The following is a 72089-nucleotide window of genomic DNA, read 5'->3' on the forward strand; positions in this document are numbered from 1 at the left end:
ATGCAGGAGTCTATGACGGTCACTTGATGACCGAGGTCGACTAACTGATAAGTTTGAATTTCAATAACTTTTTTTCATATGTTACATTGATGTTGAAAAATTTCATGAATTGAAGTGAATTCTTTTTTGCTTGAGTTATTATGGATACATGAGCTTCTATCCTTCACCATTGCCATGGACATGGATTTTTAAAGTGTGCTTTTTCTTGGAATCAATAAATTTATATATCTGTAGTATAGTGTTTGAGTGCCCTTTATCTATAATAGTAACTATCCTGGACCTAAGAAGGAACAGACTTAAGGGAGCACCATTTATAGATTAATGGAGGAGTGTGCATTTGTTCACGGTTTATATATATATATATATATATATATATATATATATTTCTAAAAACAGCAAGAGGAGAATGTGCTCGTAGTGCAGTTTTTATTTTATTTTTTAAAAAGGTACGTAGAGACTCGTACCCTGATTACCCACTCTGTGGGCTGGTTAAAGAGTCTAATACCCCTAATGGGGTTCACAAATATTACCTGCACTGGAAGTGTGTATATGTAATTGTTATTTACAAAGGGGTTTAAAAGGAAGATTCCTCAGCTGTGAAATCCAGAGGTAGAATTGTGCTGAAAAAGTCTGCTCTCTCTCTGTAGTTTAGTATGCCCTCCAAAAAATCTGCCTGCAAATGTCTGTATGTAGATTAACATAAGGCTGCTACTGAATCAGACAATAGTGATACATATGTAAAATACAGGAGTTACATTGTATAGACTTGTAGCTTTTTAAAAGGTCCTCAGCAAGTGTCAGATTTATGTCTATGATATACGTCTGGGGTTCATATAGCTCTTTCTGAAGATTTTATGACTACAGATGTAGCCACCTTTATCTTGACCGATTATCCGCCTAGACGGACGTTTAGTCACGCTAAGGCGATAGCTTAGCGTGCTGAGTTTAATCACAGGCAGGCACGTTGAGGCGATTTTCGATACTCAGCATGCATTACACATCTCCACCACTGGGTGGCTAATGCTCCACTAATCCAGTACTTTCGATCGTATAGCGGTGGATTGATCTACAGCTCTGGCAAATGGTCAGTGACGACTGTAATGTTAATAGATGGTGACCAATGGTCAGACGGTGAGAGTTCTCAATATAAATAAATAGTTTATACAGACACAAACGAACATGTTAAAATACTTGTGTATGCAGACGCAAGATTGTGTATGGAGACGCAACTAATTGTGTAAGAGGAAGTATGTACAATGCATAAAAACCGTGCTTTTGAAATACATATACAGTATGAGCGTCCGAGTGTCCGTGACATTCACTTTAATATAATTTTTTTTCTTTGTTATACATTCAATGGAAGGGTGCACACAGGTTTCACATAAATCTTGTCTTGTAACCTGATCGGAACTCCCTACCAGTCTACTGCATGAACTGTGCAGGCTCCCAGGGGGAAAGGGGAAAGTGGGATGGGGGTAGGGCGAGGCAGTGGAAAATACCGTGTTCAAAGAACGGGCGGATGTTCATGTGCCTTGGACATTTTGTCACTTTGTGATGCGATGGGGTCTGGGGTATCGTTAAGTGCATAAACCTCACTTATCCCTATTGACCCTTTGTATTTTAGCTAGGGGATTCTGACGCTCCTTCAGCATTGCTCCGTGACCTACAAAATCTGTGCTGTTACTTGCTCCATAGCCGAGGGACTTTCAATTGAGTCTGCCCTGCTACAGAATTGTATGTGTACCGTATGGTGCATATAACCTTAACAGTACAACCGCTCCTGCAGCTTTGCCCTGGTTTATGTGAATAACTCCCTCCCTGTCTACTGCATGACCTGTGCAGGCTCCCAGGGGGGAGGGCGATGGGCTAGCGGGAGGCGGTGGAAAATACCATGCTTTTGAAATGCAAGTACTGTATGAGTCCTAGTCCCCAGTACAGTATGTTCTTCTAGTGTACTAATTAGCACGAATAGCTTGTAACGTACAGTGGCAAGTTTAATCTTTCTATGTATATTGGAGAGAGATAAAAGCTCCTCTGTAAGTTCCTGGTTGCCAAATCACCGTCCTTAGTATCTCTGTATAGTATTTTCTATTAGGGTACTAATTAGCATGAACAGCTAATTAGTACCCTAATAGCACATACTGTACAGAAATACTAAGTACAGTGATTTGGCATCCAGGAACTTAGGGAGGAGCTTTTATCTCTCTCTATTATACATAGAAAGATTAAACTTGCCGCTGTACATTACAAGATGTTTGTGCTAATTAGTACCCTAATAGAACATACTGTACAGAGATACTAAGTACGGTAATTTGGCATCCAGTTAAAAGCTGTTCGTGCTAATTAGTACACTAGTAGAACATACTGTACAGAGATACTAAGGATGGTGATTTGGCATCTAGGAACTTACAGAGGAGCTTTTATCTCTCTCCATTATACATATAAAGATTAAACTTGCCACTGTACGTTACAAGCTGTTCGTGCTAATTAGTACACTAGTAGAACATTGGCCCTCATTCCGAGTCGTTCGCTCGGTATTTTTCATCGCATCTCAATGAAAATCCGCTTAGTACGCATGCGCAATATTCGCACTGCGACTGCGCCAAGTAATTTAACAATGAAGATAGTATTTTTACTCACGGCTTTTTCATCGCTCCGGCGATCGTAATGTGATTGACAGGAAATGGGTGTTACTGGGCGGAAACACGGCGTTTTATGGGCGTGTGGCTGAAAACGCTACCGTTTCCGGAAAAAACGCAGGAGTGGCCGGAGAAACGGGGGAGTGGTTGGGCGAACGCTGGGTGTGTTTGTGACGTCAAACCAGGAACGACAAGCACTGAACTGATCGCACAGGCAGAGTAAGTGTGGAGCTACTCTAAAACTGCTAAGTAGTTTGTGATCGCAATATTGCGAATACATCAGTCGCAATTTTAAGATGCTAAGATACACTCCCAGTAGGCGGCGGCTTAGCGTGTGTAACTCTGCTAAATTCGCCTTGCGACCGATCAACTCGGAATGAGGGCCATTGAGTACAGAGATACTAAGGACGGTAATTTTGCACCCAGGGTTTAGGAAGGATATTTTATCTCTCTCCATTATACTTAGAAAGATTACAATGGAGAGAGATAAAGGCGCCTCCCTAAGTTCCTGGATGCCAAATCACTGTACTTAGTATCTCTGTACAGTATGTTCTACTAGTGTACTAATTAGCACAAACAGCTTGTAACGTACAGTGGCAAGTGTATTTTTCTAAGTATAATGGAGAGAGATAAAAACTCCTCCCTATGTTCCTGGATGTCAAATTACCATGCTTAGCATTTCTGTACAGTATTTCCTATCTATCCAGAAACCTTGCATCCTGTGCAAGCTAGGCGGATTACTGGAGGGGACCCGATACACGGTTGCTTCTCGTTTCCCTTTCCAGTGTCACATAAACTATTGGTTGATCTGCCCCAAAAGCCAAGAGTCTCCTCTTTTGTATGGTACCAGTCCTGAGTCTCTGGGACACCCATAACCAGAGATATCAGTACGCAAATTGGACCCATTTTCCCATAGACTATAATGGGCCCTTTAATTCAGACCCACCATGGGTTCTGACGCTTGCCATGAGCCTTGTGGGGGTCCCAGAAACTTGGGGTTGGTACCCTCTGGTAGCTAATTGTCTCCCCTTCCATACCAACCTAGCAATGAAGGCTCCCACTTCCCATGCTGAGAGTCCCAGGTTTGAGTCCCAAAGTGCCAACCCTTTTTTTTTATATATATATTCCCGTGACATTCACTTTATTATTATTTTTTTCTTTGTTATACATTCAATGTAAGGGTGCACACAGGTTTCACATAAATCAAAGTAAATCTGCAGCAGCGATTCATTCCGCTATATACAAATACACAGGGGTAATGAGTATAAATTAGTGTATTCCGACGCAACTAACTGAGCAACACAGTACTGTAGATCGTCGGCATTTGTGTATTGTACCTGACCTGAACTCCCTCCCTGTCCACTGCATGACCTGTGCATGCTCCCAGGGGAAAAGGGCGATGGGGGCAGGGAGAGGCGGTGGAAAATACTGTGCTTTTTAAATACAAGTATTAGCGTCTGAGTCCCCTAAGGCATAAACCAACACCAATGGGAAGGAAGTGCCAACCTTTTTTTTAATGTGTTCCTGTAACATTCACTTTATTATTATTTTTTTCTTTGTTATACATTCAATGGAAGGGTGCACACAGGTTTCACATAAATCAGAGTGGGCGGAGGATTTTCCTACATACAGTAGTATACTGTTGCACATGTCTTGTAACCTGATCGGATCTCCCTCCCTGTCTACTGCATGTACTTTGCAGGCTCCCAGGGGGGAAGGGGAAAGTGGGATGGGGGTAGGGCGAAGTAGTGGAAAATACCGTGTTCAAAGAAAAGGCATAATCAAAACCATGGGGAACTTTGCGGTGTATCGTTGTGTGCATAGACCTCGCTTATCCCTATCACCCCTGTGTATTTTAGCTAGGGGATTCTGATGCTCCTTCAGCATTACCCCATAGCCTGCAAAACCTATGCCGTTGCTCGTTCCATAGCTGAGTGCTGCCACAAGGCAGGGGTTCATGTGCCTCAGACATTTTCTCACTTTGCGATGCGATGGGGTCCGGTGTATCATTATGTGCATAGACCTCGCTTATCCCTATCGCCCCTGTGTATTTTAGCTAGGGGATGCTGACGCTCCTTCAGCATTGCCCCGTAGCCTGCAACATCTGTGCTGTTACTTGCTCCATAGCCGAGTGCCTCCATGGAACTCAGAGTCACAGGCAGTAGCCATTTCAATTGAGTCTGCCCTGCTATAGAATTGTATGTGTACCATACGGTGCATAGAACCTTGACAGTAGAAACTCTCCTGCAGCTTTGCCCTGCTTTATGTAAAACTTGTGTTTTGTCGGTTTGCTATGCAATCGAGCCTGGTGTAACGTAATGAGCATAGACCTTGCTTATCTCTATCACCCCTGTGTATTTTGGCTAGGGGATTGTGATGCTCCTTCAGCATTGCCCCGTAGCCTGCAAAACTTATTCCATCTCTCACTCCATATCCAAGCGCTGCCTGCCACGTGGTGGGGGTTCAGGGGCGGCTGCCATTTTGCCAGTGTGCTATGCGATCGAGTCCGGTGTACCGTAATGTGCAAAGACCTTGCTTATTCCTATCGCCCCTGTGTATTTTAGCTAGGGATTGTGACGCTCCTTCAGCATTGCCCCATAGCCTGCAAAATCTGGACTGTTACTGGCTCTGTAGCTTAGGGCCTCCGTGGGGCAAGGAGTCATAGGTGGTAGCCATTTATATTGAGTCTGCCCTGCTACAGAATTGTATGTGTACTGTACGGTGCATAGAACCTTAACAGTAGAACCGCTCCTGGGGCTTTGCCCTGGTTTATGTGAATAAAAAATAATAATAAAGTGTCTGGAAAAAACTAACATGCATTCATACTTTAGGAATCGAACCCGGGACTCTGAGTATAGGAAGCGGAACACTTCACCACTTTGCCGCAGACAGATTAATAAATCCATTGGTTTTGGTTATGCTGTAATGGCTATGGGATTAGGACGCTAACATACTGTACAAAATTCCTAATCTCAAGAGGCAATAGTGAACTTCTAACACGTCCATTTGCGACAGTATACACTACTGGTTTTATGTTGTTTTGTCTGCGGGACTTGGACGCTCACATATTCATAAAGTACTGTAGATGGATCATATACTGTATGCTGTACTATTTGCGTCTGTACCGTATATTCTGTATTAAATAATGAAGCGTAATGAGTATTTACTGTATTAAATAATGCAGTGTAATGAGTATTTACTGTATGCAGCGTAATGAGATGCCTTAGTAAAGTAGTCCTTATTATATATTTCAGTATTGTATTTTACGGGAGACAACACGCATGCGCAATGGTGATTGTAAAAAGCAACATCTGGTGGATGATCACAGGTATTACACGTAAAGGTAACACCAAACGCTCTGTCTGCCGCCATGCGATTAGGTATGCCTCTCTGTGACTAGGCGCGCCTCCCTACGCCACGGTATGCTGCGTTTGCTCGATCGAGACAAACGCCTCAGCCAGTCAAGAAAAAGGTGGCTACATCTGTAGTTATAAACAAAATAAAAAGGTAATTCTGTCATATAGGTTTCAGACCTGTGTAATTGAAGTGATATATGAAACTAAATAGGTGGTGCAATATAAATACTGATAATTGATATTATTAACTTCTATTTTTTAATTACACTGTATACTCTGAACTATCTATATCTGATGATGTATGTATTAATATGCTGGATACATCTGTGTAACTTTTTTAATTCTTAATTGTATTGTTGTCACTGAGATCATTTTAACATTGAACATTGATGTACTGACTGCAGCTTGATGAAGAGCAGGTGTCCCGCTAATTAAGAGATGTGAATAGGTAATGCTATGAATGCCTGGTATATAAATCTATTCGGTGCGTATGACAGGTCAACCTCCTGACAAAGTACTATTTGAAATGCATTGTGGTGTGGCCTGCCAAACGCTTACTCCTCATTGTGCACTGTACTCCTGACTGATCCTCTGACGTGGTGTCCAGACAAGTCATGGCTATTATCCACAGCTGGCTGCGCGGTGTTAAGGTCTCAGTCTTTGGGCGGCGGGATGCAGGTTTTGCCTTGGTGTTTGATTTTATCATGTGGTAACCATCCCACAGAGTGGGTAATCAGGGTACGAGTCTCTACTACTCTGTAACGACTTGCTTCTACGTACCTTTTTAAAAAATAAAAACTTATCTGCACTATGAGCGTATTCTCCTCTTGCTGTTTTTAGAAATTCATTGTCTCCAGGAGTTCAGAGTTGTTTTGGAGTTTTGCTGCGGTACCTACCAGTATCTGTGCTACAGCCCGGAGTCTTTTACCTGTGGACTGGATATCTAATTCTCACCAGCGCACCTGTACCATTGTTGCTGAATATATATATATATATATATATATATATATATATATATATATAGTGGAAAAATGGCGGCACTCAATCGGGACTTGATCAGTGGCGGTACATAGAGAGACTAATGCTCTTGACTGTGTTTATGTGTTGGACTGTGTTTACGTTTCAGTTATAATTTAGCTTCTGATGAAAGTTAATTATAACTGAAAGGTAAACACAGTCAAGAGCATTAGTCTCTCTTTGTACCGCACGTTGACCAAGTCCCGATTGAGTGCCGCCGTTTTTCCACTTTCTACAGTACATTCACTTGCAGCATAGGAGGGCACCAGGGCAACTGACAAGAAGGCATTGAGTGCCGCTAACAAGCACCAAGTATATATATATATATATATATATATATATATATTTCACAATAGCGGCACTCAGCGACGACTTCCTCAAGAATTTAAAACCCCATCACTCTGGATTAATTCAACGCTTCAGGATCATTTATTTCGACCCTTTCGTCAGGATATGGGGGGGTCATTCCTTTTTGCTGCCCATGCAATCAACTAGACGCCGCCTATGGGGGAGTGTATTTCTGCATAGCAGGGCTGCAAACGTGCAGCCCTGCTATGCAAAAAAAGTTTCCTGTAAAAGAAGACCAGGGTAAGAGTTACTTACCCTGTGTGATTGATCCAGCGATGCAGGTCCCGGAATTGACGTCAGACATCTGCCCTCCAAACACCTGGACATGCCTGCGTTGGACTCACCACTCCCTGAAAATGGTGAGTTGCCGCCCGGTTCCACCTTCCTTATGTCAATCTTCTTGCGATCGCCGCTGTGACCGCTTTCTTTGCTAGCGGTGTCGGTGCCTGGTGATGGCAATGACATGCCTGCGCAATGCAGCCACCGTGCATGTGCAGTTCTGACCCGATCGCACAGCTGCGAGGAAGCACAGCGTGCGATCGGGTCGGAATGACCCCCACAAATTACACCAACAATGCTTAAAAACCCTCTCCCAACAAAGGTGAATGCCCCCTACCTGCCCTTAGACTGGTGTGGAGAATTAAACATACAGTATGTGTGAGACAGTCCTGAACCACAATATGAGCAGGTGTGTAAATTCAATAGGAGCAAACTACAATACATGTCTCATCACTTAGTAATAAAACATGTTTTCATCAATACATCACATATTTATTGCACAGCTGTAATCTGCAGTGCAACAACACATACTGTAATTGTACCTCATACAAGGTACAATTATGTGTTGTTGCACTGCCATGCCTCTACATTTAGGCACCTTAAGTGTCTTTGACATTGAAAAAGATGACTGGCTCCTCTATACTGAAAGGCTGGAACAGTATTTTCAGGCAAATAACATTGCTGTAGACAAACAAGTACCAGTACTATTAAGTGCGATGGGAGGAAGAGCCTATGGTCTGCTCCGCAGTTTAATGTCCCCTGTGAAACATGCTACTAAGGGGGACATTTACTAAGCAGTGATAAGAACAGAGAAGTGAGCAAGTGGAGAACTTGCCCCATCAACCAATCAGCAGCTCTGTATGATTTTATAGTATGCAAATTATAGATGTGACTCCAGTGCTGATTGGTTGCCATGGGCAACTTCTCCTCTGGCTAACTTCTCCGCTCTTATCACTGCTTAGTAAATGTCCTACTTAGTCTTATGCAGAAATTGTTAAGATTTTACAAGAACACTAAGCCTCTGCTGATAGCAGAATGGTTCAGATTTCATAAACAGAACCAAGAGGAGGGGTAATCAGTGGCTGCATATGTGGCAGAATTAAAAAGACTGTCTGAGCACTGTCAGTTTGGAGATGTCCTGAATGATGCCCTGGGAAACCGTCTGGTGTGTGGGAATTTAAGCGAGAGTGTACAAAAACGTTTACTAAAAGAGACAGACTTCTCATTTACACGTGCAGTACAAGTGGCACTATCAATGGAAACTGCAGCTAAGGATGTGATGGCACTCCAAATAGCTGCCAAGTCTGCATCACAAGTTCACAGAATAATAACAACAACAACAAACACAATGCTCTAGCATGCACATGGTCCCCTATTAGAAGTATGCTACCACTGTGGTGCAGATACACATTCATCCAGAGACTGTAGGTTCAAACATGAGCTGTGTAGGAAATGTAACAAAAAAGGGCATATTAAAACATGTTTGCCGGTCACAGGCATATCAGACTGAGGCCACTGGCAGGAGAAAGAATCACAGTAGATTAAGGAATACATATGTTTTGAAAGACTACGAGGTGGACTCAGACAGCGGCAATGATCTGGGCAGTTTGGAAGTGTTTGCAGTGAAAGGGGGTGACAAGCAAGCAATTTGGCTCACTACACAAATCAATGGCCAATCAATTAAAATGGACTTGGTCACAGGATCAGCAGTCTCTATAATGTCACAGCAAGAGTACAAACGCCATTTTAAAAATGTTAAATTAAACAAAACTTTGGTGCTGCTTAAAACATATACTGAGGATAAAATTATTCTGTGTGGGGTGTTGCCCATACTTGTGCAGTATAATGGTCAGCAGGAGACTCTGGACTTATACATTAATCACAAAGGTGGCCCAGTACTGTGGGGTTGGGAATGGCTGCAAAAATTAAATTAGACTGGTCAGTCATCAAAAGCCTGAGCGTCACACACACCCTGCCTTTGTCCCTGAAAACAGTCCTTAACCATGCTACAGCTGTTTTTCAACCAGGCATTGGGACTTTGCAACACATAAAAGAAAATCTAGTGCTCAAAGATGGCTCTGTTCCCAGGTTCCATAAAGCGTGGCCAGTAGCGTACACTATCAGACAGAAGGTGGAGATAGAGTTAGACCGACTGGAAAGTGAGAAAATCATATCCAAGGTGGATTGGAGCCCTTGTGCAACTCCAATAGTTCCAGTTGTAAAAAAAAAAAATGGCACAGTACGGCTGTGCGGGGATTTCCTGGCCACCATAAATCTAGTATTGCAAACAGATCACTACCCATTACCAATAATTTACGATATCTTTACAAATCTGGCTGGAGGACAGAAATTTAGCAAGATTGACTTAGCTGATGTGTATCTACAAATAAAGATAGAGAATGATTCAAAGGTGTTCCTCACCATTAACACACACAAAATACTTTACAAATATCAGTTGATATTTGGCATCTCGGGTATTATCCAAGGCCTAACGTAACTATGCACAGATTGACAGAGAAGCCTTAAGCCTGGTTTGGGTAGTTAAACAATTCAATCAGTATTAATATGGCAAGAAATTCACACTCATGAATGACCATCAACCACTTTTGTCTATCTTTAACCCTCCAAAGGGTACTCCTGTAACATTTGCTGCAAGGATACAGTGCTGGGCCCTGTTCTTAGGTGGACATTGTGATACTATAGAATTCAAGCAGACTGCAAAACATGCCAATGCAGATGGGTTGTCTTGGCTGCCTTTACAGACTGCCCCAGTGCCACAGACAACCAAGGATTTACAATGACACAAGTGGAATGTCTTCCCATAACTGCCAGTATACTCAGATGTGAGACTGCTTGGGACCCTATCCTGGCTCAAGTACTCACAGCCACACAAAAAGTGTGGTTGTGCCTGTGCATTGGCAGCTGGCCCCTTACTTTCATCGGAGGCGTGAGTTGACAGTTGATACTGGCTGCCTCATCTAGGGGTTGTGGCTCATCATGCCTGTCAAGCTGCATGCAAGAGTTTTAGAGAAGCTCCATGTGGGTCATTTGGGCATGGTCAAAATGAAGGCACTTGCCAGAAGTTTTGTATGGTGGCCAGGCTTGGATCAACAGTTGTAGGATCTGGCCAGAGAATGTTCCGGGTTCCATTCTGTTCAAAATATGGCTGCTCTAGTGCCATTGCATCCATGGGAGTGGCCATCCACTCCATGGCAGCGGATACATGTGGACTTTGCGGGACCATTTCTAGGGTCCATGTTCCTGGAGGTGGTGGATGCCTGTACCAAATGGCCTGAAGTTTTTACAGTTATTTCTACTACAGCTGCACACACTGTGGAATTGTTGAGGAATCTTTTTGCCAAAACAGGGGCACCAGAGCAGTTGGTCAGTGACAACGGCCGTCAGTTTACCGCTGAAGAGTTCCAGACTTTTCTGAAGAAAAATGGAATTCGTCATATTACCTTCACCCCATATCACCCAGCTACAAATGGACTGGCTAAAAGCTTCATACAAACCATAAAGCAAGCTTGCCACACCATGTGCACAAACAGGTGCACTTTACAACACAAGCTCTCCAATTCCTTGTTTGCCTACAGGAATTTGGTTCATGCCACCACAACGAATCAAACCCCAGCTATGCTGTTCCTGGGCAGGAACCTCAGGTCTCGACTGGATTTGATCAAGCTGGATATTCATGGACGGATTAGTGATCGGTAACTGAAGCAGTCTCTAAGTTCAGGTGGCACCAATATGCGAGTTTTGTCTGTAGGCCAGACTGTGTGGGCCCGTAACTATTGTGGAGAACAGAAGAGGGTAATTGCAACAGTTAAACAATGTAAAGGCACACTGTCCTATATAGTGGAAATTGAGCTCGGTGTATTGTGGCACAGGCACCTGGATCAATACGTGACCATAATGGATAATCTATACTTGATGAACAAAAAACCTTCTGCAGAAGCTCCGGTGTCAATACCCGAACCAGTAGACACAGCGGATTGTTCAGATGACCTGTATGGAGTTGCACAATTGTTCCAGCCCTATGATAATGTTGAAGTGAACACTGACACAGTAAGGTCCACATACATCTCAAGCACTCCTACTCCAAGTTCACAGGTCATTCATGAGGACCGCCGCTATTCTTCTCGTTTAAGACATGCACCACAAAGACTGGACTTGTAAGATAGGTTAAGAGGCATTTATCTACATGGGGAGGGAACTGTTAGATATTGGAATCTGGCTATGTCAGATTCACATTGCTGTGCATTCTGTTTTATACATGCTGTACCATATTACACCACTGTTTTGTTGTTCAGTGCTATTGTGCAAAAGTGTGTTGCTTTATGTTCGTTTGCAGTAAAAGTAAAGTTGAAAGCAGCATGCTGATATCAGCTCCTGGTCTCCATGTCGGTTTGTGTCAATGAGCACTTACACAGATATTACACTGGTCATTCCTACAACTGCAGCTATTGATTTTTGCAACTGTCGCTGTAGTTGCTGAATGCATTGCACTCCCCCTGGCTGTCAGCACCGACAGCCAGGGAGCAGCAGGAACGGAGGCTGTGACAAGTTGAGGCAGATTAACAGCTGGGAGGTGGAGCATATCTTGAGGCACATATGAGACTGTAAGCAGTGGAGCTCCACCCTGTTCACTGTATGGCTTACCAAACTGGGAAGTATCTGCCTGGGAGGACATGTAACAGGATGACACACCTCCACCAGGCAGGCACAGTAGAACAGCTCCATATTATACCACCAATGCACTGATCTGGGCATAGGCTAAGCAACTCTCCCTAGGAAGGAGTTTAGGGAAGTTACTGTCAGGGGTAGCTCTTTGCAGGTGATGGTGGTAGCAAAGTGTTGCACTTTTACCAGATACCTAAAACTGCAGTACAGTTAATGTGTAATACTTTGCAGCTACTGTATAACCAAGCCTAAAATGAGCATTATCTTCCACGCTAGACTGTTAATTTAGTTGACAAATTGGATTATTATTGCTGAAGCCATAACATTTATTCAACTGGTAAATTTATACAAATGCTTAAAAGGACATTAATTATAAAAGGTACTGGTTGTCAATCTTCTTATGATGACGTTTATATTCTTATTAAACATACTGGAGATCATCAAATGGCCCCAATGAACAGTAAAGTTACTGCAGTACATAACAAGACTAAATTAAACCCGGGTTTAGCTGCTATATTACAGTGGTGGCCAAAATTCCAAAAACTTTTTTGAAATTTGAATGTTTTTTAACTTTGAATGCTTATAAAAACTGTTACACTTCATGCAGTGCACTGATTCATATATCAAGTGAAAAGAAATTTAATGCTGAATTCAGCACAATAAACATAGGTCAAATATTTGCATTACAAGGGAAGTTATGCAGTGAAAACAACACTTACGGTGAAATCCCTGTGTACTTATGATGTCACTGTCCTATCAGTATTTCATTGGGTATTCTTTATTTTTCAAGACAGCAGCACAGCGACGTGGCTTTGAGCCAACCAATGTTTGGAGCTCTTCCTTCTTTATTATGTGGTGCCATTAGACAATTATAGCCTCATTTAATTCTCTTTTATTGGATGGAAGCCTCAGATGTACCAGTTTTTTCAAACAGAACCACAAATGTTCTATGGAGTTCAGGTCTGGTCTGTTTCCTCGCCATCCCAGAACCTGTGTGTCATTCTCCGTGAACCACTGTTTGCATATCCATGCAGTGTGGCAGGGAGCGGAATCCTGCTGGAAAAAAATGGGGCATTATCTGGAAAAAGATCCCTGATAGATGGTAGAAGTTTTCATTGTAGGATGGTGTCAATGTACTTTCTGCTGTTCAGTGTGCCATCTATGACATGAAGGCGGCCTACAGCATCTGCTGTCATACATGCCCAGATCATAACACTTGTAGGATTCTTTGTTGTTGCTTAAATGCAATCTGGATGTACCTCTTCCCCGATGCGACGTCTCACATATTTTCTCCCATCACTACCAAATATGGATATCTTAGTTTTCGTCACTCCATATCACTCGTTTCCACTGACCTTCTGTCCATGCAATGTGTTCTTTTGCCCACTGTATTCATTTCTGCAGCTGCTTTTTATTCAAGAATGGCTTTTACGGGAATCCTACCTTTTAGGCCAACCTCCGTTAGTCTTCTCCGTACCGTTCTTGCACTGACAAAAACACCAGTTGCACTCCGTTCACTGCTAATGGTCGCAGATGACAGATATGCAAACAGTGGTTCACAGAGAATGACATACAGGTTCTGGGATGGCCAGGAAACAGGCCAGACCTGAACCCCATAGAACATTTGCGGTTCTGTTTGAAAAATCTGGTACATCTGAGGCGTCCATCCAATAAAAGAGAATTAATCGAGGCTATAATTGTCTCATGGCACCACATATTAAAGAAGGAATAGCTCCAAACATTGGTTGGCTCAATGCCACGTCGCTGTGCTGCTGTCTTGAAAAATAAAGGATACCCAACAAAATACCGATAGGACAGTGACATCATAAGTACACAGGGATTTTCACCATAAGTGTTGTTTTCACTGCATAACTTCCCTTGTAATTCAAATATTTGACCTACAGTAAGTTTATTGTACTGAATTCAGCATAAAATTTCCTTTCATTTAATATATGAATCATTGTACTGCGTAAAGTGTAACAGTTTTTATATGCATTCAAAGTTAAAAAAACATTCAAATTTCAAAAAGTGTCCGCAATTTTGGCCACCACTGTATATTTAGATGAGGTTGTTTTGTTTAGTTTAGTAATGTATGTATTAGAAATATTTGTGTTTAGTATATTGTAGAATCCACCTTTATAACCATATAATATGCTAAGTGTTGTCACAGAACAAAGTTTAATGTAGATAATATTGTGAAATGTTATAAATATATATTATATTCTGTGCACTTAACTAATGTGGAAGGTTCCTATGTGTCTGGTTCTGGAGGGCAGGGAGGAAATGAAGACAGATAAAATTAAACATCAGTAGACATAGGTGCAAATACCAATGTATGTATGAAAAGTGACTAAATGGTAAAATTAGGATATCACTAGACTGCATAAAATAATCAGGCTTATCCAAGCAAGCCCATTAGAGTAATTATAGTTTGGGTGGAGGTACAACTGCTAATTACCACTAGGTGATAAGGAGTTACATACTGTATATAGCAGATGACATCTTTCAGGGTATCCTCTGGACCACTCCATATGAACAAGAGGTCATTGATGTAACAATTTCATCCTAACAACCTGCCACTATGGAACGCTGGAGGTACTGTAAGATAGGGAAAGTGTAGGGTCAGCAATCATGACTGTTATATATACATAAACAGACCTATAATATCAGCTTGGAGGTGGCAATATCTACCCCAGGAGCACTGTGTGTTACAAATCACCATAGCCTCATAGAATATTCAAAAGGAGCATAAACATTACTACATATTTATTGTCTGACACACATTTACATATTGGCTGACACACACATTATCAATTAGTACTCATCTTGTATTTATTTCATGTCTAGGTAACAAAGAATTATCAGGACACTATATAGAATTACAATTACACTACCATCTTGGATCAGAGCTATAAACATCCTAGTGATATTTGGTGGACCCCCTTCATTCAAGCAAGCCTTAGTAAGCTCTAAACCAGGAAATAAAGACACGGAGACTTGATTTTGGCAGAAAAATTGCTAGCTATTTATTTGACCCTAACCATAGCAAAAACCTGTAATTGGAAAAAACGTTGTTAAGATGCCGAATCAGCCGGCATAATGGTGGCAGAAAAAAGAACGGCTCTATTAAACTATCGCTTAACCTTAAAATGGTAAAATCACCAAACGTCCTACACACTATCAAAATCGGTAATAGGTGTCAACCCCCACAGTGACTTACCACCGCTGACGGGTGCCCTGCCGCTGCCTCCCGGATGGGTGGTCAAGCGGCCATTAAGTCGATGGAGGTGAGTGCACCTAAACCATATAGCACTGAAAACGTACTACCTATAAAACAATACAACTACAAACTGCCGTTCTTTTCCGCCAAAAGCGAAAGACTCCATCCCAGAGTCCTCGCACCGCCACCATAACCTACCCTAACTCCTGCAACACTAGGAACAGATCCTTCAGGAAAAACATCATCCCCTCATCGGATAGATGTACACCATCAGGCCGAAAAAGGTGACTGTCTCGGAACCGAATCCTAATGTGGCGAACTACTTTGCCTCCGTGGGACAGCACCCACTTCGCCACCGCCCTATTCACCTTCTTCCTGGCCTCATCCATTACGCGTCCGTCCTCCACACCTCGCCAACTCAACCTTGGCACCATCAGGGAAAATACCAAAACACAATTGGTCCATGCTGCGGCTACCCTTGCCAGATCCTGTATCATGGCCCACCGCAGCTCCAAAGAAGTCCTTTTCCCCAGGTCGTTGCCACCTAAGTGGACAAACAGAACCTTGGGAACTCCATGCCTGCTGGCCTGGCTGACTAGTCTACCCATCAGATCCTTCCACATCATTCCTCGCCAACCAAGCCATCTGATTCCCTGACACCCAGGAAACCTCTGAGCCCTATCAGAGGCCAAGAACCTTGCTGCCCAAAAGACATACGAGTGGCCGACCACCCAAACGGGCAAATCATCAGCAAACCAACCTGAAGAGGAGGAAAAAGGGGTAAAATTGGTTACTAAATTTCTACGCCATTGTTTGTAAATGTGTTAACCTGAAGGATCTGCCAAAAAGAAAAAAATTTTTGCTTCCAAATATCGCAGCAGTCATGGCCTAGCCGATCTCACGAGCTTTTAGCCAATTTGAGCAGAACATTAACACACGAAGAGAAAGGTAAAAGAAACAAAAGAAAATAAACAGGGGGGGGGTGTAAAAGGGGGTAAAACATGTAATAACTCAGCTGGAGGTGAAAGCATAACAACCTGCTGAGGGACATTGATTAGAACAGATTAGCCGAATTAAAGATTAGAATTCAGTCCGTCAAGTCAAGCAAAAATCGCAAAATAACTCCAGACCCTGGCGAGTGGCTAATCCCTGAGTAGGATCACAAACGGGTAAACAGACCAACGTACAGCACAATAACACGTGAAAAAACAGCCAAACATGATCTTACTCTACAAATTTTAAAACAAACTACGCGTGAGCAAAATATCTCTAGCGACGGGGCGAATGTATCGCTTGTAACAAGACGACTTCCATCACCCCACCGCCTGGATTTCAGACCTTGAAAAAACCCGCCGCCGCAGCCGCCGTAGCAGCCCCTATGCGGAAGGAGTGTGTTCCGAAATGGGAGGGTGAAAGGCCCAAGCTCGTCAGACAGCGACCCATTATCCAACGAAATTGATACTTCGTTACAGGCAGCCCGTCATAGTGCAGCAACCACGACCCCCGACAGTCAGGCCTTACTGCCTCATATTGCACTGCCAACCGTACTGGGCAGATGCTCTCCTCAAGTGCCGGCACCAAGGCGATCCAACGACCTCTCCCCACTTGGTCCGTCTTAGAGCGTCGCAATCTGCAAAGCAAGGACCTCCCATTCACCACCACATCCCCGATGAGCATGCGCGAATCCGCTCGCTTAGAAGGCACTACCAATTCCGAAATCCTAAAGGCACCGTGGTAAGCCATGGAGAACGCCAATCTAAAAAGCAGCGATTAAACAAGGACGAAGCGCTGGCTCCGACCGCCCCAATGAGACCCGGCATTAAGGCCGCAACAATGGGCCGCCTCCTGTCAGGCGGTGTCGGCGCCACTCGCGCCCATCCTTTCATCGCCTTAAGCAGAATCCCACTTTTCGTCACATCAGGAACACCCTTAATTCTGCTGAAGAACGAAATGCCAGCCAAGTACCGGGAAACCACCGCTCTAGACCTACCCGAAACATAAAGCTGCCAAATAAAAGAAAGCATCATCCGATGCCCACTCTTACCTCGTTGATTCCGTCCTCCAGCAAATTCTTCCCATTCGCTCCAAGCTTGGCCATAGGCCTTAAGCGTGGATGGCGCGACCGATCGTAGTGCTAGACCCTCCAGTCCGGCCCGATGACCTGCCAGACATAACCGGGACAATGAAAACTCTGTTCGTCGGCCTCGGGAGCCAACAAGCAAAACCTGTCCCACTGCCCTCGTGATAGCGCGTCAGCGACACCATTCTCCAGACCCGGCACGTGTTGCGCGCGAAACCACACGTTCTTGCGCAGGCAAGTCAACAGCAACTGCCCTAGCACACGTAAAACCACTAACGATTTTGCCCTCTGGTTGTTTATCGCGTGCACCACGCCCAGATTGTCGCATCTGAACAAGATGCTGCGATGCGCCAGCCGCTCGCCCCAGATTTCCAGCGCAACCATGATGGGAAAAAGCTCCAGGAGCAAGAGGTCCTTAGTCAAACCCGCCTGATGTCAGCCCGCCGGCCATGATGCCGCGCACCAAGATCCCTCCAGATAGCAACCGAATCCGGAGGCTCCCGCTGCGTCGGTGAACAGCTGCAATCTAGCGCTGTCGACTGTAGGTGCTTGCCATATGCACACCCCGTTGAAATCTTCTAGAAACGAGGCCCATACGGCCAGATCCCGTTTTATCTCAGCCGACAAGCGTACGAAATGGTGTGGTCTGGCGCATCCTGCAGTCGCCCTTTCTAGCTTCCGGCAGAAAACCCTGCCCATCGGGATGACCCGACAAGCAAAGTTCAGCATGCCCAGCAAGGATTGCGTCTGCCGCAGCTTAACCTTGCGCGACCCCGTGAAACTGCAAATGGCGTCGCAGAGCTTAGCCACTTTGTCTAAAGGCAGGCGGCACGAGCCCGCCACCGTGTCAATCTCGATCCCCAGAAATGACAGGCAAGAAACCGGCCCCTCCGTTTTGTCTTCGGCCTTTGGTACTCCGAAGTGGCAAAACAAAGCTCGTATGCTGAAAAGCAATTTGCAGCATCGCGGCGAATTCGCCGGTCCCGTACATAGGAAGTCATCGAGGTAATGGGCGACCCCGTGACCTCCCGACGACGACTCCACACACCAATGGAGGAAGGTGCTAAAACGTTCGAAATACGAGCATGAAACAGAACATCCCATCGGCAAACATTTGTCGATGAAATATTCCATTCCAATCCGGAAGCCCATAAAGCGGAATGAGTCCGGATGGAGGGGCAGCAACCTAAAAGCGGACTCCACATCAATCTTTGCCATGAGGGCCCCGGCGCCGTAGCTGCGGACCAGGTCGAGCGCCTCGTCAAACGACTGGTACACCACCGAACAATGCGCCGGAGGTATTGCGTCGTTGACCGACGCCCCCGCTGGGTAAGAAAGATGTTGTATAAGTCGAAAAGAGCCTGGAGTCTTCTTGGGAACCACCCCAACCGGGGAGATGACCAGGCCCTCCACCGGGGGTGCTGCAAACGGCCCCTCCATCCTGCCCAGCCTGACCTCTTTATCAACCTTTTCCCGCAGCACTAAAGGCAAGGCTCGAGCAGATTGGAGGTTCCTCTGGGCCTGTACCGTAACATCGCTCGCAACGGGCAAGCGAAAGCCAAAACGAAAACCTGAATACAAAAACGAGGCATCCGCCCTATTCGGATACAAACCCAACCATCTGCCCATTGTTTCCAAATTAATTGGCGTTGGCGCTCTGTGGAGCGCTCCCGCCGGGGGCCGATCTTGGGTAAGTTTGCTTACTACGGGGACCTTGCCGACTACCCTTGAAGCAGGAGGAGGCCGAGTGGGAACCGCCGCAATGCAGGCACGCGTGCCGAAACCGACACTGCTTGCCGTAGGAACATGTTGCGTTGTTAAACGCGAAAAACATTTTCCCTTTGCTGCGGGCTGCCCCCCTGCCCGGACGGCCGACCTACCGGGCTTGGCCGATCCGCCGTCCGCGCCGGGCACATGGGCGGACGAACTTGCGCGGTGCCCGTCCGCCCCCGCGCTCCGGGGCTCCTTACTCTGCTGTGAGGCCCAAGTGACCTTGAGCCAGACTTCCACGTCCTTAAACCCGAAGTCCATAACGTGCAACCCGTCCTGTTTCTCCCGGAACTCCTCATCGTATCTACGCCATTCGGTGCCCGACGACGTGCGCTGCATATCATGCACGAGATGCAGGTACCGAATGACATTCATGTGTTCCTCTGGCCTATCCTCAAGGTAACAAGCCGCAAAGACCCAGAAGCCAGCCAACCAGTTATCGAAGGTACGGAACGCCTCTGCCCCGATTCCCTTCTTAGCAGCTGCCGCCTTGAAGTCTTTCTTAGAGTCTTTTGTCAAGATGAACACACCTACGTAATCCCCCCTGCGAATCTTTCTGCGGCAGCTGTCCCTTAGCCCCCGCATGACTGCTGTATACTCGCAGCTGACTACGCCTGGCAGGTCGCGTCGCTTCTTGGCCCTGCGAGAGTCCCGGCTAAGCCGCCTTCGCCTCTTTTGCCTCTCCCTCTGCCCCGCCGCCTTCTTGGCGTATTTAGTCACCCGTTTCTTCGCCCTAGTCGTGCTACTGACTTCGGACGCTGGCGATGACAGGGAAGAAGAGGAGGAAGAAGAGGATGAAGAGGAAGAGCTGCGCGAACTCGAACGCACGTCAGAACCCGTCCCCAATTGCTCCATCTCACCTGAAGCCGAAAACTGTTCGGACCCGGATTCCTCTGGCATGACATACGCGACATCCTCATCCTCCGATGCCGACACCTCCGCATCGTCTTGCTCATCTGCGGGAAAAAGAGGGGGAGAGGACCCGTACAACAGCAGTGGCGCGCGCCTAGCCCCTCTGGGGGCAGCGTCCCTGATAACCGTCCTCGCTCGCCCTGTCCGGGCTGCTGATGGAGCTGCGCCGCGGCCACTCCCAGCTCGCGACAGGCGCGTGCCACCCGCTGGGCGGCTGATATGTTATATGTCCCAGATCAGCCCACCACCTCCCCGGAACCGACATCAAGCTCCGGGACTGCGGCCAGCGGCCCCAGCGCCGTCACGACCGTGTCCAGGGCAGACGCCAGCGTACCGGAAGGGTTAGTGCCACCCCGAGACGCTGCGCCGTCCCCTGAGGGATGCCGGGCCGACGGCGGCCCGCGCCGAGCCGCCCGGCTCCCAGGAATTGCCGTCGCAGACCCCGCTGCCCTGCGGCCAGGCCGGCCCGGCGGGGAGACGCCCGAGCCGCTGGGATATTGCGACCCGGATTCCCGTCCGGAAACACGCCGCACCCGGCCCCCGGGGATTGTGCCTGCATCTAGCCCGTCCCCCCCGTGGGAGCCCCCTCCCCGCTGAGCGGAGCCAGCTCCGCTAGCAGGGTTGGCCCCACGCCGGGAGAAACTATATGCCCATCGCCCTGTGCCCGCTGCACTAATATCCCCTGTCCCCCCAACACCTGGTGTGCGCGTCCCATCGTCTCCGGCCTGGGCGCCCTCAGCTGAGGTCTCCGCTGGTGACACCGCGTGAGGCCTTGTGACAGGCCTCGCTCGGCTCGCCACTAGGTCCCGCCCGATTCTCTCCCCCCGCCTGAGGCCTCCATCCGGCCCCGGCAAGAGGGAGGAGACGGGACCCGGGTTTGAAGATCCGGATAGGCGCCTGGCGTGGCGCGCCTGCGCGCGCCCGCGGGCACCCGGAGTACAAGCCTCCCCGGCCAAGCCCGGAGGCGAGGGCTGTTGCCCGTCCCTCACCAGGCGGCCAGACCGCCTAACCGCCCCTGCACGCCGGCCGCGCCCGCCTGCTAAGGCCGGCCCGAACACCGGCGATACTGCGGCCCGCGCCCTACGTCCCACACCCTTGGAACTAGGTAAGGCCCCAGGGGACGGGACGCCGTCCTCAGGGCAAGACACCCCGTCCCCGGGACTAGCCCCACCGCCCGATAAACGGTAACGGGCTGGGGTCCCAGCAGACCGACGTGGGCGATTGGAAGCCATAGTAGGGAGGCTTTCAAATGATAATATAAATGTCAGAAATTGAAAAGGGGGAAAATTCTGCACAGCAGCACTCACCCCAAGGCAAATTCACCAGCAAAGAGACCCAAAATGGCCACGCCTAGCCTATATATACACTAACCCTCCCCTTTTCCTAAGGGCTGTACTTCCTCACAGCTAGGTCCACCCCTCACAAGATGTTTAACTCATTCCTTTCCTATGTAGTCAATTCTCTCTCCGAATGAAAAGGCTACAGAGACAGGCAATGTTGGATCAGAGCTGGCAGCAGACAGTAAAGATCTGACAATACTGGATCAGGACTGGTGGCAGACAAGCAGTAAACTCAAACAAGGCTGGGTTAGGGCTAACAGCAGACAAACTTGTAATCTGAGTACTGGAAATGGCCCTCATTCCGAGTTGTTCGCACCTGCTCATCGCATCGCAAGCCACGGAATTTAGCCAAATGCGCACGCACAACAGCTACAATGCGCATGTGCAAAGTCAACCGTGCGATGACTGTGCAGAAATGCAAACGCTGTTTGTGTTCGCAGAAGCCCAACGACAAAGAGGCGTGTTGAAGGCGGTGCAGGGGAATGGCTTCGCTAGCTAGCTAAAAGGGGTGTGAAGGTGGTTGTCTACTGTGGGAGTGTGCAAAGGGTAGTAGGTGTGGTTTTCGCACGACTGCGTAGCTGATGGTAGCAGATACACAACAAGCGTTTGCGATACAAACGCTGCACAGGAGTAGGTCCTGAGTTAGGTAGATCAAGCGAACTCGGGCAGCAAGTGGCTGGCAGGGCGTAGATAGCTGATAATTGCCAATAAAATGCAGCTGGCGAGCAGCTAATTGCTCAACACTACAATTGCAACTGACACACTGACAGACAGTATGTGCCTTTAAACTCCTTGCAAATGTCCATTTACTATACCATTTCAAAATCAGACACACTGACAAGTATCACACGTGTATTTTTATACAATGCATGTGTATTTGGTATGTTCCATATGTCTGCTTTGTGTACAACGTATTGCCATTGGCTAAGTGATTCCTAGCCAATTTTCATAGTAAAAGTGCTTCCCACAAGCATGCCATGTTTTCCACATTCCATCCTTCCTTTGGCCACTCATATACCAACATTACCCACATAATGCAGGCTATGCGCTAATGTTTTTTCATACTGATGTGCCTAACACATTGGCCCTCATTCCGAGTTGTTCGCTCGCAAGCGGATTTTAGCAGATTTGCTCATGCTAAGCCGCCGCCTACTGGGAGTGAATCTTAGCATCTTAAAATTGCGAACGATGTATTCGCAATATTGCGATTACACACCTCGTAGCAGTTTCTGAGTAGCTTCAGACTTACTCGGCATCTGCGATCAGTTCAGTGCTTGTCGTTCCTGGTTTGACGTCACAAACACACCCAGCGTTCGCCCAGACACTCCCCCGTTTCTCCAGCTACTCCTGCGTTTTTTCCAGAAACTGTAGCGTTTTTTCCCACACGCCCATAAAACGGCCTGTTTCCGCCCAGTAACACCCATTTCCTGTCAATCACATTACGATCGCCAGAACGATGAAAAAGCCGTGAGTAAAATTCCTAACTGCATAGCAAATTTACTTGGCGCAGTCGCAGTGCGGACATTGCGCATGCGCATTAAGCGGAAAATTGCTGCGATGCGAAGATTTTTACCGAGCGAACAACTCGGAATGACCCCCATTGTTAAGTGTGATTTTGTTCACTTATTTCTACAACTATGTCATGTTGCCCCTAGTAACCAAACTGCTTTGTGGCAATATATTGTGTTTGTAGGCACAGTAAACTGTTGTTAATGCAAAGCAATTGTAACTATGAGATATGCAATGTTTGTGCCCTTTGTCCCCAAATGTAAGATTTTTGCAACATTTTAGTAACTATACATTTAAAAATAATGCAGAAACTAACAATAAGGAACACACAATATCCACACAAAGAAGATTTAAATAAAGTAATTTTACTTTTGTTTAGAAAAAAAAATGAAAACAATACAATCAGCAAACATGCCATAGCAACAAACACCTGTCAGTGCAGAAATTTGGATCACAGAAGCCAGTACTCAGGGCCCCCCATCTACTGGACAGCAAACACTATAAGAGACTGGTGTTAATATGCAGCCAGAGGATCATGTTGGTCAAACTGAGGAAGAATCGGGCCACAATACCCAAACCCAAATAGCCGCAGCACGCTAGGAAGAGTAAGGTGGATCAAGTTCAAAGGAAAAAGCATCACAGGCAACTGACAAAAAGAGAACACACCAAACCCCTTTCAGCATGATGGAGTTGGCCATTCTGGTCCCACAAGCCATAGAAAATACATTATGGAAACATTGTAAACATGGGTGCTGGGAAATGTGGCCACATCTGGAGAGACTTTAATTTTTCTTCTTTCGCCCCGCCTGACGTGGATGGTCACTGGTAGGTCTGTGAAGTGACCTTCGAGGGACCTGCCCAGTGGGATCTTCTTCCTGGGCAGGGGTAGGGGAGGGAGCAGGTGTTGGTAGCTCCCTGCCACTGTGGGAAAGAAGGGCAGCGATGTCCTGTAGACCTTGTCCAACTGAGATAGCTAATTGTTGGACAGAGGAGGTAAGCTCGGATAGACCTTGCCTGTTTTCAGCCACACCTTGCCCAACACAGGTGGTATGCTCAGTGAGCCAAAGAGATATCTGGCGTACCTCCCGGGTCATCACGTCATGGAATTGGCTGAGCCTATCTCCATGACTTGAGATTTTATTCAGAATCGCCAGGAGAGAGGATTGGGTGAGGGGGCCAGTGTGTGGCTGGCCTGGTGGAATAGCCAGCCCCACACTGGAGGGCTCACTACATCCCCCCACATCAGCCTCCGCCAGATGCCCCTCCTGTGACTCACCAAGCTCACCCTAGTGTGCTCTGTTATGTAAAGAGCAGATAAATTAATGTGAGACAAAAGGAGAAAAAAAAACCTCAATTAGTCACAACTTTCAAACTTACAGTTTTAACACTTCACTATATATGTAAGGCAACTTACCGGACAAGTCATGTAGGCCTACAATCTTAGGCATGTCGGTGTCCATTTCTGAGACCCCACGCACCTCCTCATAGGTCACACAGGGCATCGCTAGCTCCTCTAGCTCGGTAAACTCCACAGTGGCAGCGGGTGGTCCTCCCCCTGTTGCCCTCAAGGCATTCCACTCCACAGACCTTTTTGCCTTCAGGCGGGACTTGAAGTCGGCCCAACTACATATGTGGTTTGGTTTGGGGGAAAGGAAGGAAAAAAAACAATAAATGTCTCGCTTACTTGTTGTACACGTCATGTTTTTGGTTGCTATAGGCAACATCAAATTTTTTCAATCGTGGTGATCAAAAAATGTCTGCAATTGTGTGTCAATATGTACTTACTATCTTCGTACTTCCTGTGGGGTACGGACAATTGGGCCAACTTCATGATGCGGTCAGTAATGTCTCGCCAGTTGCTGTCTTTAGCTGCAGCACCTATGTTTTTGCTCTCATAATGAATTTTTTCCATGGCTTGTGGGACCAAAATTCACAACTCCCTCTTCGTAAATGGGGGCTGGCGCCTTCTCTTTTTGCTAGGTGCCTGTGATTCATCTTCCTGCAAATTTTCCCCATCTTCCTCTTCACTTTTTGGCTGGCTTTGTTGGGTTTGAGTATTTACACCAGAATCTCCCTCAGTTTGACTTTTATCTGCCTCTGGTTGGGCACTCACAGCAGCCTCCTCTGTGTGTGGTTCAGTAGATGGGGGTGCAGCAGTACTGGGTCCTGCTCTTTCATCTTCTGCACTGGCAGGTGTTTGATGCTGGCGTTGCTGCTGCAGCCTCCTTCTCCTCCCACCATGGACTTCATCTGCTGCTGCAGCTCTGCAATCTCGGCATAGATGTTGCTGATAGTCGCCATATTTGTGATGGCATGTGCGTTGGCATGTGTGTAGGGTTTTTATACCTGCGTATGTATGTTTGTGCTGGAAATTGCACAGGTGCTGCATACACTAATTTGTCCAGTACTTGGATTACTGGATATTTAAACGGCCTGCATGTGGCTTGTGTTTGTGGGTGTATGCTGGAGTTTCGATTTGCTGACGTGTAGTACTGTGGAGTGGAGGGTATTGTAGAGAAGTGGAGAGACGAGAGTCTTACTGTTGAGAAGCCGTGAGAGGTAAGTTTTTATTGTTTTTGGCTAATGGTTAGGCCCTTTGGATGCTGCAAATCATTTTAGTGCGTACGGCGTGCGTTTTTTTTATATTTTATTTATTTATTTATATTTGCTTTATTATTTAGGTTTTTTTTATATGTAACTTTCCTAAAAGGTGTTGTGGTGTGGTTGTTCTTCATTATATTTTTAATTTAGTGTCTTCATTCTAATGTACTCCACAGTGTGTGTATGTATGTATATATATATATATATATATATATATATATATATATTAGTGCTGGGCAACGATTAAAATTTTTAATCGCAATTAATCACAGGATTTCATGCGATTAATTGCGATTAATCGTATTGTTAGCCGACTAAAGACAATAATGAATTCAAAAGTAGTGTATTGCGCACTTTTAGTACTTCTATATGAACTACACAGCAAAAACATTTGGTTTGCAGTTTTCCCTTAACACAGTGGCATTTAAAAAACTTTAAAAATTAAAATTAAAAAAGAAAATATGTTTTCTGAGAATCTAAATCTGTTTTCTTACCCAGATTTTTCTTCCCACCAGATTGGACAGATATATTTTAGGTGTGTAACCTATTTACTGCTCTGCACCAAGCCAGTTGCTAAGACACACAAGGTTATTTACATTTTCAGATGATAAAGAAACTCTCTTCTTCTGTACAATATGACCAGCAAGAGAAAACAACCTTTCACAGGGTACTGATGTTGCAGGTGTGGCCAAGTACTTCTGTGCAATGGAGGCCAGCCTGCTGTGTGAGCCTGCATGTTTGGACCACCACTCTAATGGACAGGACTCTGTACTGATGGTGGGCTCCGCTCTGAATCAACGCACACTGTTCTCAACTGAATCTTCCTCCTGTCAGAATCAGACTCTGATGAAGCAGCCAATAGGGCTAACTTTTTATTTGGTGGCTCTGATGTTGTTGCTTCCACAGGTTTCTCTGCGACAAACCTCTGTTCCTTTAGTAAGTTGGTGACTAAGGCCCACACCTCACCCCTCTCAGCTCTGGGTATACACTTGAGGTCCTTGAATCTAGGGTCCAATACGGTAGCAATCTTCAGATATGCAATGTTGGCATTTTCTTTGCGTGTCTCCAGGTCTGTTCTGAATGTAGACTTAAATTTGACCACGTAGGCTGGGTCATCATCTGAACTCTCCATGACCCGAGAGAGATGGCAAAAAGCAGGCAGAACCACAGAGCATGAAACATACTTTTCTCCTCCCAGAAGTTCAGTCACATACAAGCAACAGTAAAAAAAAATCAAACCCATTTCTTTGGGTACGGGAGAATGCTGGTGGTCAGAAGACCGACAGCGGCATCCTGGAATCCAGATACCCAAAAGTCCCCGGTAAGTATACTAACCCTCCCTACCCTTAACCCTCCCTGCTCCCTACTAACCCTAACCCTCCCTGCTGCCTACTAACCCTAACCATCCCTGCTCCCTACTAACCCTAACCCTCCCTGCTTCCTACCCACCACCAGTAAGTGCCTAAACCTACCTAACTACATCCCATTCATGCTATATTTTTTACAGACAGGACAGTGGAAAAATTAAATATATGAAGTATGTAAAATATACCTGCAGGGCTCCAGTAGCGTTTCCAACCTCTGCAGTTTGTCCATTTCAGCTGTAGTTGGCATGGCAATCTTGGTGTTGTGTGTGGTGAGGACATCCCTCAGTGCCTGTTCATTTCTACAGACACTTTTTATCATGTCCAGAGTCGAATTCCATCTGGTTGGAATATCTTGTATAAGCGACTCCTTATTTTGTCTATGTTGAAATTGTTGTTTTTGTAATTCTGCAGCACTTGCTGGACTGTGTTTAAAGTGGCCTACAACTTTTCTGCATTTGGCCAGGACATTGTCAAACACACTGTTCTGCAGAGATACTGTGACAGAACGCTGGAGACTGTGCGCAGTGCAGGGGACATGTTCAAAAGGCAGGTGTCTTGCAGCAGCAATCATATTTCTTGCACTATCTGTGCTAAGTGTGCCGACTTTATCTGAAATGTTCCACTCCTGTGCAACATGAATAAAATGTTCAGCGCACGTTTCAGCAAAATGTCTCTCTTCTGTTTTCATTACAGTCAGAGCATGTGAATGTAGCTCCCAGTGTTCATCAATATAATGCACTGTAACTCCGAGGTAATTATGGTTACCCAGCGATGTCCAGTAATCACCAGTGAGAGCAACATGTGGTACACATTGTAACGCCATCGCTTTTGTAGTACTCTCCTTTTCATACAAGTCATGTATTCTTCTTGTGATGGTGCATCTTGAGGGAGGCTCATACGTGCTGTCATTCGTTGCGATCCTAAGAACATTCCTCAGACCGACATCTTCGACAATACTAATTGGCCTGCAGTTTGTAGCTATCCACTTCGCTATGTTATTTGTTAGCTTTTCTTGCTTTTGTTTATCTATACTTCTCCCATACGCTGTATCCAATGTAGTCTGCCGAAGCTTGCCTCCACTGTTTGTTTGAGTGGGTGAGTTGCTGGCATCAACGGTGTGTATTGCATTTAAGTGATACTTCAGACTCGAAGTACTCCGGTGATAAGAAAATTCAGCTTTGCAGTGTTTACAAATAACTTTGGTTTTATCAACTGTGCCATCTGGTAGAGATTTAAAATGAAAATGTCCATGTAAGATTTCGGTTCCTTTCTCCATTTTCTGTGAAAACATTTTTAAATAAATAAAATAAAATTTATTTAAAAAAAGTAAAACAAACTGTATTTTTTGTTTATAGCAGATTAGGCACCCCAGCAATAAAAGGGAGTATAATAGCTCAGCAGGGAGACCTTAATGAACGAAGGAGGCCCAAACTTCCACTAACTCTCCTGTTAATATAAGCAATATCAGCCCCAATGTACATAAACCCGTCACATCCAGTCCCACAGCGGCGTTGATAGAACTTGCGCGCACGCTGCGGAACCATTCTCATCCAGTCCCACAGCGGCACCCGCCAGAGAAGAGAAGGGCTGCCCTGCTCGCTGCAACCCACGCGACTGAGGTTTCTCCTCAGCCGCGTAACTAAGTTACCCAGTTCCGGCCAGCGCGCGCTACGGGATCCCACTCACCCAGTCCCACTGCTTGTGTTCTAGCTTAGAACTCTTAGAGCTTAGGCTCTGTATAAAAACCAGTACTCACAGAGATATTGTGAAGATGTCTCGGTCTCAAGAGGTTATGGCGGCTGGCGGCTTCCTCCTCTCCGGCGGCATCCGGTGGCATCCTCTTCTCCAGCGGCATCCAGCGGCTTCTCCATCAAGGGGGTCAGATGAATAACTGCTTCCGGCGGCTTCTTCCGGCGCAGCAGCATTAACGGCGTTAACAATATTATCGCCGTTATTGCCTTATGGCGTTAACGCGTTAATAACGCGTTATCTTGCCCAGCACTAATATATATATATATATATTGTGACAAGAACACTGGGATAGTGTTTGAGGGCAGGTATATTTGTCCCAGGTTCTTGTCTTACATGTTTTAGAAAATGTTAACTTCTAGGAAAAATGCTTTTTGTTTTGTCTGAACCTTTTCAGTTTGCTGTAAAAGCTGGGTAAAGGCTCTGAGAGAGAGATAAGGCGAGTTCTAGACATTGGGCCCAGTTCGGGTCTTTGGCCTCACAGAGGGCTAATCAGGGTTTCAGCTGTGTAAGAGTGTTATAGTGCTTCTAACCTGATTAGTATGGGCAGACTGCCTGGGAAGGCTGCAGGATCTGTGTGTGAGAGACACGCTTTCTGATGCAAGTAAGCTATACAGTATGTACTGAAGAACTCTGTGTTTTGTTTAGTGACAGTTAGTAATATCTTATGTTTAGTTAGTGCCGGACAGGCAAGGTATTTTTATTTTTGGGTTTTGTTTTATTTTCTGTTTCAATAAAACTGGCTTGGGTCAGTTGTACCAGAAACTGGACTTGTGTTGTTCCTCAGCTGCTGTGTGCGGCCATATTCCCCAGGAAAAGGCGCCTTGCACCCCTACAGTGTTACAACTTGGTGGAGAATGCGAGCACACCGTTCTGCGCATAAGTGAAAGCAGCAGCTTTGTGAGGCCTGCAGAAAACGGTGGTTTATGCAGATACAGCCCAGTGTGAAGTTACTGAGACTCACCCCTGAGGGTTTGATATGTCCTGGGTGAAAGCAGCTACAAAGCCGCCTGAAAAATCTGTCGACATGGAGGATCTGCTTAAAGCCTTGCTGCAAGCTACAGCGGCTCAGCAGGAGGCCAACCGACAGCAGCAGGTGGCAATGGAAGAAAATAGGAGACAACAGCAGGTGGCAATGGAGGAAAATTGGAGACTACAGCAGGAGGCCAACAGACAGCAGCAGGTGGCAATGGAGGAAAATATAAGACAGCAGCAGGTGGCAATGGAGGAAAATAAGAGACAACAGCAGGCAGTTGTTGATGAACTTTACAGGCAACAGCGTCAGGATAGAGAGGCCTTAACAGAAGTGGTGCAGAGCCTTGCAGCCCGGATTGGAGATGTGGCCGTCAGTGCTCCGACCAGCTCTAGTTCTATACGGGCCAGTCACTTCCTGCAGAAAATGACAGAGGCTGATGATGTGGAGGCCTACTTGACCACGTTTGAAAGGACTGCAGAGCGTGAGAACTGGCCAAAAGCACAGTGGGCCAGTCTGCTGGCACCTTTCCTGTCAGGTGAGCCCCAAAAAGCTTACTTTGATTTAAGCCCTGCTGAGGCTCGGGACTATGATAAACTAAAGACTGAGATCCTGACCCGCCTGGGAGTCACGCTGTCAGTACGAGCACAACGGGTGCACCGTTGGCTGTACGCCATGGAGAAGCCTCCGCGCTCCCAGATGCACGACCTTATTCAGCTAACAAAAAAATGGCTACAGCCAGAGACATTAACTGGTCCCCAGATGGTGGAAAGAGTCGTCATGGACCGCTACTTGAGATCTTTGCCCATGGTCCTGCGCAAGTGGGTGAGCCATGGAAACCCGGGTACTGCTGACCAATTAGTGGACATGGTAGAGAGGTATTTGGCAGCAGAGGAACTACTGATGACCACCCAGCAACCCATAGATCCTCGACAGCGCCCTTCAGTAAAGACTGGTAAGACTGTTCCGTGGGAAAACGTTGCTGGGCGGTTAAGAGAACGCAGGGCTGGAGAGACTGTAAACACTGGCCCTGGAGACAGGCCAATGGGGCTAGAACGGTCTATGCTGCCCAAACGGGTTGATAATCGTGTGGTTAAATGTTTTAGGTGTGGTATGCCAGGTCATGTTATTGCCAATTGCCCAGTCACGCAAGAACCCATGCAATGTGATGCTGCCTTTGAATGTCGCAGAATGTCTTTCTTTGCTAGGTTAGCCTGTACTGTGGTACCTTCACCTGAGCTGGAAAAACAAATGTGTGATGTGTTCTTAGAGGGTAACTGGGTAGAGGCCTTGCTAGATTCAGGAAGTTTAGTTACCCTCGTGAAAGCTGGGTTAGTGAACCCCTTAAAGGTCCAGCAAATACCTATTGGGGTAACTTGCATACATGGGGATACCCAACATTATGCCACTGCTGAGGTGAATATAGAAACTTGTTGTGGGTCAGCAATGGTTAAAGTGGGACTGGTCCCTACCTTGGTGCATGAGGCCATAATAGGGAGGGATTTTCCTCATTTTTGGAAACTGTGGGAATCACGGTTATCAACAGATGTGAGAAGTAAAAAGCCAGTTGATAATACCAGTGATTTTATGGATGTACGTGGGTCTTCGGAACTTTCTGGCCCTTTGCCTTTTGCTAGTTTGGCTGGGGAAGTGACAGATGGGGAGTCCAGTGAGGACCCTCTTGCCGGGAACAGAGACATAGTAGTTAGAACTGAAAGCGTGCCTGACCTGGAGGTAAAGAAGGATCTGTTTGCGTCTGAACAGTTAAAGGATCCTACCTTAATAAAGGCTAGAGAGAATGTTAAGATTGTTAATGGGGAACCTGTGGTACCAGGTGACAGGGTTACTTATCCCCACATGGCCATCTGTAATGAGCTCTTGTACCACATTGTCAAAAGGGGTGAGGATGTGGTGGAACAGCTGGTAGTTCCCCAGCCTTATCGGAGAACGGTACTAGATTTAGCTCATAGTCACGTTACCGCAGGACATTTAGGGGCAGAAAAAACCACTGAAAGAGTTTTACAAAGGTTCTTTTGGCCAGGGGTTTATAAAGAAGTGTCTGAATATTGTTCTTCCTGTCCTGAATGCCAGTATCATGCCCCTAGACCCCATTTCAGGAGCCCACTAGTTCCCATGCCTATTATAGAGGTCCCGTTTGACAGAATAGCCATGGATCTCGTGGGGCCCTTGTTAAAGTCTGCTCGGGGCCATCAGTATATCCTGGTAATTATGGACTATGCCACTCGATATCCTGAGGCTGTCCCTTTACGCACTATCACAACCAAGGCGATAGCTAGGGAGCTGGTGCAGGTATTTAGTAGAGTGGGAATACCAAAAGAAATTTTGACTGACCAAGGTACTCCATTTATGTCAAGGATCATGAAAGAGTTGTGCAAGTTATTTAAGGTCACTCACCTCAGGACGTCCATCTACCATCCCCAAACTGACGGGTTGGTGGAAAGGTTTAATAAAACATTAAAAAGTATGTTAAAAAAGGTTGTTGAGAGAGATGGGAAAAACTGGGATTGTTTGTTGCCCTACTTGTTAATGGCCATCAGAGAAGTTCCTCAGTCCTCTACGGGGTTTTCTCCATTTGATTTGTTGTATGGTAGACACCCCAGAGGGCTGTTGGATATTGCCAAAGAGACGTGGGAAGGACAGCCCACTTCTTATAGAAGCGTTATTGAGCATGTAACACAAATGCAGGATAGGATTGCAGCCGTGGTACCTGTTGTCAGAGAGCACATGGAACAGGCCCAAAGTGCTCAACAGAGGGTCTATAACCGGAGTGCCAAGATACGGGAATTTGCTCCTGGCGATAGAGTTCTTGTTTTGGTACCCACTGTGGAAAGCAAATTCCTAGCTAAATGGCAGGGTCCATTTGAGATTAGGGAAAAAGTGAATGAGGTTAATTACAAAGTATACCAGCCGGGAAAGAGAAAACCCGAACAGATCTACCATGTTAACTTAATCAAACCCTGGAAAGATAGGTTGTCTCTGTCAGCGGAGCCTTGCCCTTCGGTGTCTTCACCCCGGTTGCTTCCCGCAGTGAAGGTGTCAGAGACATTATCAGCTGATCAGAACAATCAGGTTAAAGAATTTCTCATCCAAAATAGGGAGGTATTTTCAGAGCTGCCTGGCCGAACGACCATAATAAAACATGACATTGTCACAGAACCAGGGGTCAGGGTTCATTTAAAGCCATATAGGATTCCTGAAGCTCAGCGAGAAGCTATTTCTAAGGAAGTTAAAACCATGTTAGAACTTGGAGTCATAGAGGAGTCTAACAGTGAGTGGTCCAGTCCCATAGTGCTCATCCCGAAGCCCGACGGTAGCATACGCTTCTGTAATGACTTTCGTAAGTTAAATGAGGTGTCCAAGTTTGACGCATACCCCATGCCCCATGTGGATGAGCTTGTAGAAAGGCTGGGAACAGCCAGGTTTCTCACCACATTGGACCTGACCAAAGGTTACTGGCAAATACCTTTATCTGATAGCGCCAAAGAAAAAACAGCCTTTTCGGTTCCGGAGGGGCTGTACCAGTATAAGATGTTACCCTTTGGGTTGCATGGGGCTCCAGCAACCTTTCAACGGGCGATGGATAAAATTTTGAGGCCCCATAGAAAATATGCAGCTGCCTATTTGGATGATGTGGTAATTCACAGTACAGACTGGGGGTCCCATTTGGTTAAAGTACAAGCAGTACTGGACTCAATCAGAGAGGCAGGGTTAACTGCTAACCCAAAGAAGTGCTGCCTCGCAATGGAGGAGGTCAAATACTTGGGCTTCACCATAGGCAGAGGTCTGATTAGGCCCCAATTGAATAAAGTTGATGCTATTCAAAACTGGCCTCGTCCAGTGAATAAAAAACAGGTAAGGGCTTTTTTGGGAATTACTGGGTACTATAGACGGTTTATTCCTAATTTTGCGACCACAGCGGTGCCGTTGTCAGACCTTACCAAAGGGAAGCAGTCAAATGTGGTGAAATGGAACCCTGATGCAGAAAAGGCGTTCCAAGCGTTAAAAGTGGCTTTGTGTTCACAACCGGTGTTGATAACACCAGATTTTTCAAAATAATTTGTGGTACAGACAGATGCCTCAGAGGTAGGGATAGGTGCTGTGCTGTCCCAAACCAGAGATGGGGACGAACACCCTATCATTTATTTGAGTAGGAAACTCAATGAGCATGAAAAAAGGTATGCCATTGTGGAAAAGGAGGCTTTGGCCATTAAGTGGGCACTAGATACCTTGAGGTATTACCTCTTGGGTAGACAATTCAGACTAGTGACAGACCATGCCCCTTTAAAATGGATGTATGTAAATAGAGGCAAGAATGCTCGTGTAACTAGATGGTTTCTAGCGTTGCAGGACTTTAAGTTTACTGTCGAACATAGACCGGGAACACAATTGGCCAACGCAGATGCATTGTCTCGCATCTTCTGTTTGGGGGCTACAAGTGTTCCGGCCCCTAGGTCGAAACAGGGGAGGGGGATATGTGACAAGAACACTGGGATAGTGTTTGAGGGCAGGTATATTGGTCCCAGGTTCTTGTCTTACATGTTTTAGAAAATGTTAACTTCTAGGAAAAATGCTTTTTGTTTTGTCTGAACCTTTTCAGTTTGCTGTAAAAGCTGGGTAAAGGCTCTGAGAGAGAGATAAGGCGAGTTCTAGACATTGGGCCCAGTTCGGGTCTTTGGCCTCACAGAGGGCTAATCAGGGTTTCAGCTGTGTAAGAGTGTTATAGTGCTTCTAACCTGATTAGTATGGGCAGACTGCCTGGGAAGGCTGCAGGATCTGTGTGTGAGAGACACGCTTTCTGATGCAAGTAAGCTATACAGTATGTACTGAAGAACTCTGTGTTTTGTTTAGTGACAGTTAGTAATATCTTATGTTTAGTTAGTGCCGGACAGGCAAGGTATTTTTATTTTTGGGTTTTGTTTTATTTTCTGTTTCAATAAAACTGGCCGGGGTCAGTTGTACCAGAAACTGGACTTGTGTTGTTCCTCAGCTGCTGCGTGCGGCCATATTCCCCAGGAAAAGGCGCCTTGCACCCCTACAGTGTTACAATATATATATTCAAATTGTTGTTAAGTATTTGCATGTAGCTTGCTGTGCTTTGGGTGGAGGCGTGTAGTTTGTACAGTTTCTATAGTATTTTTTTTTTCTTCTGTAGGGTGCATTCTATTATTTTCTCTTTTGCCAAGTAAGGCCTTTTGATTTAATGTTCTTTTTTCTTTTCTAATTGCTGGTAAGTATTTGCATGTAGCTTACTGTGCTTGGGGTGGTGGTGTGTAGTTTGTACAGTTTCTATAGTGTTTTTTTTATTCTGTAGGGTGCATTCTATTATTTTCTCTTTTGCCAAGTGAGGCCTTTTGATTTAAAGTTTTTTTCTCTTCTAATTGCTGGTAAGTATTTGTATGTAGCTTGCTGTGCTTTGGGTGGAGGTGTGTAGTTTGTACAGTTTCTATAGTGTTGTTTTTTTTTCAACTGTAGGGTGCATTCTATTATTTTCTCTTTTGCCAAGTAAGGCCTTTTGATTTAAAGTTCTTTTTTCTTTTCTAATTGCTGGTAAGTATTCGTATGTAGCTTGCTGTGCTTGGGGTGGAAGTGTGTAGTTTGTACAGTTTCTATAGTGTTTTTTTTTTCTGTAGGGTGCATTCTATTATTTTCTCTTTTGCCAAGTGAGACCTTTTGATTTCAAGTTTTTTTCTCTCTTCTAATTGCTGGTAAGTATTTACATGTAGCTTGCTGTGCTTGGTGTGGAGGTGGTTTTTGCAATTTGATTAGTATGTCCTATTGACCGTACCCATTTATTTTTCTTTGTGTGTAACTTGATAGTTTAAGGTAATTTTATGCCTGCCAAGAGTGTTATTTCTGTGTGTGTGTGTGTGTGTGTGTGTGTGTGTGTGTGTGTGTGTGTGTTGTGTGTTTTTTTTTTTTTGGGAATATCAGAACGAATTCCATAGAAGGCCTTGCACTCTGGTTATTGCAGTACAAAAACTTACTTCTGGAACAAATTCCATATCTACATGTCGGACACCAGGAGCCAAAAGAAAATAGAAATCAGGGCGAAAGACATAAAAAAATGTCTTTCGCCCTAATTTCTATTTTCTTTTGGCTACTGGTGTCCGACATGTAGATATGGAATTGTTCCGGAAGTAAGTTTTTTTACTGCCATAACCAGAGTTTACAATGTAGCAATGTGTCCTGAATAAATAATGTGGTAACGATACATTTTTCCATTTATTTCAAGATGCATGTAGCCAGATATCTAGCCGTCGAAGCCGTCTAACCCCAACCTGCCCTTCATCCTCCAAGGCAATGGAGGCGTGCAAGGCCTTCTATTTCCCGTACTCATGTCACACTTTTTGGGATGCCAGATGATGAGGTTGTGTGGTGCTACAGGCTGCCCCCTCTTATCATCCTAGAAACTCTCTCCATAATAGAGAGTGATCCAGAGCAATCAATTCGGTATCCTACAGCAATACCAGCATTGACACAATTTCTTGCTGTGTTACATTTCTGTGCCACTGATTCCTACCAGCATGTAGTGGGCGTGCTGGTAGGAATGTCGCAGGGAAAATTCTCCAAGGTGCTGCAACGCATCCTACATGCATTTTTCAAGCGAGTAAAGCAGTTCATATCAATGCCATTGGATGCTGGGGTCCTGGCTGTGGTGAAGCAGCAATTCCAGGAAGGGGGTAGTTGCTTCCCACAAGTTATTGGGGTTGTGGATGGGACACATGTTCCAATTGTGGCACCAAAACATAATGAGGAAATCTATAGGAACAGGAAACTGTTCTACTCTCTGAATGTGATGGTTGTTTGTGGCCCATCCCTCCAGATCCTGTCCCTGAATGCAAAGTACCCCAGGAGTGCGCATGTCATTCGGCAATCAGGGTTCTGGCAAAGATTAAGAATGATGGAAGGCCAAGACGTGGCTATTGGGTGAGTTTATATATTTTTTTAATTTTGTAATTTTTGTGTGTGATGTTGTAAAAGATGACACTTATGATTGTATTGTGTTCTTACAGGAGATCGTGACTATCCTTGCACCCTCTGGCTCATGACCTCTTACAGCATACCCAGGCCAGGGCCACAGTCCGAATTTAATTCCGCGCTTACTGCCACTAGTCAGCTGGTGGAGCGCACTATTGGGGTCCTGAAGGGACGATTCTGTGTGCTCCACCGCACTGGTGGCGACCTCATGTATTCGCCGGAAATGGTAAGTAAAATTGTGGTCCTGTGTGCCATCCTGCACAATATTGCTGTGAGGAGTCACCTAGAGCTTCCTCGATCCGAGGAATTTCCCAGAGAGGATGACGAGCCAGGGGTTGGGCGGACATTATGTGGAGACACGGAGGCCCAGCATGGGCATGCCGTTAGGGTTAGAATCGTGCGGAAATATTTCAGGTATGCTTATGCTATGCTAACAGTATGGAGAACATTCTGCTAATATTGTTAAAAATGTGGTGACGTTTTCCAGATGTAAATGTAGCTTAGAGGTGTCACAATTACTAATAAACTATGGCAATCAGTTGAGTAGCATGCCTTTTCTTAAAGTGTGTTGTGTATGTGTTTTGAGTAGTATCATAAGTGACTGTTAAGATGAGTCATCTGTAATTGTTGCTTGAACATCCATTTTGTTTGGTTTTGTTGTCATTTTCTTGTAATTAGTGTTTTAATTGGCTTGCTTATCTGAATTTGTATTACTTCCCTATATTTGTATTGCTTTGTGAGTGTTTGGTTTTTTTCATTTATTAAAATATCACTTTTCTACTTGTTTTTTTGTTAACCACCATTTTATCTACTATGATTCCAAACAAACACCCGACCCATCTGACCACAAAAAATCTTCAATCTGGCTTTTTGTAGCTGACTGGTCCCTCCAAACGTGGTGAGTTAACTCTCTCACTCTCTCTGTCTCTCTATCTCCTTATTCTGTGTGTGTATATATATATATATATATATATATGTATATATAGAAGTAAAGTCTACGGCGCTTCGGTGCGGCTATGTGTTTTCTATACCTTAAATTTAAAATAACCTTTTGTATAGATAGAGTATAAATATAGAATAAAAACACTTCTCAAAATATTAAATGAGTGGAAGCTTATAATACATACAAATGTGCTTGGCATGCACACATAAGGATTTGGAGGAATTAGTGAAAATAAGCGCCTAAGAGTGTGAATTAAAAAACAAGGTGAATATAAATGAAGGTATCGATGGGAGCTGCCAGGGGCTGGCTTTGAAAAGTCAGGTGACTTGATGAAATTATTACCGGCCGACCTGCTTGCTGAACTGTGTCAGCATGTTATTGAATATCTCCTACGTGAGAATTGTGGTGTAGATCAGACACTTCTCTGTCAGAGGTTTCAAACCGCAGGAGTGGAAACCAATGTGGATGAAGTTAGACATGTCATTAATACATTGAGCTGTCTCTTCAGCGTCAAAGGAGCATCGCCTGAATTTAGCTTCTCTGGTTTTTCAGATAAGTTTTTTAACTGGTTTTAATATACCCACCATCGATACCTTATTTATATTCACCTTGTTTTATAATTCACACTCTTAGGTGCTTATTTTCACTAATTCCTCCATATATATGTATATATATATATATATATATATATATTAGAACTATTTACAATATTTTAAACAAAGATTTAATGTGTCTGTATAGATGTGTGAATTTTTGCTGTGAAAGCTGCAAAGATTCGCTTATGCGAAAGTAAGGTAGCAAATGAAAGAATGTTTTTAAAAAAATGACACTGTACACATATTAATAAAGTTGATCAGTAAAGATGACACCATCACATTTGGACCAATCAACAGTTAGCACACACTATAAATATATGCCCATGTAAGGAAAACGCCATTAGCACCATGCGAGCAGCCGCTTTTTCGAGAAGGGAGCTGCGGGTGCTCTCTGCCGTGATGGACCTCCGCGTAGGCCGCGCAGGTCCCTACATTCCAAACTCGCGGAAGCGTGTCACCTATGCGGAGGTCCGCAGAATACTGCAGGCGAGGGTCCGCACGGGGCGGGCCATAGTCCAATTGAAGCAGCGGTGGTCAGACCTCCGCCGCCGTCAGCCTGTATTGCTGGCGCAACTGCACCAGCAAATCTGCCAATGTAAGTAAAATGCTTTCACTTTTGTTTGCGTGAGCGTGCATTTTAGCTTTAAAATGTTTTAACTAAATTGAAAAGACTTAGTGTACTTTGTGTGGGGGCAGGCCTTGCAGAACACACTGGGGATCAGAGTGGTTTGAGTTTCATGTGTAGGGGTGGGTCCAGGCTACACACAGGCTGTAGCCAGACATCACTTTGGTTTTACGTAGACGTTTACATTGCATGGAGTGTGTGCCTTCATAAATATATACAGGAATTACAGAAAGCTGGAGCATCACAATGTGTACCCCTAAAAGTCAAAGACCCCTGCGTAGTGTGACTTAGCATATACAGTATGTGTAACAGATAATGAAAGGGGACAAGCAGGATCCTGAAAAATATAGTGGAAGGTGTTAGGGCAATGCACAGTGGAACACAAAAAACTCACATGTACTCCTGTGGCACAGTACACACTCCTGTGCACTATACATTTTGTAACAACTGAAATAGCTTTTCCACAAATCCCCCCCCCCCCCCCCCCAAAAAAAAAAAAAAATATATATTTTTTTTTTTGTTGGGGGGGGGGGGTAGAGAAATTAATAACTTGGGAACATGAAAAAAAAAATTTGGAAACATATGACACAGGCATTTACAGTAGACAGTAATTAAGGCCCATCCTAAACAAAACATAATTGACTCTTTCTCTTTTTAGGATGAGCCCAAAGGCAGGCAGAACAGGAGGAAGAGAAGACAGAAGCCCTCATCAGGCCAATCAAAACACCTCCTCATCCTCCTCTCGACACCCCTCCACCTCGCAACAACCCAACCCCCGTCAATCACCATCCTCCTCTTCCTCCTCCCCCTCTCAAACAGCCTCCCCCCTCAACAACCCACCCCCATCAATCCTCTACCTCCTCCTCCTCCACCACAGAAACCACCTTTCCCCCACAAAAACACGACAACCAACAAACTGCTGCCTTCTCTTCCTCCTCCTTCCCTCTCAAACCATCCAACCATCTCTCTTACCCCCCTCTCAACCCCATTCACCCTCTCACTCTTACCTCCCCTCTCAACCCCTCTCAATCTGAACCCCCCTCTCAACCCCCCTCAATCTGAACCCCCCATCTCAACCCCCCTCACCCTCTAAATCTGACCCCCCTTTCAAACCCCCTCACCAATCCAACCTCCATCCCCCTTTCAAGCCCCTTCCCCTATCCAACCTCCTTCCCCCATCCAACCTCCCACCCCCTTTCAACCCCCTTCCCCCATCTCCAGCGACCCCGGAGAGTGGGCCACACAGGCCCCTGAGGAGGTGGAGTGTGCTGGTCATCCGTCAGGGGACAGTAAGTAATTACAAACACAGAAATGTATTTGTAAGCTGTTTGTTATTTACATACAGGTGGATTTATTTAAAAAACTGTGACTCTGCAAATGCTGTTCTGCTACACATACCAACATTCCCTGTCTCAGCTTATGTATGAAGGCCTGCTATCACTCAGTCAGGATATGCCTGGCTATGTAGTTCACCAGCAGATGTAGAGACGCAGTCTGCTGAGGATGGCCCTACACTCGAAAATGCAGAGCCCTGGCCACTCCAGATGTGGCTGGAGTACACATCACAGCATGGCCTGCAGCAGTTTGTGCATGGCTATTTTTAGGTTACATTGCAGGCCATGCTGGTATGTATAGTTCATCAACAGCTGGAAGGCAAAACATTAGACATCCCTGACGTAGCTAGTGACTGGTGAAAGTGTGCTTTATGCCTTTATTGTATTTTGCGTAATGTCATAAAGTAATTCTGTGGGGTCTATTTACTAAGGTCCCGATTTTGACCGAGATGCCGTTTTTTCTTCAAAGTGTCATCTCGGTCATTTACTAAGCAGAAATCACGGCAGTGATGAGGCCATTCGTATTTTTTTGCAAGTCCAACAAAAAAAATATGAATGAATACACCATCGGTCAAAACGCGGCTGTTTAAGTATGAATCTCGGTCATTTACTAAGAAGTGCAAAGCAAAAAAAAAAAAAACACTGCCGTGAAAAAATACAACTCGTAAAAAAGGGCTAAAAAAAAACAGAACTGGGGGTATATTTACTAAGGTCCCGATTTTGACCGAGATGCCGTTTTTTCTTCAAAGTGTCATCTCGGTAATTTACTAAGCAGAAATCACGGCAGTGATGAGGCCATTCGTATTTTTTTGCAAGTCCAACAAAAAAAATACGAATGAATACACCATCGGTCAAAACGCGGCTGTTTAAGTATGAATCTCGGTCATTTACTAAGAAGTGCAAAGCAAAAAAAAAAAAAAAACACTGCCGTGAAAAAATACAACTCGTAAAAAAGTGCTAAAAAAAAACAGACCTGCTTTTTTGAGCCGTGATTGGATAGGCATGCACGGATCCATGAGATCCGTGCATGTATATCAGTGGGAAGGGGTGGGAAAGTGTTAATTTGTTGAAAAAAAATTGCGTGGGGTCCCCCCTCCTAAGCATAACCTCCTGATCGGCTGTGTGCTCCTGTACTGTCTGACAGGCGGCACATGGCAGTGTTACAATGTAGCGCCTATGCGCTCCATTGTAACCAATGGTGGGAACTTTGTGGTCAGCGGTGAGGTCACTTTCGGTCAACCGCTGAGCAGAAAGTTCCACCATTGGTTACAATGGAGCGCATAGGCGCTACATTGTAACACTGCCGTGTGCCGCCTGTCAGACAGTACAGGAGCACACAGCCGATCAGGAGGGTGCTACAACGTGGCGCTCCCTGATTGGCTGAAGAAACCCACTTAGACATCAGTCAGAGTGGGTTTCTGGCATTCGGGGAAAGGTGACCCATGTGAAAACATGGGTCCCCTTTCAGTGCGTGGCTCGGGTCTCCGTTTTATTTTTTAATCAAGTACGTGGATTACAAAAGGATTATCCGAGGAGCCTGGTACCCTGGATCTGGTGAGTATAATTTATTCAACAGGTACCCCATGGATTCTACTGGACAAGAGGACCGACCTGCGTGTGAACATAAGGTAAGTATGTATGTATGTTTGTGTGGATGGATGTAATAAAACTTTACTTTCAAGGTGTGTGTGTATTGTCTTTTTTTGGGTATTTTTTTAGTAGTAGTACTACAGGTACCAGCAGGCCCGTTTTTCCGTCGCATGCTGGTACTTGTGGTTCTCCAAGTACCAGCTTGCGGGGGAGGCTTGCTGGGACTTGTAGTACTGCTACTAAAAACAATATTCATAACTATCAACAAAGGCTATCAGCCCCCCATCCGCAGCCCATTGGATGGGGGGGACAGCCTCGGGCTTCACCTCTGGCCCTTGGGTGGCTGGGGGGGGACCCCTTAATTGAAGGGGTCCCCACTCCCCCAGGGTACCCCGGCCAGGGGTGACTAGTTGGATATTTGATGCCACGGCCGCAGGGCACGGTATAAAAGTGACCCCCGGCTGTGGCATTATCTGTCCAGCTAGTGGAGCCCGGTGCTGGTTTTAAAAATACGGGGGACCCCTACGCTTTTTGTCCCTCGTATTTTTGGAACCAGGACCAGGCGCAGAGCCCGATGCTGGTTGCTTAAATATGGGGGAACCCCTGTCCATTTTTTTCCCATATTTCTGCAACCAGGATCGGCTCAAAGAGCCCGAGGCTGGTTTGCCTTAGGAGGGGGGACCCCACGCAATTTTTTTTTAACATTTAAACTTTTTTTTTTTTTAAACAAAGTGCACAATGAAGCCCAGCACGGATCTCTCAGATCCGGCCGAGATTCATTGTATTAAAGTCGGCAGTGTTTTACAAGTCACTCACGTAAAACACTGCCTAAAAAAACGAATGACATCGACATCGGAAAACCCGAAAATGCAGAATACGGCAGCTTAGTAAATTAGTCGTAATAAATTCAAAAAGTTGCAGTTTTACACTTTCGATGTCATTCGTGATTATTCTCCCACCAAATCGGGAGAATTACGAATGTTAGTAAATATACCCCTGTGTTTTGTACATTCATTACAGATGCTGCAGTTGGACATCCCAATGTGGGAATCCCAGAAATATGTGACATAATGGAGCAGCACTGCCGGGGCCTAATGCAGGCCATTCAAATGTTAAAAGCTACTTTTAAGTGTTTTTTTTTTTAAAGAAACCTAAAAATATTTAAACAATACTTCAAAAAAAAAAAAAAAAGTATTGTTTTGCTAAATTGGTGTCTTGTGTTTTTGTAAACAAAAATAAAAAATATGTAGAGATGTGTCATCACTTTGTAAGGGATAAAATGAAGAGTGAGAAATAACTACTTCAACTACTAACAGACACTTACAAAATAAATGCCTGTGACATGACTGTTAGGAACTGATTGTTTGGTACTTTCTCACTCCACATTTTAAAGCACAGTAAAAATTAAAGCATATATGGGGAACTGTGTTATGTACATTATGTCAGTCATGGATTTTTAAATTGCAAAAAAAATGGGAAATTCACCAAATTGGGCTACAAATATGTTAAAAATATATAATGGAACTAGGGATGAGCGGGTTCGGTTCCTCGGAATCCGAACCTGCCCGAACTTCATGTTTTTTTACACGGGGCCGAGCGACTCGGATCTTCCCGCCTTGCTCGGTTAACCCGAGCGTGCCCGAACGTCATCATCCCGCTGTCGGATTCTCGCGAGGCTCGGATTCTATCGCGAGACTCGGATTCTATATAAGGAGCCGCGCGTCGCCGCCATTTTCACACGTGCATTGAGATTCATAGGGAGAGGACGTGGCTGGCGTCCTCTCCGTTTATAGAGAAGAGAGTGAGACAGTAGAGAGAGACACAGTAGTAATTTTGGGGAGCATTAGGAGGAGTACTAGTTACTTGCTGAAGTGATAGTGTGACTGTATATTATCTGACTTGTGGGGGAGACACTGACAGTGGGGAGCAGTTAGAGTCTGAGAGCAGGACTCAGGAGTACATATAACGTACAGTGCACACTTTTGCTGCCAGAGTGCCACACTGCCATTGTGACCACACTGACCACCAGTATAATATATATTGTGATTGTCTGCTTAGGAGTACTACTTGCAAGTTGCTGATAGTGTGACCAGTGACCTGACCACCAGTCACCACCAGTTTAATATATATATATATATATATATATATAATTGTATATAATATATATATAATATTGTATACCACCTACCCGTGTTTTTTTCTTTTCTTTCTTCTTTATACATACTACTATAGTAGCTTACTGTAGCAGTCTGCGGTGCTGCTGAGCTGACTGTGTCCAGCAGGTCCGTCATCAGTCATTACATAATAAATATATATACCTGTCCGGCTGCAGTACTAGTGATATTATATATATATATATATATATATATTGATTTCATCTCATTATCATCCAGTCTATATAGCAGCAGACACAGTACGGTAGTCCACGGCTGTAGCTACCTCTGTGTCGGCAGTCGCTCGTCCATCCATAATTGTATACCACCTACCCGTGGTTTTTTTTTTCTTTCTTCTTTATACATACTACTATAGTAGCTTACTGTAGCAGTCTGCGGTGCTGCTGAGCTGACAGTGTCCAGCAGGTCCGTCATCAGTCATTACATAATAAATATATCTACCTGTCCGGCTGCAGTACTAGTGTGATATAATATATATTGATTTCATCTCATTATCATCCAGTCTATATTAGCAGCAGACACAGTACGGTAGTCCACGGCTGTAGCTACCTCTGTGTCGGCAGTCGCTCGTCCATCCATAATTGTATACCACCTACCCGTGTTTTTTTTTTTCTTTCTTCTTTATACATACTACTATAGTAGCTTACTGTAGCAGTCTGCGGTGCTGCTGAGCTGACAGTGTCCAGCAGGTCCGTCATCAGTCATTACATAATAAATATATATACCTGTCCGGCTGCAGTACTAGTGATATTAAATCTATATATATATATATATTAATTTCATCTCCTTATCATCCAGTCTATATTAGCAGCAGACACAGTACGGTAGTCCACGGCTGTAGCTACCTCTGTGTCGGCAGTCGCTCGTCCATCCATAAGTATACTAGTATCCATCCATCTCCATTGTTTACCTGAGGTGCCTTTTAGTTGTGCCTATTAAAATATGGAGAACAAAAATGTTGAGGTTCCAAAATTAGGGAAAGATCAAGATCCACTTCCACCTCGTGCTGAAGCTGCTGCCACTAGTCATGGCCGAGACGATGAAATGCCAGCAACGTCGTCTGCCAAGGCCGATGCCCAATGTCATAGTACAGAGCATGTAAAATCCAAAACACCAAATATCAGTAAAAAAAGGACTCCAAAATCTAAAACAAAAATTGTCGGAGGAGAAGCGTAAACTTGCCAATATGCCATTTACCACACGGAGTGGCAAGGAACGGCTGAGGCCCTGGCCTATGTTCATGGCTAGTGGTTCAGATTCACATGAGGATGGAAGCACTCAGCCTCTCGCTAGAAAACTGAAAAGACTCAAGCTGGCAAAAGCACCGCAAAGAACTGTGCGTTCTTCGAAATCCCAAATCCACAAGGAGAGTCCAATTGTGTCGGTTGCGATGCCTGACCTTCCCAACACTGGACGTGAAGAGCATGCGCCTTCCACCATTTGCACACCCCCTGCAAGTGCTGGAAGGAGCACCCGCAGTCCAGTTCCTGATAGTCAGATTGAAGATGTCAGTGTTGAAGTACACCAGGATGAGGAGGATATGGGTGTTGCTGGCGCTGGGGAGGAAATTGACAAGGAGGATTCTGATGGTGAGGTGGTTTGTTTAAGTCAGGCACCCGGGGAGACACCTGTTGTTCGTGGGAGGAATAGGGCCGTTGACATGCCTGGTGAAAATACCAAAAAAATCAGCTCTTCGGTGTGGAAGTATTTCACCAGAAATGCGGACAACATTTGTCAAGCCGTGTGTTGCCTGTGTCAAGCTGTAATAAGTAGGGGTAAGGACGTTAACCACCTCGGAACATCCTCCCTTATACGTCACCTGCAGCGCATTCATAATAAGTCAGTGACAAGTTCAAAAACTTTGGGCGACAGCGGAAGCAGTCCACTGACCAGTAAATCCCTTCCTCTTGTAACCAAGCTCACGCAAACCACCCCACCAACTCCCTCAGTGTCAATTTCCTCCTTCCCCAGGAATGCCAATAGTCCTGCATGCCATGTCACTGGCAATTCTGACGAGTCCTCTCCTGCCTGGGATTCCTCCGATGCATCCTTGCGTGTAACGCCTACTGCTGCTGGCGCTGCTGTTGTTGCTGCTGGGAGTCGATGGTCATCCCAGAGGGGAAGTCGTAAGCCCACTTTTACTACTTCCACCAAGCAATTGACTGTCCAACAGTCCTTTGCGAGGAAGATGAAATATCACAGCAGTCATCCTGTTGCAAAGCGGATAACTGAGGCCTTGACAACTATGTTGGTGTTAGACGTGCGTCCGGTATCCGCCGTTAGTTCACAGGGAACTAGATAATTTCTTGAGGCAGTGTGCCCCCATTACCAAATACCATCTAGGTTCCACTTCTCTAGGCAGGCGATACCGAGAATGTACACGGACGTCAGAAAAAGACTCACCAGTGTCCTAAAAAATGCAGTTGTACCCAATGTCCACTTAACCACGGACATGTGGACAAGTGGAGCAGGGCAGGGTCAGGACTATATGACTGTGACAGCCCACTGGGTAGATGTATGGACTCCCGCCGCAAGAACAGCAGCGGCGGCACCAGTAGCAGCATCTCGCAAACGCCAACTCTTTCCTAGGCAGGCTACGCTTTGTATCACCGGTTTCCAGAATACGCACACAGCTGAAAACCTCTTACGGCAACTGAGGAAGATCATCGCGGAATGGCTTACCCCAATTGGACTCTCCTGTGGATTTGTGGCATCGGACAACGCCAGAAATATTGTGTGTGCATTAAATATGGGCAAATTCCAGCACGTCCCATGTTTTGCACATACCTTGAATTTGGTGGTGCAGAATTTTTTAAAAAACGACAGGGGCGTGCAAGAGATGCTGTCGGTGGCCAGAAGAATTGCGGGACACTTTCGGCGTACAGGCACCACGTACAGAAGACTGGAGCACCACCAAAAACGAATGAACCTGCCCTGCCATCATCTGAAGCAAGAAGTGGTAACGAGGTGGAATTCAACCCTCTATATGCTTCAGAGGTTGGAGGAGCAGCAAAAGGCCATTCAAGCCTATACAATTGAGCACGATATAGGAGGTGGAATGTACCTGTCTCAAGCGCAGTGGAGAATGATTTCAACGTTGTGCAAGGTTCTGCAACCTTTTGAACTTGCCACACGTGAAGTCAGTTCAGACACTGCCAGCCTGAGTCAGGTCATTCCCCTCATCAGGCTTTTGCAGAAGAAGCTGGAGGCATTGAAGGAGGAGCTAAAAGGGAGCGATTCCGCTAGGCATGTGGGACTTGTGGATGGAGCCCTTAATTCGCTTAACAAGGATTCACGGGTGGTCAATCTGTTGAAATCAGAGCACTACATTTTGGCCACCGTGCTCGATCCTAGATTTAAAAACTTCCTTGGATCTCTCTTTCCGGCAGACACAAGTCTGCTGGGGTTCAAAGACCTGCTGGTGACAAAATTGTCAAGTCAAGCGGAACGCGACCTGTCAACATCTCCTCCTTCACATTCTCCCGCAACTGGGGGTGCGAGGAAAAGGCTCAGAATTCCGAGCCCACCCGCTGGCGGTGATGCAGGGCAGTCTGGAGCGACTGCTGATGCTGACATCTGGTCCGGACTGAAGGACCTGACAACGATTACGGACATGTCGTCTACTGTCACTGCATATGATTCTCTCACCATTGAAAGAATGGTGGAGGATTATATGAGTGACCGCATCCAAGTAGGCACGTCAGACAGTCCGTACTTATACTGGCTGGAAAAAGAGGCAATTTGGAGGCCCTTGCACAAACTGGCTTTATTCTACCTAAGTTGCCCTCCCACAAGTGTGTACTCCGAAAGAGTGTTTAGTGCCGCCGCTCACCTTGTCAGCAATCTGCGTACGAGGTTACTTCCAGAAAATGTGGAGAAGATGATGTTCATTAAAATGAATTATAATCAATTCCTCCGTGGAGACATTGACCAGCAGCAATTGCCTCCACAAACTACACAGGGAGCTGAGATGGTGGATTCCAGTGGGGACGAATTGATAATCTGTGAGGAGCAGGATGTACACGGTGATATATCGGAGGATGATGATGAGGTGGACATCTTGCCTCTGTAGAGCCAGTTTGTGCAAGGAGAGATTAATTGCTTCTTTTTCGGTGGGGGTCCAAACCAACCCGTCATTTCAGTCACAGTCGTGTGGCAGACCCTGTCACTGAAATGATGGGTTGGTTAAAGTGTGCATGTCCTGTTTATACAACATAAGGGTGGGTGGGAGGGCCCAAGGACAATTCCATCTTGCACCTCTTTTTTCTTTCATTTTTATTTGCGTCATGTGCTGTTTGGGGAGTGTTTTTTGGAAGGGCCATCCTGCGTGACACTGCAGTGCCACTCCTAGATGGGCCAGGTGTTTGTGTCGGCCACTAGGGTCGCTTATCTTACTCACACAGCTACCTCATTGCGCCTCTTTTTTTCTTCTTTGCGTCATGTGCTGTTTGGGGAGTGTTTTTTGGAAGGGCCATCCTGCGTGACACTGCAGTGCCACTCCTAGATGGGCCAGGTGTTTGTGTCGGCCACTAGGGTCGCTTAGCTTAGTCATCCAGCGACCTCGGTGCAAATTTTAGGAATAAAAATAATATTGTGAGGTGTGAGGTATTCAGAATAGACTGAAAATGAGTGGAAATTATGGTTTTTGAGGTTAATAATACTTTGGGATCAAAATGACCCCCAAATTCTATGATGTAAGCTGTTTTTTAGTGTTTTTTGAAAAAAACACCCGAATCCAAAACACACCCGAATCCGACAAAAAAAATTCGGTGAGGTTTTGCCAAAACGCGGTCGAACCCAAAACACGGCCGCGGAACCGAACCCAAAACCAAAACACAAAACCCGAAAAATTTCAAGTGCACATCCCTAAATGGAACACTTAAGTGATGCTTGTTATTGTGCTATTAGGTGTTAAAACTCTTCATTAAGAATTTGAACACTTAATTGGACAATCACATTAAAAATCTTTAGTCTGATTGCTTTCTTAATTGAGTCAAGAAAAGGATGAATGGGATGATTAGGGGGTTTTAAAAAAAACCCACAAAGATGTGCGAATATTTGCAAGCTAACAAAACATGTGTAAGCATGCGTAGGTATTGCACATGTACGACGGTGTGTTGTCCGCGATGCGTTTGGCAGTTAAGCGAACAGAACGCTATCCTACGATGATACATAATACACACCTACTTTGTGCATTGTTGCATTGTCCTTTGCGGTAGTGCATAGTGGGCGTTTCTTTGCATTTGTGCGATGTGTTCGCTGCAGTGCGTACGCCTCATGCTTACGACAAAATTAGCGAACAACTTGGAATGACCCCCAATATCAGGCAGGATCACTCAAAAGAATCAAAATGAAAAACCAAGTCAGCAATGATTAACAGAAACCAGAATTGCAGGTACAGCAAAGAAAAAACAGAGAGATGGGCCTGGATACAATTGGCAGCCACAATGGGGGTCATTCCGACCGGTTCGCATGCAGCGGTTTATTGCTGCGGTGCGAACGGGTGCGGAATGCGCTTGCTTGGCAGGCGCAGTGTGCTTGTGTGATGTTGCCCGGTGACAGGGGTCGTCGGGTTATGTCGCGACTTACAAAGGAAGTGGTCGCAGAGCCGACCGCTAAGAAGATTGACAGGAAGGAGGCATGCCAGGGTGGATCCGGACCTTTTGGAGCCGTTTTTGGGGAGTGGTGAGTAAAATGCAGGCGTATCCAGGAGAACGGAGGGCAGAGGAGTGACATTAAAGCTGTGCCCATCATCGCTGGATCCATCGTACAGGGTAAGTATGTCCAGGGCTAGTCTAGTTTTGCTTGAATTTTTTTTAGCTTAGCAGGGCTGCACAAGCGATCGGAGCCCTGTTATGCTAAAATACACTCCCCCATAGGCGTGGACTAGTTGATCGCAGCAGCAGCAAAAAGTTGCTGGCTGCGATAAACTCGGAATGACCACCAATATCACAGAACTAGGAGACACTATCTGTTGTAAAGCAATGGCCCTAAGTGTGGCATATTGTAGATCATAGCAAAATCCAGAGCCGGCCATAAGCATAGGCAAACTAGGCAATTGCCTAGGGCATTTGATATGCCTAGGGGCATCAGCAGCTTCTGCTGATTAAAATGATATGCGGCATGCCTATATTCTGTGTGTAGCATTTCATATGCAGATACAGTCACAGTCGCACACAGAATATAGGCATGCTGCATATCATTTTAATCAGCAGAAACTGCTTGTGCATCCTAGCCACATCGCAATGCAAATAAGATGCATTTTCATTAAAAAATATGCCCAACGTTAGCACTGAGGCAAGATTTATGAGGACACATCTGTATCCAAGCAGAGGCAGAGGTCACAGTGTTAGTGGCAGTATAAGTGCTGTGTGCATGTGAGTGGGTTGGCTGTGCAGTAGTGTTTGGAATATGTATAAGGAGCATTATGTGTGTCATGTAAAAATGCATTAATAATGTGCAACATATGTGTAAGGGGCACTATGTGTGTCATTATGTGTATAAGGGCATTAATAATGTGCGGCATATGTGTAGGGGGCACTATGTGTGTCATTATGTGTATAAGGGCATTAATAATGTGCAGCATATGTGTAAGGGACATTATGTGTAAAAGGGCATTAATAGAGGTTGTCATAATGTGTAAGGCGCATTAAGTTTATAAGGACATTAATAATGTGTCACATATGTGTAAGGGGCATTACTGTGTGGCATTATGTGTTTAAGGTGCTCTACTATGTGGCATTGTTTATAGAAAGGGCACTACTATGTCGTCTAATGTGAATAAAGAGCAATAGGGTGTGGTGTATTGTGAATAAGGAGCAATTCAGTGTGATGTGATGTGAATAAGGGGCTCTACTGTGAGGAGTAACGTAAAGTGATACTACTGTGGGATGTAATATGAATTATGGACACTATCGCATGATCAAATGCGAATAAAGTTGCAGTACTGTGTGGCGTAATTGGAATTGGGGTTACTATTGTGTGGCCATGCCCCTTGCCAGCAAAAACACACCCCTTTTTGGGCTGTGCGCCAAATGTGCGAACTGTTCCTATTTAAAATATAGGGGGTACAAACACCTGGGAAAGAGGTGCAAGGTCAGAGGCAGAACCAGCGGTGTGCTAGGGGGCACCAGCCAAAATCTTGCCTAGGGCATCATATTGGTTAGAGCCGGCTCTGGCAAAATCTAACAGCTAGCAAGCAAGTACTGACATTTAAAAGTCTTCATTCATGAGATCTGAATCAGGGCTGGACTGCCCATCAGGCAGTTCTGACAAATGCTAGAAGGTCCGATGGACCGGTGGGCTGGTCCTGTCATACATAGAGCTGGGAAGTCCATGCGCAGTGCAGCCTCTGGCTCTCTGGTCTGGCCAAATCCCCCACACTCCCTGCCCATCTCCATGGAATTGGATGCGTGCTGCGAGTCCATGCCCTCTGACTTGCGGCAAACCCCCATTGGTAGTGTCCACGCACCCCCTTTTACGGCATGCATGCCCCTGTCATGAGCATTCCTAAGGCGCGTGTGTGCACATGCCAGGGCCGATTTTGGCCCCCAAGTCCGTCCCTGTTCTTAACCCTACAAATATAAAAATATTAACTCACACAATGCATAACATGCACAAGTTGTTGCATGCCAAGTTGTTGCATGCAGCACATTAAGCAGAAATGTACAATTTGATGAAAATATCCTAGGTAAATATCCTGGGTACAACCACTTTAGGACCCGGAGGTGAGGGGGTCTTGGCAACGCAAGGTTATTTTAAAAGTCTGAGACTCAAGTTCCCTACATGATGATCCTGCATCCTGCCCTGGAGGTCCACACATCATTCATGAAACTCTTATGAAAGATTCCTGGCAGTTTTTGCCTGAACTAGACTACACATATTGGGCCTGATTCTGAGTTGCATGAAAAAAAAAATTACAGCAGCATCTATTGGCAGTCACTCATCTGTGCGTTTATGCAAGTGACCTACAAATGGGTCCGGTATGTAAAACCAGCGGTTGCAATCCTGGCAGTCAGGAGACCGACCCTGGAATCCTGGCGGCAAGCGCAGCGAGTCCCCTCATGCACTTGCTGCGCTCACCACGCTTCAGGCCCAGAGGCAAGCTTTGCTCGCCACACTATTATATTCCACCTCCGGTGGTGGTGTGGAACCTCACCCAAGTGAGAATTGTGCATTTTGGTTGGGATTCCGATCGGCAGGATTTTGCCAGCTGTCGGGATTCCAGCACCGGCTCCTGACCGTCGGGACCCTGACAGCCGGTAAATTAACTGCATCTCCTACAAACTTGGAGACTAATGCAGACCTGATTGCAGCAGCAAACTTTTTTTCTCTAATGGACAAAACCATGTGCACTGCAGGTGGGGCAGATATAACATGTGCAGAGAGAGTTAGATTTGGGTGGGTTATATTGTTTCTGTGCAGGGTTAATACTGGCTGCTTTATTTTTACACTGCAATTTAGATTTCAGTTTGAACACACCCCACCCAAATCTAACTCTCTCTGCACATGTTACATGTGCCCCACCTGCAGTGCACATGGTTTTGCCCATTATATAAAAATGTTGCTGCTGCTATCAGGTCTGAATAAGGACCTTATTCCCTTGTATTGAGATGCACACTTTTAACATACAAGATTAAGTTCATGGCAGATAAGAACTACTTTGCCCATTTAGTCTGCCCTTTTTTAAACTTTAGTTAACCTTAGCCCTACATGGTTTTGTCATGGAGCAAATTTGCTTTACTTCTAACTCTGAATTAGACCCGATACTGTATGTGCACTTAAAGGGTACTTGCAATACTGTCTATTTACTGGATTAAACCAGCTCTTTTGTATTCTGTTATTTGTGAATGGCACATCAGCCACAAATTTAAATTGGCTCTATTGAACATGGAATTTAAATGGAAAAATAATAATAACTAAAAGATAACATTTTACCATTCATAAAAGCCACCTGTAGCTCATATTGATATTACATCTAATATTACATTAAAGTATCACATAAAATGTTAAATATTATATTATGGATTTTTCTCCAGCGCACTTGATTCTTAATTGTAGATTATAAATTGTTATTCATAAAAATTCTCAAATGATTGATTTAGAATTTCAAACTTCAGTTTAAATGTATTATACCTAAGGGCAAACGTAACGGAATTTCAAGTGCTTGCTTGTGCAGTAATTTATTAAAAATGCAGGTTTTACTACTGAGTTCTAGTTTTATGTGCTATAACAGCTTTTTTGAAGAGACATTTTTAAAATGGCATGAATTTTGGTCCATGTAGAGGGAACAATAACCTTTTCAAGAAGATTTTAAAACTGTAATGACTGATCTGATTTTATTTTTAGCACAGGATGTCATGCCCTTTTGTGCATATTTATTTGGTCTATCTATCTACATATATATATATATATATACAGTAAGTATATATATATATATATATATACATACATACATATACACGTAGCTTGAATCGGCACTCACCCTCTTACAACAAATATCTGCTCCGGTGCCATCAGGAAAGAAGCCATAGCATGCACATCAGACAGGCAGCGGCACTCAGAGACTGGATTCAGTTATAAATGTGGAAACAGTGCGTTTAATCCATCTGGGATTGCTGTGATGTTTCCACATTTATAACTGTTTCCACATTTATAACTATTTCCACATTTATAACTGAATCTAGTCTCTGAGTGCCGCTGCCTATATATACACAAATATACAGTATATATAAAATAATATATGTTTGTGGATACATACCATAGGTAAAAATGCAGACCCATGGAAGTAGAGACAGCACAGTGTATTGAACCATAAGTAAAGTAATACCTAAATAATGTACATTAAATGCATCAGTTGACCATAGTGTAAATATTCAGCAGCTATTTCATATATCGCAAGCAATAAACATAAAAATTAATTAGCATATAAAAATAATAGAAGTTCTATAACAACAGATTGGTAGAAACTAATGGGGTGCAATGAGAGTATAGAGACTTCAACTAGGAATGGGTCTCTCCAGATTGAATATATGATCTGATGTTAGGTATTGGTTTCTTCCTGGACTACCACTTGTGGCACAATAATATCATTTTAATGTGTATTGGAATCTTGGCTGAAGCCTGTGCAGAACCCTGCAAGGGAGGTGGGCGTCACAATGGAAAACTGAGAGCTTCTAGTGTAAGGTGCCAGTAATTATTGCTGATGAGAATTCTGTTACAAGATGTTGCCAGGAGTATGAATCAGCAGGAATCCTGGATCCTTTAGATGCAGGGTCACTGTATCCAAAATAAGTGGAAGAGATAGGAAACACATTTCTCAGGTGTACCCCAAAAGGTGAATCAGCCTTAATGCATTTTCACTGGATATACCAGCTTTGTCAGAGGCTCATTGTAAAATCCCAGGTATAGTCAGGTAATTATAATGGTAAATATATATTGGAGAGAAAAAATATATTAAATCATCTAATGGTAGTAAGTGTGAATTGTAGCCCCTTGACCAGATTTATAGAAATCAGAAGACCAATGGGACATAGTCCTTTTGAAAAATGTTGGAAAATGTTAATACTGTAGCTAATGTACAGTATATCCCATAAGGTGAAATAGTATTTGATAAATGACATTGGAACTGTTGTAACAGTTCATAAGGAATAGGTTCTTTTTATAAATATCAAATGTTTGTTAATAGTTTAAAAGTCCTTGTAAAACCTAATTGAATTGAGATGTAAGGATAAAGAATAACCCTAATGTTTGAGGTTTTATTCACCAGAACAGGGAGGTGACCATAGATCATAAAAATATGGGCATACTGTGTTAAATTGTCATAGTAATGATTAAAACAGCAGGAAAACACCTGTATTATCTTTGATATTTTTACCTCTGGTGGCCAGTAAGGACACTCACAAGCTTTAATAGTAATAGGAGTCAATATACACATCTACTACTCAGCAGAGGTGGTAATAGAAAGACACATTTGTTAAGACTGAAGAATCTTCTTTCCGAGGAGACTGAAGTTTCTGGAAATCTTCTGGGCAGTGATCCTTGTACAAACCATGATAAGACTCATAGAATTTACCAGCAGGTCTTCTTGCCTATAATAGGTGCTTTTCCCATAAGAAGTGATGTTCCTAACAGTATTGGGATGCCACCAGGACTTACGCAACTAGTGGTAGTACGAGCTTAACCCCGAGTGACCAGAATCATTCCGGTGGGAAGGAAGACCCAAAAGAAGAGAGAAGTTGTACAAAAGATAATAAGACAGAGAAAGAGAATGGCATGACAGTGTCAGGGAAAATAAGGAGAGCCAAAGATATCACAGACATGGACAAGGCAGGAAAAACAGCAACAAGAGGAGGCTGTGCTAGAATACAATTTAAAAATGAACAATGTCAACAACAAAAAATTACTCTAATAGAACAAATTAATAAAACATAAAAGATAAAAACACATGCATGTCACATATATATATTAAAAATGTGTAAAGTTCAAGCACTAAATTAGGATAAGATTACCCTTCATGAACATCTGGAACAAGAAGATAAATGTGCTGGAGTAGTCTGTTCCTATTGTAACCCCTTTTTCAAAAGTGCTCATGCAAACAGCAAAGTCCCATGTGCAAATGAGAGACAATTGTGGCAGCAAATCACCATTAGAGGAAAGTTGGCTCCAATGGTCCTGATGGAATGAGCTCCACATGCTATACGGTGTGGATATTTCTCTGTGTTTGTACAACTGCTAGGTCCTCTCAACGTGGGATGAAGTGATTGTTGTTAAGGGGATGGTCTGGTTTTCTGCTCCAGTGTTCCTGACTTAATAGTAACAGCACCTGATGCATTTCGCTGCATTCAGCTTGCAACTTTTTCAAAGGTCAAGGCAGGTATAATATGAGCTAGAGTGTATAGAGGAAATGTGAGCATGAAAAAACAGAAGACACTGAACCAACAGGTGGAGCTACTGGAAGTGGGAATACTGAAGAAATGCAGGAGAAATAGAACACAGAGGAGACATTTAACATAATAGCAAAAGATGAGGGGTAGTATTAGCAGAAAAAACAAATGAACAACGTAACTGATTATGCAACTGACACAGGGCTGGACACAGGAACACTGTAGAGGGCGATAGTAATGTAACCAGGTAAAGGTATCCACAGGCTCATGCTAGAACCAAAAGACAAGGGCTCTTGCTGCAGCCAGGAACTATGACCAGCAAGGAGTGAGAGGTAGGCAAAGAGTATAAAAGGAGCATGAACCAATCAGAAATGTTACACAGCCAAGCCTCCCCTAATTAGGAACGCCCTACAGCTATCATGCTGCACATCTACAAACTTCCTGTGACTGCCTGGCATCAGTGTAACCAGGCACTCACTGAAGCCACCGGGTGGAAGTTCCTCAGTAACTCTTTTTCCTAGCAACCCCGACCACCACATTGTCTCGGTGTCCAGGTTGCCATGGAGCCAGCAGCCAGGGAGCAGAAGTTTGATAGCATTCCGGTCGCCCTGGCAATGTCTGTATGCTGAGTAGGACAAGGGCTTCTGCTCGTAACAACCTTTTGGGGTTTTTTTCATAAAAGGAATCACATCCTACATAACTAAATGCATAAATGTGTCAATAAAGGTATTAATGGGGGAGGGGGTTGGATCAAAGGACCTCTTAGCATGAAAAAAAATAATCGTTACATTTGATTTGTCTTTGAAATTTATATAGTTCACCCTCACAAAAGGATGATCAGAGATGTTAAAAACTTTTATTTCCTTCATCTTCTTGATACTGGCTCTTGCGACATATTTGTTCCTGCACTTTTCCTCTTACAGCTCCTACAGTATGCCTTTTTTTCTGGTTCGAGCAGGCAGGCTGTCTCTTAAAAAAACAGAAAAAATCCTGGTGCTGTTATTGTACAGAAAAAAAGCTGCTTTCCCTGGGGTAATTGGTTTTAAACCACTTTTATACAGCAGAAACAAGAAAAACAACGGTTAAAGCGCTATTTAATCTGTTAGTAGATTTTATTATATATTTTTTAGAACAAATCACTATAGTTGATACCGGCCAGCATCAATACACATTAGTACAATAAATATAAAAATAAACATAAAAACTACTATATTGCCATATTACTTAAAATTCACTGTTTAAGATAATGACCTGTGCAGCTGCACCATGAACTAATAAGCAACAAAGTCTCTTTCCCGTAATCTTCAGTGATACTTTGTACCACCTATGCAATCAGCACATTTTCTTTTGACTCCACAAGCTGTTAGGCGCCGGGGTCCGCTTGATGGTCTGCGCGGCCCGGCGCCTAGCAACTAGAGACGCCGTGCACGTACAGCCGCCGGCTCCCTAGCAACGCTAGACGCCGGGCGTGCTGAGCCGCACGGACCCTAGCAACGGGGACGCCACTGGCGGACCGCGTTCCCCGTTGCTAGGCTTTAGGAAATTAAGATATTCACCTGCTCTCTGGCTAGCTGCACGGCATTTATTCTAATCAGCCTTTAGCAGCTAATTGGAGGACTCCTTGTTAAATACACTCCCAGGGCTTCTCACAGACGCCGGTAATAGCTTCCTGCATGCTGCCTTTGTTTGCTGAGAGTCTGTTTCCAGTCCTGCTGTATCCGGTCATTCCAGTCCTCAGAAGTCCGATATTCGGGAGTTGTCATCTCATCCCAAGAGGTCGTTTGGTTCCCTGGAGTCCTGACTGATCACCGTTTTTTATCCAGTGGTGTTCGTGAGTTGCGGCTCTGCCGTGTGTTGCGGCTCAGCCGCTTTACCTTTTATATTTTGTGTTTGGAGCATTTGCGGAGGGTTCCGCTTCCACAAGTCCTCTCTGGTACTCGGCGGTGCCGGTTAGGAGAATTGGACAAGTGGATATTTTGGTTGTCCTTTTCCCTGGCGGTTTCTCCGCACATATTATAGTTTTGAGTTTGCTTAGCCCCTGGCCTGGTTGTTTAGTTAGAGGGCCTCTTGTTATCACCCTGTCTCGGGTTTCCCTTTGTCTCTCATTAAGACCGGGGGGCATCGAAGTTGGGCAGACATAATCCGCCCTTCAAACGCGGCTGCCAAGGGCTCAAGAAACCATAGTCTCGCAGGGGATTTCTGACAACACGGGTGAGACAACAGAGTTAGGGCGCCAGGGGCTATTTTCCTGTCCTGCTCCCTTCCCCAGCATTCCGTTCCAGTGCTCCGGTCCTTGCCATAAGATCTCCTCTGACCAGAGTGCTGGAATCATAACATTATTACCGGCCATACCAAAACTTAAATTTAACGGGGTTTAATTTTTTCTCATTCAGTTTTGTGAGAGTTTATCGGCCTCGTGAATCCAACAGGTTTAGGGCCAAATCCTGGTCAGCTCTTAGTCAGCCAGATTCAAGAACTTACTCAGATGGTTTAGGATCTTTCTCTTCGGGTTAAGTTGCAGGAAGATCTTTTGCGAGCTTCCCCAAGGGTAGTCCCTGAACCAAAGATGCATTTGCCTGACCGTTTTTCTGGTGATAGAAAAAAGTTTTTTAATTTTAAAGAATCCTGTAAACTTTATTTTCGTTTAAGACCGACTTCCTCGGGTACTGAATCTCAGCAGGTCGGGTTTATTATTTCTTTGCTCCAGGGGGATCCTCAAACCTGGGCATTTGGTTTAAGAGCAGAGGATCCGGCATTGTTGTCAGTTGACGCTTTTTTTGAGTCTTTAGGGCTCTTGTATGATGACCCTGATAGAGAGGCGTCCGCTGAAAGTCAGTTGCGCGCTCTCAGACAGGGTAGAAATCCTGCAGAAGTTTATTGTACGGAGTTTCGCCGCTGGTCGAACGACTGTGGCTGGAATGACCCAGCCCTGCGCAGTCAGTTTCGCCTCGGCTTATCAGAGTCTATAAAAGACAGTTTCCTTCAGTACCCCGCTCCTGAGACTCTCGATAAACTCATGGAGCTTTCTATTAAGATTGATCATCATCTCAGAGAGCGGAGGGCTGAAAAAGGAGCACCTGTAAGGTCAAGTCCGTGTGTATATTCCATTCCTGAAGACGTAGAGGAGCCCATGCAGATGGGTCTCTCCCGGCTGTCTCCTGAAGAAAGAGCCAGAAGGCAAAATTCTGGTCTTTGTCTGTACTGTGGGGGTAAGGGACATTTTGCTCGTAATTGTCCGAACAAGTCGGGAAACGCTTTGACCAGGTGAATTGTGAGGGGGTTCACCTAGGTCTGCAGCTTATCTCCTCGAATAACTCCCTTTTAGTCCCAGTTAAAGTTTCCTTTGGCAGCCTCAGTTCTTCGGTGTCGGCTTTTATTGACAGTGGAGCTGCAGGAAACTTTATGGATTTAACTTGGGCTAAGGCCCTAGGCATTCCTCAGTTACCTTTGGGTAGGTGTGTCACCATGCATGGCTTAGATGGGAGTCCGCTGTCTAATGGGATTATTTCTCTCCGTACACCCCCTGTACTACTTACAGTAGGAGCTCTACATTCCGAGAAAATCGAGTTCTTTCTTACACATTGCCCAGCAGTTCCAGTTGTTCTGGGTCACCCTTGGCTGGCCTTTCATAATCCCACCATTGATTGGCGGTCGGGGGAGATTTCACATTGGGGTACTTTTTGTGATAAGGAATGTATCACGTTTCCAGTCAGAGTAGCAGCTATCATTCCAGAACTCATTCCGGTGGAATACCAGGAGTTTGCTGATGTTTTCTCCAAAGGCAATGCGGACATTCTGCCTCCCCATCGGCCTTATGATTGTGCTATTGAGTTAATTCCTGGTGCCGCATTGCCAAAGGGAAGAATATATGCATTATCCGGGCCAGAAACTGCGGCTATGAATGATTATGTAAAGGAAAGCCTTGAGAAAGGATTTATTAGACCATCAAAATCTCCTTTAAGTGCAGGCTTCTTCTTTGTGGAGAAAAAGGATGGCTCGCTTAGACCTTGCATTGATTTTAGAGCCCTGAATAAGATCTCAGTTAAAAACACCTATCCTTTGCCGTTGATTTCTGTACTCTTTGATCAGTTACGTTCTGCTGTGATTTTTTCTAAAATTGACCTTAGAGGAGCGTACAACCTCATCCGAATTAAATCTGGAGATGAGTGGAAAACGGCCTTCAGTACTCAGTCGGGTCACTACGAATACCTGGTGATGCCGTTCGGCCTGTCCAATGCTCCGGCAGTTTTTCAAGACCTCATTAACGATGTGCTCCGTGACTTCCTAGGGAAATTCGTGGTCGTTTACTTAGACGACATCCTGATTTTTTCTGAATCAATGGAACAACATGTTACCCAGGTGCGTCTGGTTCTTCAAAAGTTACGTGAGAATCATTTATATGCCAAGCTGGAGAAGTGTGAGTTTCATGTCACGGAAGTATCTTTTTTAGGGTACATAATTTCCCCTCGGGGATTTTCAATGGAACCAAAGAAACTCCAGGCCATCCTTAGTTGGATGCAACCCACCAATTTAAAAGCAATTCAGCGCTTTTTTGGGTTTGCGAATTATTATAGGAGGTTCATTCATTCTTTTTCTTACCTGGTTGCTCCCATTGTAGCTCTGACAAAGAAAGGAGCGGATCCTACCAACTGGTCGCGTGAAGCTGAGTTGTCCTTCCGGGCCTTGAAACAAGCCTTTGTCTCAGCTCCAGTCCTCAGACATCCTAATCCGGAATTGCCCTTTGTGGTGGAGGTTGATGCCTCGGAGGTTGGAGTGGGGGCTATCCTTTCTCAAAAGGATCCGGAGTCTCTGGAGTTACATCCTTGTGCCTTTATGTCCAGGAAATTCTCCTCCGCTGAATCCAACTATGACGTTGGTAATCGGGAGTTACTGGCGGTAAAGTGGGCTTTCGAGGAGTGGAGGCATTGGCTGGAGGGAGCAAAACATACTATTTCGGTATTGACTGACCATAAGAACCTGCAATATATTGAATCGGCTAAGCGGCTTAATGCCCGGCAGGCACGTTGGGCATTATTTTTTACGCGTTTCAAATTTATAATCACTTTCAGGCCTGGTTCCAAGAATACTAAGGCTGATGCCCTGTCACGTAGCTTTCTTCCGGTTCACAATAACAATCCTGTTACCCCCATACTTCCATCTTCGGTCATCTGGGCGGGCCTCACACAAGATTTATTTACCCAGTTAAAACAGCTTCAACACCAAGCTCCTAGAATTACTCCTGCTGGTCGTCTTTACGTCCCTGAGTTTTTGAGAGCTACTGTTTTAACGGAATTCCATGATAACAAAGTTTCAGGGCATCCAGGAGTCTCTAAGACATTGGAATTAGTCTCTCGCTCAGTATGGTGGCCTGGTCTTTCTAAAGACGTCAAGGAATTTGTTTATTCATGTCAGGTTTGTGCACAGCATAAGGTTCCCCGTTCCTTGCCCATCGGGCAACTTATGCCCTTAAATGTTCCTCTCAGGCCGTGGTCTCATATTTCCATGGATTTTGTGGTTGACCTTCCCCTTTCAGCCGGATTCCGAGTCATATGGGTGGTAGTGGACCGTTTTAGTAAAATGGCTCATTTTATTGCTCTTCCCCGATTGCCTTCTGCCCAAGGGTTGGCAGTTTTGTTTCTCCGCCATGTATTCAGGCTTCATGGGTTGCCTACTGATATTGTTTCTGATCGGGGTCCACAATTCATCGCACAATTCTGGAAATGTTTTTGTGCCTCATTGAAGATGAAATTGTCGTTAACATCCGGTTACCACCCACAATCCAACGGGCAAACCGAACGAGTTAACCAATCATTGAAACAATATTTGCGCTTGTATTCAGCCAAACTCCAGAATGATTGGTCCGAGTTTCTTCCGTTGGCTGAATTTGCTTACAATAATTCTTGTCATTCCTCCACTAAAGAGTCTCCATTCTTTTCAGTTTTTGGTTTTCACCCCAGAGCTAATTCTTTTTTTCATCATTCCTCAGTCTCCTCGCTTACCTTAACCTCCCATCTCAGAGCCATTTGGAAAAAGGTGCACCTTGCTCTCAGAAAAGCGGCCTTTCGAGAGAAGAAATTTTCTGACAGGCTCCGACGTCCTTGCACTTTTAAGGTGGGAGATAGGGTGTGGTTGTCGACTCGCAACATCAGGCTTCGACAATCCTCAGCTAGACTGGGACCCAAATTTATTGGGCCATTTCTTATTATTAAAAGAGTCAACCCAGTTGCCTTTCGGTTACGTTTACCAAGACCTCTCAGGATTGGAAATACGTTTCATTGTTCCCTGTTGAAACAATACGTTTCTTCCAGTAGATTTCCTCGGAAGATCTCTCAGGGTAGATCTCCAGTGGATGTACAGGGACAACAGGAGTTCTTGGTAGAGAAGGTTCTCGATTCCAAATTGTCCCGGGATCGGCTGTATTTTCTGGTTCACTGGAAAGCCTATGGTCCGGAGGAAAGGTCTTGGGTCCAGGATAAGGATCTTAATGCCCCGAGGCTCAAGAGGGCATTTTTTCGGGAATTTCCTCAGAAACCTGGCTTTAGGGGTTCCTTGACCCCTCCTCAAGGGGGGGTACTGTTAGGCGCCGGGGTCCGCTTGATGGTCTGCGCGGCCCGGCGCCTAGCAACTAGAGACGCCGTGCACGTATAGCCGCCGGCTCCCTAGCAACGCTAGACGCCGGGCGTGCTGAGCCGCACGGACCCTAGCAACGGGGACGCTACTGGCGGACCGCGTTCCCCATTGCTAGGCTTTAGGAAATTAAGATATTCACCTGCTCTCTGGCCGTGCAGCAAGGCAGCTGCACAGCATTTATTCTAATCAGCCTTTAGCAGCTGATTGGAGGACTCCTTATTAAATACACTCCCAGGGCTTCTCACAGACGCCGGTAATAGCTTCCTGCATGCTGCCTTTGTTTGCTGAGAGTCTGTTTCCAGTCCTGCTGTATCCGGTCATTCCAGTCCTCAGAAGTCCAGTATTCGGGAGTTGTCATCTCATCCCAAGAGGTCGTTTGGTTCCCTGGAGTCCTGACTGATCACCGTTTTATATCCAGTGGTGTTCGTGAGTTGCGGCTCTGCCGTGTGTTGCGGCTCAGCCGCTTTACCTTTTATATTCTGTGTTTGGAGCATTTGCGGAGGGTTCCGCTTCCACAAGTCCTCTCTGGTACTCGGCGGTGCCGGGTAGGAGAATTGGACAAGTGGATATTTTGGTTGTCCTTTTCCCTGGCGGTTTCTCCGCACATATTATAGTTTTGAGTTTGCTTAGCCCCTGGCCTGGTTGTTTAGTTAGAGGGCCTCTTGTTATCACCCTGTCTCGGGTTTCCCTTTGTCTCTCATTAAGACCGGGGGGCATCGAAGTTGGGCAGACATAATCCACCCTTCAAACGCGGCTGCCAAGGGCTCAAGAAACCATAGTCTCGCAGGGGATTTCTGACAACACGGGTGAGACAACAGAGTTAGGGCGCCAGGGGCTATTTTCCTGTCCTGCTCCCTTCCCCAGCATTCCGTTCCAGTGCTCCGGTCCTTGCCATAAGATCTCCTCTGACCAGAGTGCTGGAATCATAACACAAGCCAGATGTAAACATATAAGTCATGCGCTTAAAAGTTATTTTACTTGTGATTAGTACTTGCACTTAGTATTATATGGTTAATAGCTTTTCACACTCGCCTCCCAGTTAGTAAATAAGAAGCATTCATGCATGGCCATGCAACATATATTAGGCAGTCCAAAGCTTTTATGAACAGGTTAGTTACTAGAGTGTGATTGTAAACCGTTCAGCAGCTTGTCACAAACACGGTTTAAATGATAACCCTCCCGGCTACAGCTCTTCCAATCAGCCTTATCTGGAGTCCGTGTGTGGTCACTCTTCACCTCTTTAACCCCTTTGAGCAATGGGGTAAATGGTAGCCAGCCGGCTAATAAGTGAATCTCCACTGTGTCCTGCAATCTGCGAGAAGATATAGACGCTTTTCCCCACCTTCCAAACCTCGGAGGCTTCCTCAGTGTAAAACCTGTTTTTCTTGTCTCTTAAAAAGACACACAGTTATATTTCCCCCTAATGTCAGACCATAATGCATCAACCAACTAGAGATGTGCGGCAGGCACTTTTCATGTTTTGGTTTTGGATCTGGATACTCGCTCGTGTTTTGGATCTGGATTGGTTTTGCCAAAACCAACCATTCGGGTTTTGGTTTTGAACCTGGATGATTTTTGAAAAAAACACAAAAACAGCTAAAATAAAAAAAATTGGGAGTAATTTTGATCCTACGGTATTATTAACCTCAATAACATTCATTTCCACTCTATTCTGAAAACCTCACAATATTGTTTTTAGGCAAAAAGGTTGCACCAAGGTAGCTGGATGACTTTGCTAAGTGACCCAAGTGGGTGACAGAAACACCTGGCCCATCTAGTAGTGGCACTGCAGTGTAAGACAGGATGTCAGATTTTAAAAATAGGCCACAAACAGCACATCATGCAAAGAAAAAAAAGTGGTGCAATGAGGTAGCTGGATGGCTAAGCTAAGCGACACAAGTGTGCTGCACAATTACCTGGCCCATCTAGGAGTGGCACTGCAGTGTCAGACAGGATGGTACTTTTCAAAAACTAGGCCCCAAACAGCACATCATGCAAAGAAATAAAAGAGGTGCAATGAGTTAGCTGTATGACTAAGCTAAGCGACACAAGTGTGCGGCACAAACACCTGGTGATCGACTCCCAGCAGGAACAATAGCAGCAGTAGGAGGAAGCGGTTCTTGATCTTTTCCTTTTTTATCCTCAAAATTTTTGTTCTCCATTATTTTTCTGGCATTATATAACAATATGTGGCACAGGAGAGCGTACCTCTACACCACACAGGGCAAACCCTGAAAAAAAATTTGGATTAAATATTAATGACCCCTTTATTTGGAGTAAATAATATATGTCGCAGGACAGCATCAATGAACTTATGTGGCAGCACCACTGGACTGGACTTATACGCAGGGTTGGACTAGCCCACAGGGGAACAGGAGAAACCACCAGTGGGCCCTACTGCCTGTGGGCCCTCCTCCTCTAGGGATCAAGTTCCAGACTATCCTAGTGCACTGGATTTATGCATTATACATATGTAACATTATACTTCACAATAATTTGGTTTATTATATATTTACCAAGGGGCACAGAACATGTAATGGTTAGCCAAACATCTGTGGTGACTGACAATGCTAAATTCCTTTGTCGTATAAACAACCCTTTATGAAGCTAAGAACACTGTACGCTGTTTACTTAAGAAGTACCGTAATGGTACGCTATCTGCGTAGCGATCGCTCAGCCGTAGGCGAGACGCTCAAGCGTCACGTTCGCTCACGGCCCAGTGATCACAGGACACGTTATTGGTTATGTCTAGGGGAATGATTCGCTGTAGCGTAGCATACGCTCGAGACCACGAGGAGGTCACCAGCGATGCAGACGCTTACAACACTATACCTTTATGTTAAAACCTTATACCAATGAAATACACTGAATACCTTAATGTGAGTACAGGGTGTAAGTGCAACCTTGTGTAACCTGACTATCTACAAAGCTGCATGAGCGTCACCGACGCTCAAATGAACACTTATCACTATAGAAAATACACAGATGCTGGTTTAGGTTCCAAGGCCTATTAACTGTATTATATCTAATATACTTGTAAAAGGGGATAACAGTACAAATGATACACTACAATATAACAGAGACTACCTAACCAGATAACTACACAAGAAATACAATACAATACAATTACTATTTATGGGAAAATGGAAGGGGAAGAGAAGAAGAGAGAGATAGAGAGAAATGGCTCATGATAACATTAAATAAGAGACAACATGGTTGCAGATAAAACTACACATGTGAGAGACAATCGCTGCGCAGTTAGTCAATGCTGAATACAGCATGGGATGGAAGCTAGACTCCATTTTGAGAAACCTCCACTTGATTCCAAAGACCACACCACATGGCTGAAAGGGGGAGGGGAAGACATCCAGCAGCAGCCATTTTAGATTTGCAGGTCCAAACACATGGCACTCTATACTAAACCACAATCACATAGCAGAAAACACAAGACTCCATTTTCTTCCAAAATGTCCAAGCCTCAAAACAATGCATATGTTCTGATTTTACAATTCCAAACCATCTAAAACACCTTTCACAATGTAATCCAACTTCCTAGAACCATCTCATAATTTCACATCCCAAACAACTTCAGTATCTCAATAACCAGAGCATATGAGTTATCACAAGACCAGACCACCAGGTACTCACAAGTATCAGCCTGCCATTGCTACCAGCACATATTCAAAAGTACTGCATGGTGGTATTTATGATTAACAAGATCCCAGCTACCATCACAGATTCCACAGGGCACCAACACTAACACCCAACAATCATCACAGCCAAGTTACAATATCCTATTTAAACCAGAAAGCAATCCGTCTGTTTCCTTATCTAGCCATGTGAAGTTCAATACTTAGCCTTTAGTTTGGAAGATGTCCTGGGGATTCAGCCGCCATGCTGCTTGGTGCCAGGTAGCTGTGTGTGTGTCTGTGAGTGTAGCTACATTACATCTGTTCTCTGAGGCCACACCTGACCACTACCTTCCTGTTTGACCAGTACCTGGGGGAGGGGTCTTTCTTTCTCCTTTGTATTGAGTCACCATTCTCTTTGTATATGCTAATCAGGTTCAGCCCTGAAAACTTAGTAAAAGGTTGTCTTGAGCATCCATTATTCTAACAATATGATCTTAGCTTTTATACATATAATCATATCTATCCGCTGCAATGTCCCACAACAACACAACAGGCCTCAAACTAACCCACACCTGATTCTGCTTGCTTCAATACCAAACATGGTGTGTTTATCTGGTTCGGTTCGAATGATACACATCCATGACATTAATTCATTAGCCAATTCTAAATCTCCATGATGTCTGGTGCTGTTCATTATTATAACCATGTACTGTATGAAACAAGTGCCGAATCCATCTCTGTGCCATGTCCGAGCAAATGCGTGTGTTTCCATATATTGCTGTGCTCGCTGCGCATATTTGCAAGTATAGCGACTTATATGTGTGCAGTTTATATGGTCTCTCTATGTAATATTTTTGACTTTGACAGTCCACCCTTTGGCAGTCACCAATAACTGCCACTTCCTAAAACATTTCAAAAAGAGAAAAATATATGTCAGGGGTTAATACATTTCCATGGTTGGGTAAGGGAGGAGAGAGGAGAAGATGTGAAGAGGGTATGACCTAGTGAGATAGCAGAAGCATGTGTGTATGAATCCATGTTTGGGGGGTCATGTATCATCGTGCCGTACGTGTTGTACATCAAGCTTCGAGGTATTGCGAAGTATACATTTGAATTCCTTCTTATCCCGTACTAAGGGTCTGTGGATGGGCTGTCAAACTCTACCGAGCTCATTTCGGCTGTGGTTGTAACAAAATGGGGATGCACATTTTAATTGGTGATACATGAATGGGGGAGGTATGTGGTTGCTGATATCTGTGCCTGTATTCCCTATCGTCTATGTGTGTTATTACCTGAGGGTTGTAGAGATGAAGATAAAGAACACTTATGGAAAATGCAATGATATTCTATGTCAGGGAAATGTACATCTGTCGTTGAGGTTGTGTTCGGTATCTGTTGAGAGTCGTCTTCTTTGCGCTGTATTGCTCCTTAGGCATGAGCAAATAGCTTTGTCTGAGCCATCAGATTTACAAAAATGTTGGGCTAGCGTGAGTTTAAAGATACTAGGGAAACTGGGGATCCATGGCAAAGTTCATCAAGTGTCCATATTTAAAGTTGTCAAATCTTCTTCTTTGGTGCTTGTCTGTTGTCTGTATACATCTCGTCTCGTCAGCTTCCTCGTCCAAGGGGGTCTTTGTATCTGGGAGAAAAGCAGAAAAACAGGTGAAAGAAACGGACCGTATAATCGCATTTTCATCACATTCTGGTTTCTATCATTGGGTCATAAATCAAATCCAGGTTAATTACAGTTTCCTCACTCCTCAAGCTCATCACTTTTGTACTTTGTTTGCACCTCATTAAAGCCTGCCCGCATCTAAATATCAATCCAATCGATATAACGACACCTAAGATACATAGTAGAAACTTTCCAACATCCATTATGACTCCTTGAGCCCACTCTCCTAAACCGGAGAACCAATTTCGCGGGTTCAACCATGACACCCAACCAGTCAGCTCATTACCTACAGCAGCAAGGGTGAGATTGTGTTTTCGACGAAATTCCCACTTCAATTGGAGAATATCGTCCATCTTTTGGTCTATGACCTCTACCGGATCCTCGGTGCTATTTGTGATATACGTGCAACACTTTATGCCGTACTGTGTTGCCAATGTAACACAATATCCGCCTGTTACTGCTGTAAGATAATTAAGAACCATCCTATGCTGAACTAGTTCTGTTTTATAAGCTTGAAGTTCTCTTCCAGTGTATCTAAACGTGTCATCATACATTTCAGTGATATTATCTAACAAATTGGCGAGTGTGGAAATGTATCTATAATTCATCACTCCCCGAGCGGTACGAGTGAAATCTAACGCTACCAGAACCTGAATCCCGGTGGATTCATGGATAAGATCAGAGGCCGGATGCTCTAACCTTTCTGACAGTTGTCTTTTAACTCGGTGCTCGTAATGAGTGTGAGTATAAGGAGCTTGGGCACCACGGTGTATGTCCTTCATTTTGTCATGTGTAACAGTCATCACTTCAGGCAATACTTTTCCAATATAACACAATCCTTCAGAGTTTGGGGCAAGCCATTTGTACGCCTTTCTCCCGCATATGAAATATGCATCATCGGGGAGAACATAAGGGACGGAGAAGGACATGACCATGTTACAAACCTTCCAGGTGAAATCTCCTGACCCTAATTCTTCCAACTGCTTAATGCACGTATCGGTTTGTACGATATGTGCACAGTATCCTGGTGATACCTCTCCAACTCTAGTAATCCTATTCCCTAAGGTATATCGATACCGGAAAGATTTTCCTCTACTGGCTATGTGGCGTACGAGCTCTGTATCTGTAGGCATTCTATCTGCTCTGTGTGAAAAGGTCATGGTAAGGTTGCTCCATGACACTTCCCAATTTCCCGGTTTTCTGGGATTGGAGATGTTAAAACATATGAGGGACCTATCCACATGGTATTGGTGGAGCTTCAAACTAGGAGGGCTGGAGATATTAAACCTCCTGTCCACCGGTCTCCCACCACTTAGCTCAAGTACCTCCCCTAATGTTAAAGGAAATGGTACTAGCCCTGATTTACTATGACCCTGAGGTACTTGAGAGCATACCCAACAATCAGTTTTATTTAACACACTACCCACTAAGGAGTGATAGTCACTCAATGGATGCCGGTCCATATGGATATTAAGACTGGATTGGCATTTCTTTATGCATCCATCTTCAACCATTGTCACAGAGCCTACAGATACAGTTTTTCTTTTTGAACTAACAATCCTTCAAAGAAAATGTTTACAGATAACATGGTTGTTAGATCGTGCCCGGTACTCGCCTTTGCTTGGTGATTGGGTTGCTATTGGAAATTTACACCTCCGTCTCAGTCATCAGGACCTTTCTGGATCCTTTCTCGACCTCACTGGTACTCTCACCGAAACAGACTGCTCTGGTCAACATCATGGTTAACGGGAAAATCCATATCACAGTCTCTTGGGGCAAGTCCATCTTACAGGAGGAGAAAAGAAGAAATTTGTAAAGGGGGTATAAGAAAACAGTTTGAGGGGGAGAGAACTTGTTACGATAATAAGTTCTCTCGTCTTGTTGTTCTTCTTGTTCTGCTGTCCTCTCAAAGGTGCTGTCTCTCAGTCTTCCAAACGAACATTCTGGTGATGCAATATTCCTTCCTAACCGGCGATCTTTCTGTAAGGAGAAAAAATCTGGCATTACCATTGGTCCAACTGAGGGATGACATACCATCTTTAAACCATGGAAACATGAGTGGGAAGAGAGAGACAACAAAAAAACAAAAGAGATAGAGAACAATTCATGTGCATATATACATTACATAACTCGACAATAACCACCAATGAGAAAAGAGAAACAAAACATTTTTAAACATTGTCAACATTAAGAAAACATTGTTAGCATTAGAAAAACATTGTCAGACTTATTAGGCTGTCGTATCTACGTGTCTAATGGTTTCCTTGAGCAGTCCCTCCCCACCAGCACTTGCATTATTCCACTGTCTGTATCTGGCCAGAATACATTGTGGTGGATAGGTCATGCTGGGGTTTGGTAGACTTCTGCAAGGACCAAGCGAATATGCAATGTTTGAATTCTTACCAATAATCGTCAGAGATGGGGATAGAGAGAGAAAGAAAAAACATTTTTCACAAATACATTTACAACGTTTAACCTGGTCATTCCTGTGTCTTCAGTGAATGACCTCCCAATTTATTAACCGTTACCTCAGGCTTGCCTCCATTCCTAATAATCACCTTTCCTAACTATATATTATGGGTGTGGCCCAAAATTCTTCCTATATGATCCCTGCTTGTAATTTGGTGTGTCATAACTTTTGCTCATTTTCATGTCTAGGGGGTCTAACTTTATGTGGGTTATTGCAGTTCTCTTTTGCACAGATCACAACTCCTTAAGTTCCTCCATGTGCCAATGGCCTGGGGTTTTGGTTGATTTGATGCCTCCTCAAACGTTTGGATGCTCATCACCCTCAACCGCTTTCCCTGTACCTACCTGGTTCCTTGGATACCATGATTATGTCGTTGTCTAGGGAGTTGATATGCCTTCTGTGAATCTTTGATCATACAGTTAGATCTTTCCTAGGATCTGGGTAATCAGACATGATTGATCTCAATTCTGTCCGGGACCAGGGATGGCGCATTGCACTGTCCTTGACGGGAATGATTCCCTGATCGTCAGTCTTCCCATTGGGGACTGTGATCACCCTGACAGGACTAAACTCAATTACATCACCTTGTTTTGGTCTTACAATATGGGGTACATTTGTTTGTGCGTGATATAAAACATTGTACGTACCTGTGGACACGACCTCACCTGACCCTCCGTTAGGGGGTTTGATTATTGCCTTTACCAATTTGGTCGCGTCCACCTGGATGTCTTGTAGGATGGCTTCTTTAAGAGGTGCCGACATCGTTCTGGGCTCACTTTCTTGTTGGTAATCCTGAGGGAAGTTTAACATGGGGTGCGACTTGCACAGGTTAACATTTGTAATTTTTACACTTTCATTTTCATAAACATTATTACATTTAACACTTTCATTCTTAATACAGTTACTAAGTGCATTTTTATCGTACAACATTGTGCCATTTCTCTGCAACCATAATCCTCTTCAATGCCATGTCTCTCCTCTCAAGATGAAAGTTAGATATGTAAGTTACATTTCTTTGCATTTCACTTTCCTGTTGCCATAACTGCAAACAATCATCATGTTTAACTCGTTGTTTCCAGGATTTTATGAGACTGATCCTTTGCCTTAAATTATGCAACACCTCTAAGTCAAAACTACCTATCCCGGGAAATGGTGCCTTATCCCCCGCAGTCATTCGTGTCCATTCATCACAAAAGGTCTCAGTGTGGGGACCATATTTCCCCCACATTACTAACCGAGCAGACCCTCGGGGTCTGCAAGCCTCTGGAGTCTGAATCCTGACCTCCGACCGTCTCTGTGTTGTGCACTTGGCTGCCATTGTGGACCTTTTTAACACAGAAAAACTTCCTAAAATGCACCAAACACAGAACTTCGTTGGAAATCCTTAAAGCTCTTCCACTGAACTTCTTCTGCTCCGGGTATCTCCGGTCCGCCTTCTAGCAGACACGTGTAGCCGTTGCAGGCCCTATCTCTAGAGATTTTCCTGAGAAAATTCCCTTCCTTTTTCTTTACACAAATCACGCTTGCATGTGCTCCCTACAACACGTATGAGGGCATGATTTACGCATGGATATACGACCTCATATCACGTTGCGTTATTGGTCACACATACAACCGTGCGGTCCAATCGTACCACTTATAGACACTTGTTGCCCATAAATGGTAGGATCATTGGAGTCTCCCTACTGTGCTC

Source organism: Pseudophryne corroboree, chromosome 2 (assembly GCF_028390025.1).
Source record: "Pseudophryne corroboree isolate aPseCor3 chromosome 2, aPseCor3.hap2, whole genome shotgun sequence".
Classification (NCBI taxonomy): Eukaryota; Metazoa; Chordata; class Amphibia; order Anura; family Myobatrachidae; genus Pseudophryne; species Pseudophryne corroboree.